Here is a 71,367-nt window from a genome sequence, read left to right as displayed (position 1 = left end):
TCTAAACAGAGCTGTAGGGGCGCCTGAGTGGCTCAATTGGTTCGGCCTCTGCCTTCAGCTTAGGTCATGATCCTGGAGTCCTGGGATCAAGCCCCGCATCAGGCTCCCTGATCCTCAGGAAGCCTGCTTCTCCCTCTCCCTCTGCTGCTCCCTCACTGCTTGAGCTCTCTCTCTATCTCTCCAAATAAATAAATAAAATCTTTTAAAAATAAATAAATAAAAAAATAAACAGAGCTGTATGTAACAATGTAAGCACCACAAAACAATGTAATTTCTTAATTCCTGATGGGCAGATTTTCCTATTTAAGGCTCTTCTAGGTATGTAACTGTTTTAACTTTAGCTTTCTCCCAAAGACAATGAACCAAAAAGCCCTTCCGAGTTATATGATGAAATGCTCTGGGTTTTCCTGTAGAAGTGGAAAAAAACACTAAACTAGTATTCAGATGACCTGGAATCTGCCACTATGTGACTACAAATAAATTTAATCTCTTCAATCCTGTTTATCTTCCAATTAAAAGGTCTAGATTTAATGAACTCCAGAAATAAAACAATTCTATAATTTCAAGATTACATACAGAGCAGGTAAGAATTTTCCAAAGTTTTCTGCAGCTCGTTTTTAACCTAGTTTAACAACTAAACTGAAGGTTAAGAACAAATACCTAAATTGCGGATAAAAGCACTTAACAAAAAAATCATTCCCAAAGCAACAATCCTAAAGAGATGGTCCTGAATATTTTAAGTTTCTCAACAGCAAGATGAAATGACAAGCTGAAGGCTTTGAGTACCTCCTGATTTTGGAATAGTAGTTCTTAGTTTCTAGTTCTATAATCCATATTGGCCTAACAAGCTCCTCAGTATTTGGCATATACAGTGTCTTTAATTACCCTATGATGCATACTGTCTTAATTTGGTATTTCCCTCCAAAACAGTCTGGATCTCAAATATACAGTAGTTATTAAGGATACAATAAATTGAGACTTAATCAAATATTAAAAATGAAGTTTAAAAAATTACACTGGGGTGCCTGGGTGGCTCAGTGGGTTAAGCCTCTGCCTTCGGCTTGGGTCATGATCCCAGGGTCCTGGGATCGAGCCCTGCATTGGGCTCTCTGCTCGGCAGGGAGCCCGCCTCCCCCCCACCCCGCCTGCCTCTCTGCCTACTTGTGATTTGTCTGTCAAATAAATAAATAAAATCTTAAAAAAAAAAAAAAAAGATTTATGTATTTAGAGAGAGAGAGCAGGAGAGGAGAGGAAGAAGCAGGTTCCCCACTGAGCAGGGAGCCGGATGTGGCGCTCAATCCCAGGACCTCAGGATCATGACCTGAGCCTACGGCAGATGCTAAACCAACAAAGCCACCTAGGTGCCCCAAAGGCTTATAGATGTCTAACCACAAAGTAAAACTCTCTATAACTTTCTAACCAAAAAGCCAAAGTCCTAATCAACCATGAACAACAATCCACATTCCTGGATGGTTAAATCAACTGTTTGACCAATTGCTAAATGCATTAAATACAGCAAATATATATATTCAGGACTATAGGTTAGACAAAGCCTTCTTTAAATATGACACCAAAGGGTGCCTGGCTGGCTCAGTAGGCAGAGCATGCAACTCCTGATCTCCAGGTTGTGAGTTTGAGCCCCATGATGGGTGTAGATTACTTAAAAATAAAATCTTGAAAGAAAAAAAAAAGTTAGGACACCAAAAGCACAACCAACAAAAGAAAAAATAGACAAACTGGACATCACCAAAATTACTCTTGTGCTTCAATAACACCATCAAGAAAGTGAAAAGACAATCCACAGAATGAGAGAAAATTTCTTCAAATCATAGATCTGGTAAGGGACCTGTAGCATTTAGAATATACAGATAACTCTTACAACCCAGTAATAAAAAGACAACCCAATTTTTTAAACAGGCAAAGTATCTGAAAAGATATCTATCTCCTAGAGAGAGAGTGCATGCACAATACATATATACATTTCTTATTATAAATCACATTATCATTGCAGAAGGGGAAGCTCTGGATATGGAATGATTTCTCAGATGTATCGTTAGGTGGAAAAAGAACGGGGTCACACATACAAAAGGTAAACACCAAACTTTCAAACGTTTGGTTAGCAAAGGATACAATCAACAGAGTGAAAAGGCAACCTACAGAATGGGGAAAAGTATTTGAAAATCACATATCCAATAAAGGGTTAATTATCCAGAATGGATAAAAAAATCCTACAACTCAACAAAAAAAATCAAATAATCCAATTAAAATTGGGGCAAAGGACTCGAATAGACTTTTGTCTAAAGATGATATAAATGGCCAACGAACAAATGAAAAGATGCTCGATATCACTAATCATGAGATGAATGCAAATTAAAACCAAAATGAGGGAGGCACCTGGGTGGCTCAGGTTGCTTCCTTTTTTAAATATTTTATTTATTTATTCGAGAAGGAGGCGGGGAGAAAGAGAGAACGATCGCGCGCCAGTACAAGCAGACGGGAAGAGCAGAGGAAAAGGGAGAAGTGGACAACCCAGTGAGCAAGGAGCCCAACACAGAGCTCAATCCCAGGACCCCAGGATCATGACCTGAGCTAAAGGCTGACACTTAACCGAATGAACCACCCACGTGCCCCTCGCTCAGATTATTATCTCAGGGTCCTAGGACTGATCCCTATGTTGGGCTCCCTGCTCAGGGAGTCTGCTTCTTCTCCCTCTGCCCCTCCCTGCTGCTCATGCACTAAGCTCTCACTCTCAAATAAGATCTTTAAAAAAAAAAAAAACAACACAGAATGAGGTATCACCTCACACCTATTAGAATGACTACTATCAAAAAAAAAAAAAAATAGAATGACTACTATCAAAAAAACAGGAAGTAAGGGGTGCCTGGGTGGCTCAGGTGGTTGAGCATTTGCCTTCAGCTCAGGTCATGATCTCAGGGTCCTGGGATCAAGTCCCACATAGCACTCTCTGGCCAGCAGGGACCCTGCATTCCCCCCACCCCCTTCCTGCCTCTCTACCTACTTATGATCTCTTACTCTCTGTCAAATAAATAAATAAAATCTCTAAGAAAAGAAAAAAGAAATAAGTGTTAATGAGAATGTGAAGAAATTGAACCCATTTACACTGTTAGTAGGACTGTAAAATGGTATTATCACCATGGAAAATGGGATGGAGGCTCCTCAAAAAATTAAAAAGAGACTACCGGGGCACCTGGGTGGCTCAGTGGGTTAAGCTGCTGCCTTCAGCTCAGGTCATGATCTCAGGGTCCTGGAATCGAGCTCCGCATCAGGCTCTTTGCTCAGCGGGGAGCCTGCTTCTCTCTCTCTCTCTCTCTCTTCCTGCCTCTCTGCCTACTTGTGATCTTTCTCTGTCAAATAAATAAATAAAATCTTTAAAAAAATAAAAATAAAAAATAAAAATAGACTACCATGTGATCCAGAAATCCCACTTCTGAGTATATATCCAAAAGAACTGAACGCGGGATCTTGAACAGATTGGACACCCATTCTCATAGCAGCACTATTCACAACAGCCAAAAGGTAGATAAGCAATGGATGAATGGATAAACATAATGTGGAATATACATACACGGGAATATTCTGCAGCTGTCAAAGGAAGGAAATCCTGTCACATGCTACAACATGGATGAACTTTGCAGACTTTATGGTAAGTGTAATATGCCAGCCACAAAAAGAAATAATGCATGATTTCAATCATTATGAGGTATCTAAACTAATCAAACTCACAGAAACATAAGTAGAACAGTGACTGCCAGGAGAAGGAGGAGGGAGAAATGGAAAGTTGTTCCACAAGTAGAGTTTCAATTTTGCAAGATGAAAAATTTCTCAAATCTGTGGCACAAATGAATGTACTTAATACTATTGAACTATACACTTAAAAAATGGTTAAGATGATAAATTCTTTTACAATTTAAAAAAAGGTCACAAGTTTTTACAAAAGGAAAATAATACATACATACATACATACATATATACATTGGGTGAGTGAGAATGGGAGTGGAAGGCCTAGAGACTTAAGTATTCTTTCAATGTGGTTTTATCTTTTAAACCATATAAATATTTGATATATAAAAAATTAAATCAGGGCGCTTGGGTGGCTCAGTTGTTGAGCATCTGCCTTCAGCTCAGGCCATGATCCCACGGTCCTGGGATCAAGTCCCACATCAGGCTCCCTGCTCGGCAGGAAGCCTGCTTCTCCCTCTCTCACTAGCCCTGCTTGTGTTTCCTCTCTCACTGGGTCTCTCTCTGTCAAATAAATAAATAAAATCTTCAAAAAATAAAAAAAATTAAATCAAGTCTGGGTGGTTCAGTCAGTTAAGAGTCTGCCTTCGGCTCAGGTCATGATCCCGTAGTCCTGGGATTGAACCCCACATCCCCAGGACCCCAAGTCCCGTTCCCAGTCCCCACAGCCCCACCTCAGGCTTCATGCTCAGCAGGGAGTCTGCTTCTCCCTCTTCCCCTCCTCCTGCTCTTTCTGTCACTTACACCCTCAAATAAATAAAAACTTTAAAAATATATATACAAAAAAAATTAAAAATTAAATCAAGAAGAATAAAGGACGGGGCGCCTGGGTGGCTCAGTCATTAAGTGTCTGCCTTCGGCTCAAGTCATGATCCCAGGGTCCTGGGATAGAGCCCGCATTGGGCTCCCTGCTTGGTGGGAAGCCTGCTTCTCCCTCTCTCACTCCCTCACTCCCCATGCTTGTGTTCCTTCTCTCGCTGTCAAGTAAATAGACAAAATCTTTAGAAAAATAAAAAATAAAAAATTCCATACCCCAATAATGAATGCAAACAAAGTCAAACTAATCAAAACTAATAAAACCAGGGGAGCCTGGGTAGCATAATGAGTTAAGTATCTGTCTTCAGCTTAGGTCACGATCTCAAGATCCTGGGACTGAGCCCTGCAGGGGGCTCTTAGCAGAGAGACTACTTGTCCCTCTCCCCCTGCCCCTACCCTCCTTTCCCCCGCTTATGTGCACGCTCTCTCTCAGATAAATAAAATCTTCATTAAAAAAAAAAAAAATCAGGGGCGCCTGGGTGGCTCAGTGGGTTAAAGCCTCTGCCTTCTGCTCGGGTCATGATGCCAGGGTCCTGGGATCGAGCCCCACATCGGGCTCTGCTCAGTGGGAAGCCTGTTTCCTCCTCTCTCTCTGCCTGCCTCTCTGCCTACTTGTGATCTCTGTCAAATAAATAAATAAATAAAATCTTAAAAAAAAAAAAAATCAAACTGACCAAGTAGAAAAGAAGTGTTATGGGGCACCTGGGTGGCTCAGTCAGTTAAGCATCTGCCTTCTGCTCAGGTCATAAGCCCTGCATCGGGGTCCCTGCTCAGAAGAGAGTCTGCTTCTCTCTCTCCCTCTACCCCTCCCCCTGCTCACTCTCTCAGATAAATAAATAAATAATCTTTTTTTCCTAAGTGTTACTTTAAGTAACTCTGAACACAGTTCTCTACCTGTTCCTCTTTAGTAGGATACATTCTAAGGAAAATGAGGACTGAAATCACCTATACTCAGTAGGGCTGCTAGTAATAATACTGGCACTGTAAATTTGACTCTACTTTCCCAATAATAACGTTAACTGTGATTTGAATTTCAAAGAATATGAAAAAAAAGAAGCCAATATGAGGTGGATGGGAGAGGGCACCTGGGTGGCTCAGTCAGTTAAGCCTCCAGCTCTTGATTTCAGCTCAGCTCATGATCTGAGGGTAAGGAGACCGAGGCCCATACTGCACTCCACACCCAGCTTAAGATTCTTTCAGGGTGCCTGGGTGGCTCAGTCACTTAAGAGTCTGCCTTCGGGGAATGCCTGGGTAGCTCAGTCAGTTAAGTGTCTGCCTTTGGCCCAGGTCATGATCCCAGGGTTGTGGGATCAAGTCCCGCCTCAGGCTCCCCGCTTGGTGGGAAGCCTACTTCTCCCTCTGCCTGCTTGTGCGCTCTCTCTCTCTGACAAAGGAATAAATTTAAAAAAAAGAGTCTGCCTCCAGCTCAAGTTGTGATCTCAGGGTCCTGGGATCAAGCCTGGCTTCAGGCTCTCTGCTCAGCAGAGAGCCTGCTTCTCCCTTTTCCTCTACCCATGCATGGCTCTCTCTCTCTCTCTAATAAAAAAATCTTTAAAAAAAAAAAAAAAAAGATTCCCTCTCTCTCCCTCTGCCCCTTGCCCATGTTCATACACACAGCTCACTCTCTCTCCCCATCTCTTACCTCTCTTAAAAATAAATAAATAAAAATACAATACCAATGTAGGGGAGGGGCACTTGACTAGCTCAGTCAGTGGCGCATGCAATTCTTGATCTCTGGGTTGTAAGCTTGAGCCCCATGTTAGATGTACAAATTACTTAAAACTAAAATCTTAAAAAATAATTAAATAAAAAAAGAGGGGCACCTGTGTGGTACAGCTGCTTAAGCATCCAACTCCTGGTTTTGGCTCACTGTGATCTCAAAGTCATGGGTGCAAAGCACAGAGTCTGCTGAAGTTTCTCTCCCTCTGCTCCTCCCCACCTGGCACACGCTCTTTCTCTCTCATTAAATAAATAAATAAATAAATCTCTAAAAAATAAGTTAAATTAAAATAAAACACCAATAGGGGCACGTGGGTGGCTCAGTGGGTTAAGTCTCTGCCTTCGGCTCAGGTCATGATCTCAGGGTCCTGGGATCCAGCCCCCCACATCAGCTCTCGCTCAGAGGGGAGCCTGCTTCCTCCTCTCTCTCCGCCTGCCTCTCTGCCTACTTGTGATCTCTGTCTGTCAAATAAATAAATAAATAAAATCTTTGAAAAAAAATAAAATAAAACACCAATATAAACTGATGATTTTTGAAAACACATTTCCTAGCTTTGTCCACTGAAAATTCTAATTGCGTAACATACTAAAAAAAGTAAAATCTGTTGAGTATGTAATAATATCCTCCAAAATAAGAGAAAACAAAACTAGTGGCCTTTACACTTAAAAATGTCAGTTATCGGGCTGCCTGGGTGGCTCAGTTGGTTAAGCCTCGCCTTTGGCTCAGGTCATGATCCCAAGATCCTGGGATCAAGTCCTGCATCCTTACTCAGCAGGGAGCCTGCTGCTCCCTCTGCCTGCTCCTCATGCTTGTGCTCTCTCCTGCTCTCTCTCTTTGACAAATAAATAACATCTTTAAAAAAAAAAAAAAGTCATTCATGAAAAGAAAAAACGCCAAATAACTGGTCCTGATTAAAGACTAAAGAGATTTGAGGGATCCCTTGGTAGCTTGTAAGTTAACCCTCTGGTTTTGGCTCAGGTCATGATTCCAGTATCCTGAGATCAAGCCCTGTATTGGGCTCTCTGCTCAGTGAAGAGCCTGCTTCCTCCTCTCCCTCGGCCAGCCGCTACCCCTGCATGTGCTCTCTTCTCAAATAAATTAATAAAATATATATTTCTTTTAAATCTAGAGGGGCACCTGGGTGGCTCGGTCACTTAAACATCAGCCTTCGGCTCAGGTCATGATCCCATGGTCCTGGGATAGAGCCCTGCTTGGTGGGAAGCCTGCTTCTCCCTCTCCAACTCCTCCCACTTGTGTTTCCTCTCTCGCTGTCTCTCTCTGTCAAATAAATAAAAATCTTTTTTTAAAAATCTAGATTAAATCCTGAATTTTTTTAAAAAGGCACAAAATCTCTGAAGGACATTGCTCAGACAACTGGAGAAATCTGAAGCCTAATATAAGATAATGCATCAATGTTAAGCATGTAGAATTTGTTAACACTGTGGGTATTTAAGAGAATGGTATTCTGGGGCGCCTGGATGGCTCAGTCGGTTAAGCATCTGACTCAGGAGGGGCTTGATTAAATTTGGGCCAAGTATGTTTGACACAGACACTTCACAGGTGATGATAGGGAGTTCTTAACTCTGGTCTTGACCTCAAGGTCATGAGTTCAAGCCCCACATTGGGCTTTAAAAAAAAAAAAAGAGAGAAAATGATGTTTTTAGGTGAAAAGGTGCATAACATCTGTGAACAGCATGGGAGAAAATAGGAATAAAGGGAAGGAGAGAAAAACAAATGTGACAAAATGTTAATAAGTGAATAGTGATGAAAGCTATATTGGAGTTTTTTGTACTTTAATTGAATACTCTGTAAATCTGTATTTATTTCAAAATTTAAGGGGTTTTTTTGTTTGTTTTTTACAATTTTATTTACTTATTTGACAGAGAGAGAGAGAGAGCACAAGCAGTGGAAGCAGCAGGCAGAAGGGGAGAAGCAGGCTCCCTGCTGACGGGAAGCCAGACAAGGGGTTCAATCCCAGGACACGGGGATCATGACCTGAGCTGAAGGCAGAAGCTTAACGACTGAACCACCCCGGCGCCCCTCAAAATTTAAAAGTTTTGGGCACCTGGGTGGCTCAATCAGTTAAGGGTCTGCCTTCAGCTCAAGTCATAATCCCAGGGTTTTGGGATGGAGTCCCGCATTGGGCTCCCTGCTCATTGGGGAGTCTGCTACTCCCTCTCCCCCTCTGCCACACTTGTGTTCTCTCTCTCCCAAAAACAAATAAATAAAATCTTTAAATTATTAAAAAGAAAAAAACCTAAAAAGCTTAAAACAGGGACGCCTGGGTGGCTCAGTTGGTTAAGCGGCTGCCTTCGGCTCAGGTCATGATCCCAGCGTCCTGGGATCGAGTCCCACATCGGGCTCCTTGCTCAGCAGGGAGCCTGCTTCTCCCTCTGCCTCTGCCTGCCACTCTGCCTGTGCTCGCTCGCTCTCCCTCTCTCTCTCTCTGACAAATAAATAAAATATTAAAAAAAAAACTTATTAAAAAAAAAAAGCTTAAAACATGAAAAGGGGGAAGCTCTTTTTTTTTTTAAGATTTTATTTATTTGTCAGAGAGATAGAGAGAATATAGGCAGGCAGAGTGGCAGGCAGAGGGAGAAGCAGGCTCCCCGAGGAGCAAGGAGCCCGATGTGGGACCCGATCCCAGGACACTGGGACCACGACCTGAGCCGAAGGCAGCCGCTTAACCGACTGAGCCACCCAGGCATCCCGGGGAAGCTCTTTTTTACAGAAAACAGCTATTAAGTGTAAACAACAGAGTTAGAAAACCCCAATAAAATAAATGACTAGGCCAACAATAATCAACCATTAGGTAAAAGGGGAAAGTGTACTTTTCCAATGAAGAAATCTGGTGGACACCACACTAAACAAGGAAACTTAATATGGTAAACAATGGGGCAAACTAATAGCTTACTTATGGATCCTCAATAGAAGAACCAGACATTCTGTTGTTCCTGATGTAAGGCAACATAAATCCATCACCTATGAAGTATCTGTGCCAAACATATCTGACCCAAATTTAATAAAGCCTCTCTAGACTTAACTTCCACCTTACAGGAATTAAAGAAACAAATTAAATGACATTTTAAGCATTCAATCAGAAAATTCTAAATGTGGAACATTCTTTAAAAAGTCAGTACCGGGGTGCCTGGTTGGCTCAGTGGGTTGAGCCTCTGCCTTTGGCTCAGGTCGTAATCTCAGGGTCCTGGGGTCGAGCCCCACATCGGACTCTCTGCTCAGCCGGGAGCCTGTGTCCCCCTCTCTCTGCCTGCCTCTCTGCCTACTTGTGACCTCTCTCTGTGTCAAATAAATAGATAAAATCTTAAAAAATAATAAAATAAAATAAAAAGTCAATGCGAGGGGCACCTGGGTGGCTCAGTCAGTTAAGCGGCTGCCTTCAGCTCAGCTCATGATCCCATGGTCCTGGGACTGAGCTCCACATAGGCTTCCCGCTCATAGAGGAGCCTCCTTCTCCCTCTCCCTCCCCTCTCCCCTCAGCTCATGCTTGCTCACTCTCTCTCAAACAATTAAATGAAATCTCTTAAAAAAAAAAAAAAAGACAGAAAGAAAAGAAATAAATAATAAAAATTTAAAAATAAGAAGTCAGGGGTGCCTGGGTGGCTCAGTGGGTTAAGCCTCTGCCTTCAGCTCAGGTCATGATCTCAGGGTCCTGGGATCGAGCCCCGTATAGGGCTCTCTGCTCAGCAGGGAGTCTGCTTCTCCCTCTCTGTCTGCCTGCCTCTCTGCCTACTTGTGATCTTTCTCTCTCTGTCAAATAAATAAATAAAATCTTTAAAAATAATAATAATAAAAAATTAAAAAATAAAATAAAAATAAGAAGTCAGTGCCAGATACTTAATGCTAATTACTTTAGTCATAATAATGGTACTGTGTTTTTAATATTGCCTTAGGTAGAGTCTGGTTTGAAATAAAAATGTATCAAGTGTAGAAGAATGGCATTATTTTAAAGAGATGCATCCTGAGGTATTTAGGGGACAAACAGCATGATACATGCATTTTTTTTTTAAAGATTTTTTTTTTTACTTATTTATTTGACAGACAGAGATCACAAGTAGGCAGAGAAGCAGGTTCCCTGCTGAGCAGAGAGCCCGATGCAGGGCTCGATCCCAGAACCCTGGGATCATGACCTGAGCTGAAGGCAGAGGCTTTAACCCACTGAGCCACACAGGTGCCCCTGCAATTTTTTTTTTAAGATTTTATTTAATTTACTTGACAGAGAGAGAGAGAAAGATCACAAGTAGGCAGAGAGGCAGGCAGAGAGAGAGGGGGAAGCAGACTCTCTGTGAGCAGAGAGCCCGATGCAGGGCTCGATCCCAGGATGCTAAGATCATAACCTAAGCCGAAGGCAGAGCCTTAATCCACTGAGCCACTCAGGCACCCCTGATATATGCAATTTAATTTCAATTGACTGTTGAGAGGGGAGTGAAAAAGGGCTAAAGCAGAACAGTTAAATGTTAATAATAGGTAAATCGAAATGGAAGGTAATAGGTGTTCATTCTCTCAACTTTTCTGGATGTTTACAATTTCCCATAATATACAAAGATGGGGGAAAATTTATTAGAATATTCCACATACAAAAAAGGGGAAACTGCTCCTTAAAAGTATCTTACTAAATGGGACAGTGAATAGAGCAGGTGCCCATAACAAACTCAGCCAGCACTTACCATCCAAGGACCTACTCAAAATGGGTAAGACATAGTGCCAAGTACTACAGGACACAAAGTAACAGAAGGCAGTCACACAGACCCTAGGTTAACTGGAGAGAGGAGTTACAAAGTCACTGAAGACCTCATTAATATGATAAGATTTACCTGGATTTTGAGGAACAGATAGGATACGAACGGTCTGAGAGTGGGGAGGCAAGCAAAAAGGTCTTAAGTAAAGGCCAAGGAGCAGAAATAAACCAGATCTGTGGGAAAACGAATCCCAGTAGTCATGAGGAAAATTTTCATAGAAAACTCACTCTATCTATGCCTAGACTTTATAAATACAAAAATATAAGGCAATAAAGCAGCTGCCTTCAAAGAGTTCACAAAGGAGTGGAGAAGATACACAATCAAAATACATCAAACAGATATCACAAAATGCTTTAATAACAGAGAAAGGAAACAGTTCAGCAGAGGAATGAGACTGTAAGTCTTTAACAAAGATATCTGAGTTAAACTTTAAAAACTGAAAAGGAGGAGGGGAGGCAAAATAGGTAAAGGGGATCAAAGGTAGGAACTTCCAGTTCTAGGGCACCTGGTTGGCTCAGCTGGTTGCACCACTGCCTTCAGCTCAGGTTGTGATCCTGGAATCCCAGGATCAAGTCCCACATCAGGCTCCCAGCTCTGCGGGGAGTCTGCTTCTCCCTCTGACCTTTCCTCTCTCACTCTCTCAAATAAATAAATGAAATCTTTAAAAAAAAAAAAAAAAGGAAACTTCCAGTTATAAAAAAATAAGTCAGTCATGGGGATATAAGGTACAACATCGTGACTATAGTTAATAATACTATATTGCATATATGAAAGATGCTGAGAGTAGATCTTAAGTTATCACAAGAAAAAAAATTGGTGGGGTGCCTGGGTAGCTCAGCGGGTTAAAGCCTCTGCCTTCAGCTCAGGTCATGATCCCAGGGTGCTGGGATCGAGCCCCGCATCGGGCTCTCTGCTCAACAAGGAGCCTGCTTCCTGCCCGCCGCCCCCTCCCCATGCCTCTCTGCCTACTTGTGATCTCTGTCAAATAAATAAATAAAATCTTTAAGATATAAACTACACTAATTGATCATTTTACAATATATACAAATTGTATATATTTTACAATATATACAAATATATAAACAATATGCAATATATACAAATATTACAATATATACAAATACCTCGAACTAATATGTTACATTTCAATTATACCTCAAAAAAAAAACACCTGAAAAATGAATTAGCCAATTAAAGTCACAGAAAGAAAAAATGCCAAAATTTAATAAATGCTTACTACGTTATCACTTTCTTTCACCTATGAAATAACTATTAAAATAATTACCATTTTTACATACAAGGAAACTGAAGTTCGGAGTTTAATTAACTGATATAAATAAAATATAAAAAATATAAAAAAGCTGGCTAGGGGAGCCTGGGTGGCTCAGGTCATAATCCCCGGGTTCTGGCATCAAGCCCCTTGCAGGGCTCCCTGCTCAGTGGGGAGCCTGCTTCTCCCTCTCCCTCTGCTGCTCTCCCTGCTTGTGCTCACACGAGCTCTCTCCCTCTGTCGAATAAATAAATTCAATTTTAAAAAAATAAAATAAAATAAAGGCTGGCTAGTGGTGAACCCGGCCCTCAAACCTAAGCCTGTCTGCTGCTGAAAGCCATGCCCTTTCCAATACTAACCAGGCTCTGAGAATTTATAAGCACTCAAATTATGAATATAAGGTACAACACAAACATTATGAAGTCAGTCCCCCAACAGAAAATACTACATAAAATGTTCAAGGACCAGAAAGGAAGAGAGTAATGCAGGTAAGACTTTTCCAACATACTTAAGAGCTTCTGTGTCTAAGACCAATGTTAATGTAAGTCTTTTGCAATGGGGACAGAAATGTTATTAACCAGAGTGTGTTCAAGGAGAAAAGGTTTTAACTTATGTCACTGTCAAAGACAAAGATCAAATATCTTTCAGCATTAAAACTATGGTCTGGCAACTTACTTGTCACACAACACATTACAGCAACAGAGAAACTTTCACCATTCCACACACAAACACACACAGACACACACAAATCCAGATATAACACCTCTCACAAGCAAAAGTTTCAACAAACAGGGGCGCCTGGGTGGCTCAGTGGGTTAAGCCTCTGCCTTCAGTTCAGGTCGTGATCTCAGGGTTTGGGGATGGAGCCCTGCATCAGGCTCTCTGCTCAGCAGAGAGTCTGCTTCACCCACTCTCTCTTTGCCTGCCTCTCTGCCTACTTGTGGTGTCTCTCTCTCTCTGTCAAATAAATAAAATCTTTAAAAAAAGAAATGTTTCAACAAATAAAATCTTGGAATGTTTGACAGAAAACTAAGGAAAATCCAGAATTTTACAACAAATCTGAAATGCCTAAACAAGTGTTAAGTTTATGAATTTAAGTAAATTTACTTTGATAATGAAGATTTCTAATCTGCAGACTACAAATACTACTTTATCTAAAAACAGTCACAAAGGTCCTAATTTTTTGCTAAGCAATCTCAAAAGGACTCCGTATGCATATTTGTAAGTGAAAGACTTTCACTAGTATTTCTGTCAATATATATGTTGTAGTTTTAAAACTTTACTATGGGGGTACCTGGATGGCTCAGCAAGTTAAGCTTCTGCCTTCTACTCCCTGCTCAGTGGGGAGTGAGCTTCTCCCTCTACCCCCAACCCCCACTTCATGCGCGCTCTCTCGCTCTCTCTCTCAAATAAATAAAATCTTTAGAAAGAAAGCAAGCATGCTTTATTATGATTTTACTTCCTTATTCAGAAATATGAACAGTCTGAATGTGGGCAATAAATAACATGTTTTTCCCAAAGTAATGTGAAAAATGTGGACATTACTTAGCAAAGAGAACTATGAATAAGCACCTTAAGTGGTTAGTAAAAGTGTAATTAAAGCCGTAGGTCAAGATACAACTGTGATGGCAAAATCTGACCTTTTAATATTTTTCACCAACCAAAGAATGCAAGTTAAGTCATCAACATCATAGATAGGAATTTATTTGTAACTAACTCATTGTGATGTAAGGCCAACTTCCTACCAATACTCTTACCACTAGTACAGAAAGATAAAATTTTTCTGTAAATTTCAATAAAATATGCTAAATATGTAACTTCAAACTTCTGCACAAACTCAAATCGATACAGTATTTCATCTTTTAGGCAAAGAGACCATTAAAAAGGGCAAAAAGTATCTTATGGTGATTAAAAAATGGTGTCAAATGCAATTAAGATTAGGAAAAGAAAAATGCCACCATGGGAACCATTAACATGCTTCCTTTTAACTAACAGTCTCTAAAAGTTTTGTTTGAATTAACTAGACCTGCCACCGCATCACGCTCAAAGGCAAAAAATACTGCGTGCACCAGATTTCCAAGCGCTCTCAAGAGATATTCGCCGGGCTTTTTTGTTCATACTCGAACGTCTTCCTAAATTCCTGAACAGTTAACGTAATGTCATATGTGCATAAATTACTTGAAAACATTGACAGGCTTTCTACAAGTAACTTTTATGATCTGATTTAAACTGATCCAATTACGGAATTCCCTATCGACCCACCTTCCTCTTTCCACGGAAGGGCCACTAACCACAAGGGTTACAACAACCTAGTATCAATATTTATTTTCTTTTCTAAAAAAAATAATAATAAAGTTTTCTAAGATCCTAAAACATCTGGTTATCAGAAAGCAATTTAAAACCGGAGGTGTGGAGGGAGTTGTTGAAGGGACACTGACAGATAGCATGATCTAAAGCAACCAAAACAGGAATGTAACTTTTCCAAAGGAGGAGGGTTTTTGCTTGTCAAACTGTGGACTCATCCCTGTTACAAACACCAATTTCAAGCCACGATAATATCAAGGCTAAACCTGCCGCTGTTTCACAGGTTTCGCATTCACTTCCCGAGACCCCTTGAACCAACCAAAGCCACGTACCATTCAACTCTCGGCTCAACCCCTTCCACTCCCGCCCCAAATCTGTTTAACGCGTTTCCCTTCTCCAAACTTTACGTCTTATCCGTGGCCTACACTACCTACGTCTTCTTGTCGCCACCGGTTCCTAGTCAGGAGCCTTAGTCCTACCCTGCCCTCCTTCCCCGCTCTGCCTCAAGCCTCCAGCTCCCTCCCCTAAAGCTCGAACTAGCCTCAAAGGGCCCTCCCGACGACGATCCTCCCTGTTCTCTCAACCTGTCCCCAGGCGCCCCTCCAGGCCCCCAAAGCACGCAACGGCCGAGCTTGAAAATGGCGGAAAGTGCCGCCGCCTGCTGCAGGCGAAGGGTCCCCTGCCGCCGCTGCACTCACCCTCCGGCGCTGAGCAGAGCTCCTAATGAATAGTGAGCGAAGAGTTTGTCTTCACTGTTGAGAACGTCTCTCCCGCCTGGCCTTTTCCCTCCACCCGTCTCAATCCCTCTCTTCCAAAGGAGCAGCCGCCATCTTCCCCTACGAGCCACCGAGCGCACGCCCTGGCGTCATCACGCACCGTCCATCGTTACACGTCATGCGCGCCTGGCGTTTAGCTCCGTCGGCCTCAATCTGCGCAGGAGCTTAGGTGAGGGGCGGGACTCGGCCAGATACCCCGAACCGCCTGACTGCGAGCTTTCTTTGTTCCCGCTGAGAGGAAATCGGCGCAGCAGGTTGGAGGCCAGGGCGGTTTGCCGCGCTTTCTTCACACTGTGAGCTAAATTTAATGCTCTCAGAAACACCCCATTTTAAAGTTTGAGTAAGAAATTTGCTCAGGTGGGGCGCGTGGGTGGCTCAGTGGGTTAAGCCTCTGCCTTCAGCTCAGGTCATGATCCCAGGCTCCTGGGATCGAGCCCCGCATCGGGCTCTCTGCTCAGCGGGGAGCCTGTTTCCCCTGCTCTCTCTGCCTGTCTCTCTGCCTACCTGTGATCTCTCTCTCTGTCAAATAAATAAAAATAAGATCTTAAAAAAAAAATTGCTCAGGGGGTGCCTGGGTGGCTCGGCCGGTTGAGCGGCTGCCTTCAGCTCGGACCATGACCGGATCCGGGTTGTCCTGGGATGGACCCCGCCTGGGGCTCCCCGCTCAGCGGGAGCCGACTTTTCCTTTTCTCTCTGCCTGCCGCTCTGTCCGCTTGTGCTGTCACTCTGTCAAATAAATAAGTAGATTATCTCTAAAAGAAAGAAATTTTTTTCCGGGGTCGATGTGGCACTTACGGTATGTGGCCAAGACACCCCCCCGCCCCCAAGCAATGAAATTGTGGGCAAGGCACTTGGCTTTGCCGAGTCTATGAAATTGAGGCTTCTGCCTGACCGTATTTTGAGCTTTTATTTTGGGGGGTTTTTGTTTTGTTTTGTTTTCGTATTTTGAGCTTTTATTTTTTTTTAAGGTTTTATTTATTTATTTATTTGACAGAGAGAGAGATCACAGTAGACAGGCAGGCAGAGAGAGAGAGGGAAGCAGGCTCCCTGCTGAGCGGAGAGCCTGATGCGGGGGCTTGATCCCAGGACTCTGGGATCATGACCTGAAACGAAGGCAGCGGCTTAACCCACTGAGGCACCCAGACGCCCCTCCTATTTTGAGCTTTTAAATGAAAGCACCCAGCTTAGTCAAGCACGAAGTTGCTTACATTACTTTTTTTTTTTAAGATTTTATTTATTTATTTGATAGAGATCACAAGTAGGCGGAGAGGGGCGGGGGGGGCCGGAGGGGAGAAACAGGCTCCCTGCTAAGCAGAGAGCCCGGTGAGGGGCCCGATCCCAGGACCCTGGATCATGACCTGAGCCGGAGCCGAAGGCAGAGGCTTTAACCCACTGAGCCACCCAGGAGCCAGTTGCTTACATTACTTGATGCAAATCACCCCGGTGGGTTATCTCCTTTCCTCTCAGACCAAGTTGTAAAAACTGTACCCAGTAGTACAGCCACTTTGGAAAACTGTTTAACAGTGTCTGTTAGAGCTAAGTCTTACTCACCCTGCGACCCAGCAATTCCCTCCAAATGGAATGAGTGCATACATCTACCCGCGGCTTGTACAAGAGTGTTCATGGGTGCCTGGTTGGCTCGATGGGTTAAAGCCTCTGCCTTCAGCTCAGGTCCTGATCTCAGGGCCCTGGAATCAAGCCCCGCATCCGGCTCTCTACTCCGCGGGGAGCCTACTTCCCTTCCTCTCTCTCCGCCTGCCTCTCTGCCTACTTGTGATCTCTGTCAAATAAATAAATAGGGTCTTTTAAAATAAAATAAAATAATCAGCATACAGGACACCTGGCTGGCTCAGTCAGTTAAGCATCAACTTTTGATTTTGGTTCAAGTCATGATCTCAGGGTCATGAGATGGAGCCCCACATGGGGCTCCACGCTCAGGGGGATGTCTGCTTGTCCCTCTCCCTCTGCTCCTCCCCACTCTAACGTATAGATAAAATCTAAAAATAAATAAATAAATAAATAAATAAATAGGGGCGCCTGTGTGGCTTGATGGGTTAAGTGTCCCAAGTCTTCATTTGGGCTCAGGTCATGATCTCAGGGTTGTGAGATTGAGCCCTGGGCTCTGAGCTCAACATAGAGTCTACTTGGGATTCTCCCTCTCCTTCTCCCTCTGCCCCTTTCCCCTGCTCACTAGCTATAATTAATTGAAATAAATAAAAAATACAATCAGTATGCCAAAGTAGCACATTTTGGCTGGCCCCTGCTGGGTCCTCCCATGCTATGATGGCCCACCTGGAGCCTCCCAGGCAGTGTCCTAGAATCTCCGGAGGAGTAGTGGTGACTAGCAGCCAGCATCCTCTTTGTCTCATCCTGGCAAAGGAAAGGGTCAGTTGGAGACGAAGTTTTCAACTCCCTGGGGCCATTTGGAGTTTGGTGAAACGTGGGAAGAATGTGCTCAAAGGGAAACCTGGTAAGAAGCAGCTCTTCACCTGAAAAATATTCTCTTTGCCTTAGTTGTGAATTTCTTTGTTGAGAAAGAAAATTACCATTATGTGACCGTACTAAGGAAAGGAGAGGTAGATATGACTCATGACCTGGAACCAAAGATTACAGAGCCTAAAAAAAATGAAAGGTGGGAGTGCGTTCCCTGGGAAGAATTTTCTCCTCTGGACCAGCTTTTCTGGGCACTGCGTTGTTTAAAGGAACAAGGCTACAACCCATTTAAAGAAGACTTGGATCACCTGGTAGGACACAAAGGACATCATCTCTGGGGAACAAGAAGAGAACCTGATTTATTTTAAAAAGACAAAGTCTTGTTAGAGAATGAAAAATATCTACATTTATGAACAACTTTTTTTTTTAAAAGATTTTATTTATTTATCTGACAGAGAGAGATCCCTGCAGGGAGGCAGGCAGAGAGGAAGAGGGAAGCAGGCTCCCCGCTGAGCAGAGAGCCTGATGTGGGGCTGGATCCCAGGACCCTGAGGTCATGACCCAAGCCGAAGGCAGAGGCTTAACTCACTGAGCCATGCAGGTGCCCTAAACAACTCCCTTTTGTCTAAAAAGTTCCATATGAGTGTCGATTTATTTGATCTCTCTTAATATAGCCACTACCTTTTCAGGCAGTACTTGTGAAAAAATTTTTGGCATTATGTTATGAATTGCATTTCAGACTCAATGTGATAAATTGTGATGTCGCAAAAACAAACAAAAACACACATTTTGGGTTGGCTTAACCTTGACCCCTACAACAGATTATGTCACTGGTACTGACCAGAGAATCCCTAACTGACCAATTAAGACTACATTGCTGAAGGAAGTTGAACCTGCAATTAGGTTAGGGATTAAACCCCACGCTGGTGACATGGCCTAACATAAGTGACTCCATTTTGGACCTGTGATTTTCTTTTTAATGAGACATACCACCCAAATGCAAAATGTGCTCTTGTTTCGAACCTGAATTTAACAAACTGACTTTAAAAAAAAAAAAAGAAAAAAATTTTTGGCAAAATGAGGACATGTGAACATGGAATGGGTGGATATTACATGGCACTAAAAAAAATTGTTCAGTTTTTTGGGGTGCCTGGGTGGCTTAGATGGTTAAGTGTCTGCCTTCAGGTCATGATCTCCACATTCTAGGACTGAGCCCAACATCGGGCTCCCAGCTCAGCAGAGAGTCTGCTTCTCCCTCTCCTTCTTCCTCTCTACCTCTTTGTCTGTCTCTCTCTCAAATGAATAAATTTAAAAAAAAAATTTTTTTTAAACAAAATTATTCAATTTTTTACATGTAACTGATATTTGGTTAAAATTTTTAATTAATTTTTTTTTTGAGACAGCATGTGTGAGCTGGGCAGAAGGGGCAGAGGGAGAGAGAGAATCTTAAGCAGGTTCAACTTGGGGCTCGATCTCATGACCCTGACATCATGACCCAAACTAAAATCAAGAGTCAGACACTTAAACAACTGAGCCACCCGGGTACCCCTGATTAAATTTTTAAAATAGTTTCCCATTAGTTACATTCTGAATTATTTGTGGGTTAAATGTATATTAAATGATAGGATGGTATTTGCTTTAAAACATTCCAGTCAAGAACATCAGCAGAAATGGTTAATAAGGACATCCAAAAAAAAAAAACCCTCTCCTTTGTAAAACAACACATTGGCAAAAATTTCTCAAAATCAACCTTTTCAGTTTTTTAGAACTTGAGAAATTAGCTAAGAGTTTGCAACAATCTGAGGAATGTTTATTTTTTGTTTGTTTGTTTTACATGACTGAATATCCTTAAGGGGGAAAGGGAGAAAAGAGGGAGACAGATGACACAAGTTGGCTAAGTGATAGATAATTAGAGTTCATTATGCTATTCTGCTTTTGTGTGTATTTGAAATTTTCTTTATTCCTTTTTTTAGAAAGATTTTATTTATTTAGAGAGAACACATGAGCTAGGGTGGGGGGAGAAGGGCAAAGGGAGAGGGAGAGAAAGAATCCCAAGCAGGCTCCACACTGAGCTCAAAGCCTTACAGGGGGCTCAACCTCACAACCCTGAGATCATGACCTGAGCCAAAATCAAGAGTCGGACACCTTTATGGGTTTTTGTTTTTAAGATTTTATTTATTTATTTGACAGGGAAAGAGTGAGAGAGGGAACACAGGCAGAGGGAGTGGGAAGGGAGAAGCAGGCTCCCCACTGAGCAGGGAGCTTGATGCAGGGCTGGATCCCAGGACCCTGGGATCATGACCTGAGCCGAAGGCAGATGTTTAACAACTGAGCCACCCAGACACCCTGAAATTCTCTTTAAATAAAGGTTTAGGGGTGCCTAGGTGGCCCAGTTGGTTAAGCGTCTGCCTTTAGCTCAGGTCATGATCCCAGGGTCCTGTGATGGAGTCCTGCATCAGGAGGGGAGCCTGCTTCTCCATCTGCCTGCCACTCCCTCTCCTTCAGACTCTCCCCCTTGCTCATGCTCCCGTACTCTTGTGTGCTCTCTCTCTTTCTCAAATAAATAAAAAAACAATCTTTAGGGGCGCCTGGGTGGTTCAGTGGGTTAAACCTCTGCCTTCCGCTCAGGTCATGATCTCAGGGTCCTGGGATCAAGCCCCACATCGGACTCCCTGCAGGGAGCCTGCTTCCCGTCCCCCGCCTGCCTGCCTCTTTACCTACTTGTGATCTCTCTCTCTCTGTCAAATAAATAAATAAAATCTTTTTTAAAAAATCTTTAAGGGGCACCTGGGTGGCTCAGTTGGTTAAGCGACTGCCTTCGGCTCAGGTCATGATCCTGGAGTCCCGGGATCGAGTCCCACATCAGGCTCCCAGCTCCGTGGGGAGTCAGCTTCTCCCTCTGACCTTCTCCCCTCTCGTGCTCTCTCTCTCTCTCTCTCAAATGAATAAATAAATAATCTTTAAAAAAAAAAAAAAAAGGTTGAGGAGCGCCTGGGTGTCTCAGTGGGTTAAAGCCTCTGCCTTCGGCTCAGGTCATGATCCCGGGGATCTGGGATCAAGCCCCACGTGCAGCTCTCTGCTCAGCGGGGAGCCTGCTTCCTCCTCTCTCTCTGCCTGCCTCTCTCCCTGCTTGTGATCTCTGTCTGTCAAATAAATAAATAAAATCTTTAAAAAAATAAAAAATAAAAGGTTGAGTAATTGCCTCATTATTTGGGGGGGGATTAATACATGCAAATGGCACCAAATTAAAGATACAAGGAGGTAAACAGTGAAAAGATGGTCATGCTCACACCATGACACCTTTCTAGACGCAGCCACTCACCAAAGACTGTGCCTTTGCGAAGACACATATATGAAAACATTGTACACAAAATTTCTTTTCCTACAGAAATAGGATACTATACAAACTTATCTTGCTTCTCCTGTGGCAATATATCTTGACTCTTTTCTTAGTTCACATACGGATATAGCCTTCATCCTTTTAATAGCCTCTTGGTTTTCTGTTGCATGGCTGAACAGTTTAATTAATTTACTTAATTAGTGCTCTACTAATAGCATTTAGGTTACTTTTTTAATTTATCTTTTTAAGTTTATTTATTAAGTAATCTCTAGCCCCAACATGGGGCTCAAACTCATGACCCCGAGATCAGGAGTTGCATGCTCTTCTAACTACGCCAGTCAGGCACTTCTGCTAATACAAATAATACTGCAATCACCATCACCATATGTTCTTTCTTTTTTTAAGTTTATTTATTAATTTAAGTACTCTCTCTACCCAGCTAAAGTATCTGAATTAAAATACTGAAAAAAAGTAATGCATACAATTTCTTTAAATATACAGTTCTAATGCTTTCAGAAAAATTCATGTTAGAATACCGCATACACAACTACAGATTTGGCCTACATAACATGCCAGGGGTTAAGAACACTGGCCCTCATGTCAATAGGCCTGAATCAGAGTGTTGATTCTACCACCCAGTGAACTGACACTGGCTTCTATTGCCTCCACTGCTGAAAAGAAAAAAAGAAAGAAAAAGAGAGAGATAACAGGCCAAAAATGGAGTTGCTTATGCTAAGCCCCACATCAGCAAACCGAGACTTAACTATCTAAAGTAACTGCTATTTCAGCCTTTCCCAGGAATGTGACCTTTAACCAGTCCATCAAAATTACCTAATCAGCACTGGTGAGGTCATCTACATAACAGACTAAATTCAGGGACCTCAGTCCTCATTCCAGGGTTTGTCCTTCACTTTGAACATACTCAAGTGCCTCTATTAAAACTTCATCCCATTTTGTGTCCTCAATACTTTTCTATCACTAGGAATCCCATTAACCACAGAAATCTGTGTTCACATTTTTTCTGGAGTTTACATTTTATCTCTTATTTACTGACTGCATAATACTGACTTCTAAGTTTCACGTTCTTCCTTGGTAAATGGAATAACATGGCTTAGTCTTCAAAATAAATTACAAATCTGACCACATATCTCCAGTGCTCTGAAAAGGTTCAGAATAAGCTTCTCCCAAAAGTGCCACTTAAGCATGTTGATTACTTTGAGCTGAAGTCAATCAAGGCCCAAAAGACTCAAGAAGAGCTTTTTACCTCCCCCATAACTGTCTGAAATAATGAGATAGAGGGCATGGTTCAGGAAGAGGACTATCACCAGGAATAACTGCAAACAATATGGGGTAGGCATGGTAAACTGTAGGGGAAGCTGGCAGGGCCTGGAGATTGAATTCCTCTGCATCCCACTGTCTCTGCAAAGACATCTTCCCATAATTTGTCTTCCTCCTCTTAGAAGTCCCAGACCCCTACGCTCTTCTTACTTCAGCACAGCATATAAGCCTCAATTGCCTGACAGTGGGCTTAATTTTTTTTAATTGGCTCTATGCCTGTTAGGTCCGTTATTAAACGAAACAAGACTGAGACAAAGTGGAAGTTATTTAAAGCTTTATTTTATGATAAGTATTAAAAGTTAGACTGATTGGTCAAGGGAACGAGACTGAGATAAGGTGAAAGTTATGCAAAGCTCTATTCTATGTTAAGCATTAGAAGTCAGACTGATGGCCAGGGCCGTCTCTGAAGAGAGCGACCATCCCCAGCTTACAGGCTCAATAATTGACTGACTGACCCGTCAGGGCCGCCTCCGAAGAGGGCGACCCCTCCCCATCTTACCTTTTATAGAGCAAAAGCCTGGCCACACATAGGTGGCCAATGAGATTGTAACACACAGAGAAAGTTGCATAGTCATGTTAGGTCACACGCAGGTGGCCAATTGAATTACAATTTACCCCTATAGTAGTTGTTTGAACTAACCTATTACTCTGGTCAGAATTGGTGCTCAAGTTTGGCGCCCAAAAGGCGGAGTTTACATTCTTTGGTGGTTAGGGAGACAATATGTGTACTTTTACTGATTGGATGTCTCCACCTGGCCTGACTTGTCCTAGTATTCTGGGCTCTGTTATTAGGAACTAGCTGACCATATTTTACTGGTTTCCCAGACTTGCTTCTAAGTAAGTTTCTCGGTGTGTGTGTTGGGGGGGAAACGGCAGGGTCAGTTTAAGTTTTACTGCACAAACAACAAAATGGCTTTTAACCAAGATGGAGTTGCTCTGGCTAAATAGGTCCTCACAATGCCCAGTGTGGGGGTTTGAGCTCATGACCCTGAGATCAAGAGTGCATGCTCTACTGACTGAGCCAGTCAGCACCCTGCCCCATGTGGATCTCATATTCTTATGGAGCTTCTGTACATGTGTAATTATATTTATTTTTCTCATTAATCTGTTTTATGTTAATTTAATTAATAGGCCAGCCAAAGGAATCTGGAAGTGTAAAGGAAAAATTTTTCTTCCCCTACAGTTATCATTCTAGCCCAGATATAGGCAGACTGTGCCTGCAGTCTAGTTAAAAATAGTTTTACTTTTTTTTAAAAGATTTTATTTATTTATTTGACAGATCACAAGTAGGCAGAGAGGGAGGTGGGGGGGGAGCAGGCTCCCCGCCAAGCAGAGAGCCAGATGCGGGGCTCGATCCCAGGCCCCTGAGACCATGACCTGAGCTAGAGGCAAAGGCTTTAACCCACTGAGCCACCCAGGTGCCCCTAGTTTTACCTTTTTAAAGGGTTAAAAAAAAAGACTAAAAATATGACAGAAGACATACGTAACCCACAAAGCCTGAAATATTCTCTCTCTACGGGAAGTTTGTTGGCCCTCGCTCTAGTCCAAGCCATGTTTGTGTGAACTTTTGCAATCACCTAGCTGTTCTCCCCACTTCCCTTTTTCATCTCAGTTTCCCCTCCCACCTAGCTCCAGTTTTCTACACTGCAGCTAGAATGACCTATTTAAAACAAAAATCAGGGGCACCTGAGTGTCTCAGTGGGTTAAAGCCTCTGCCTTTGGCTCAAGTCATGATCTCAGGGTCCTGGGATCCAGCCCCACATTGGGCTCTCTGCTCAGCAGGGAGCCTGCTTCCTCCCCTCTTTCTCTAGGCCTGCCTCTGTGCCTACTTGTGATCTGTCAAATAAATAAATAAAATCTTAAAAAAAAATCAGATCTTATTTCTTTCTTACCTAAAATCTCCAACATGCAGAGTATAAAATCCAAAACCCTGTTTCCATAGTCCAGGTCGGCTTACATCTGCAATCTCAGCTCCTAATAGTTTTTCCCTGATTTACAAAGCTCCAGCCATTTTGGCTTGTTATCTCTGCACCCATTCCCCTACCCCATTCATGCTTTTGTGTTTAGCATTCTCTCCTGATCTGGAACTCTCATCCCTACCCTCCCATATTTTCCTATTCTTGACAGTTCAAATAGCATCTTCTCAAAAACGCCATCCCCGAGCACTGTATCTAATATTGTACTTGTTCCCAGGCTAATCTACTTAGTTTTTTTTTTTTTTCCTTGTCTGTCTCCCCCCCCCCCCCCCAGAATGTAGGCACCAGGAGACCTGGAACCTTCTTATCTTGCTCTCCTTTAACCCCAACCTAATATGGTGGGCACTCAGTAAAACGTGTTGAATAAATGACCTGATGTTGAGAAGGTTGTAAGAGTATTGGAGTGAATAAGGGCCTTAGAATGTTTTAAAAATTCTCTTAAGCATGTGAAGTTTCAATAAGATATATAAAACACTTAACAGGGACGCCTGGGTGGCTCAGTTGGTTAATCCGCTGCCTTCGGCTCAGGTCATGATCCTGGGGTCCTGGGATCGAGTCCCACATTGGGCTCCTTGCTCAGCAGGGAGCCTGCTTCTCTCGCTGCCTCTGCCTGCCTCTCTGCCTGCTTGTGTGTACTCTCTCTCTGACAAATAAATAAATAAAATCTTTAAAATAAATAAATAAATAAAACACTTAACAGTGCCTAGCCACAAACAACTGGGCTCAAAGGCAGCTTGTCAGGGCTCCTTCTCTATTTTGAATGCAAATAAACCTGGAGTTACAAGACCTTTGTGTGTACACGTGTGAGAAAGATTCAAAGAAAAGGAGATTCAGGGGTGCCTGGGTGGCTCAGTGGGTTAAAGCCTCTGCCTTCAGCTCAGGTCATGATCCCAGAGTCCTGGGATCAAGCCCCATCGGGCTCTCTGCTCAGCAGGGAGCCTGCTTCCTCCTCTCTCTGCCTGCTTCTCTGCCTACTTGTGATCTCTGTCTGTCAAATAAATAAATAAAATCTTTAAAAAAAAAAAAAAAAGAAAAGGAGATTCAGCTGGTTAGTACCCCAGGGTCATCCCAGTTACAAAAATATTGAAATACTTTCCTAAATAAGCTCTAACCACTCCCACCTCCCCAGGACCTTACCCCGATCTGGCAATTAAAGACTTACTGTCTAACTGCACATAAGTCAATGGCCCCCAAGTTGTTAAATATTTTGAAAACCACCCCTGCTCATGGAGGAGTGCCTGAGTGGCTCAGTCAGTTAAACATCAGACCCTTGATTTCAGCTCAGGTCATGATCTCAGGGTGGTGAGATCGAGCCCCACATCCTGCTCAGGGTGGAGTCGCTTGGGATTCTCTGTGCTCCCTCTCTCTGACCTTCCTCCCTCAAATAAATAAATAAAATCTTAAAACAAAACACCCCTGCTCATTGAAAATTAGAAACTGGCAGAAGCAAGTTTCTGAGGAGGTCTGATTAGAGCCTAGTGAGAATTCCAGTTTTGCTAAGGACTACCTCTGTGCAATCTTTTTAAAACAAAAAAAAATTTATTTATTTATTTTTGAGAGAGAGAGAGAGAGAGAATGAGTGCGCACAAGTTAGAGGGAGGGTTGGGACAAGGGAGAAGCAGGCTCTGAGCCTGATGCAGGACTAGATGCTACAATCATGACCTGAGCTGAAAATCATGACCAGGATCATGACCTGAGCTGAAAGCAGACAATTTACCCACTGAGCCACCCAGGAGCCCAGCCTCTGTGCAATCTTACATAAGGAAACAAGGTATGATTATGATTATTTTTTTATTTTTATTTTTTAAAACGATTTATTTATTTGAAAGAGAGAGGAAACACAAGCAGGAGTGGGAGAGGGAGAAGCAGGCTTCCCATTGAGCAGGGAAGTGAGGCTGGATCCCTGGACCCTGGGATCGTGACCTGAGACCAAGGCAGACGCTTATCACCTGAGCCACCCAGGCACCCCTGATTATGATTATTTAAACCAGCCCATTTTATCCACCAAGAACAGGACATAGGGCTAACGGTTTTGTTTCTCCACTTTACAGAGGCATATAGAACTGCCAGCATCTTCATCAGATCCTGAAATACAAATAAAATTCATGATACCAGATGCAGAACAGAGGTTCCCCCAGCTGTGAGTTCGGGGTACAGGGGATGTGGGGGACTAAGAGGGATAACAGCACGTTGGCACCAAAAGAGGAGGCCCGGAAACTGCTGACGCCTTCTCAGGGGCCCTGTGAGACAGGGCAGGGACTGGACTCATTTCCCCTCACCCCTAACCACAAAATCCAGCCTTCTTCAGCTGGGTCTGTAGAAGAAGCTGAGCTGCCCCGAGTAAAAGAGCTCACAGGTGAGCAAAAGTAGGCTATTGCCCTAAAAGAGGAAAGCACGCTCGGAGGGCTGGACCAAACCGATCAGCGCTAAAATGGATGCCAATCCCCACCTTTCACAGACTTTCTCTCTCTCTCATTGTAATACTAAAAATCGCGCCCAGGGGCGGAGACGTAATATGCTAATTAGATGCGGGCAGCACGTATAGCATGACCTTTATTTAAATGTCCAAGTGGGGCGGGGGAACAATTCCTGCTCCTACTGCCATTCTTTTGCTGCCTGGAGTCTCTCTAAAGCTCTCTGGGTAACCTCTTCTCCGGGAGAGCCTAAGGACTCATTCCTTGTGTGGTCTCCTTTGTGCAGGAGCATAAGCCCCAATAAAGCCTTGCCTGGAAGGCTTTATTGGGGCTTATTCTCTCTCCTTTGGCCTTTGGTCAATTTGTACTGTTCAGAGAGCCCAAAGGCGGACTGGGTATGAGTGGAGGTAGCTGAGGTCCTTTGCCCCTATCCAGGTGAGTGCAGGCCCAGCAAGAGGCCAGCAGGCCTGAGAACCCACAGCTCCCAAGTCCCTAAGGGGAAGTGGGGGCTGAGCCCTTAGCACTCTCACATCTAAGCTGAGGAAAACTGACCTGGATGAGAAGGCAAGTTCAGTTCTCGTAGGTCCCTTTTAGAAGCACAAATGTTGGGGCACGTGGGTGGTCCAGTGGGTTAAAGCCTCTGCCTGTGGCTTGGGTCCTGATCCCAGGACCCTGGGATCAAGCCCCAAATTGGGCTCTCTGCTCAACAGGGAGCCTGCTTCCTCCTCTCTCTGCCTGCCTCTCTGCCTACTTGTTATCTCCGTCAGTCAAATAAAATAAATAAATCCAAAAACAAAAAACAAAGCACAAATGTTTACCTCTTCTGTATGTTTACTCAAGTGTTTCATTTTTACTTTAAGTCAAATTAAAAAAAAAAATTGTTTTAAGTAGTCTCCCCACCCAACATGGAGGGAGCTCCAGCTCACAACCCTAGATCAGGAGTCACATGGTCTTCTGCCTGAAACAACTAGGTGCCCCCAAATCAAAAATTTTTTTAAAGTTTTATATATTTTTCCAGCCTTACTGAAGTAATTGACATAGAACATTGTATTGATTATATATTACAGTGAAAAGATTATATATATGTATATGTACATATATATACACATATATAGTGAAATGATCAAAGTTTAGTTAACCACTCTGACCTCACATAGTTAGAATTTTTTCCAGTGGTGACAACTTTTAAGATCTACTCTTAGCAACTTTCATATATATAATACAGTACTTTTTTAATGATTTATTTATTTTAGAGAAAAGAGAGAGGGCACGTGAAGGTGAGGTGTGGAGGCAGAGAATCTTCAAGCAGACGCCCTGCTGACTGCAGAGCCCAACAAGGGCTTGGTCCCATGACCCAGGAGATGACCTGAGCTGAAACCAAGAACCAGATACTTAATTAACTGAGTCAACAGGCATCCCTACAATATAGTATTATCAACTATGGTCACCATGCTGTGTATTATGTCCCCATGCCTTATTTATCTTATAACTAGGAGTTTGTAACTTTTTTTTTTTTTAAAGATTTTATTTATTTATTTGACAGACAGAGATCACAAGTAGGCAGAGAAGCAGGCAGAGAGAGAGGAGGAAGCAGGCTCCCTGCCGAGCAGAGAGCCCTATGCGGGGCTCGATCCCAGGACCCTGGGATCATGACCCGAGCCGAAGGCAGAGGTTTTAACCACTGAGCCACCCAGGCGCCCCAGGAGTTTGTAACTTTTGACCACCTTTACCCATTTCACACCCCTCCCTTCATCCTTTGACAACCATCAATCTGTTCTGTTTCTTTTGAGTTTGGGTTTTTTAGATTCCACATATAAGTGAGATTATATGGCATTTGTCTCACATTTCATGTAGCAGAATGTCCTCAATGTCCAACTGAATCCAAGTATTTTGGCTGTAAGCCATTTAGCTTCTAAAAAGGTCACTTGTTAAATAGGCGAGAAATAGTCCATGGACAAGTAACCATAACATACCATACTATTTCTCTATTGGAAAAAGAATCAGCTCTTGACATACAAAGCTTTTTCTGTGTTCTGATATTTGGTATACAGTTTCCAGAAATAGAATCACTAGGTCAGAGTATGGACATTTTAATGGTACCTGATCCATTTGGTGGGGTGTTTTTGTTTCTACTACCTGCCATGACCCTCTTCCTTCATCTGGGAACATCACCCCCACCTCCCTCCCTGCTCCAACCATATGGTTCCTGGGGAGTATCTGTAGTTTAGTGAACTTAGTGACACTTATCTTCACATGACCAAATAAATCTACTAGCTTACGTGCATGCTTTCTTTGTGCACACTCTCCGCTTTCCTTCCTATGAAAATAGACAATCACCCCCATCAGAGATCACCTGCCACTAAATAGCAAGAAAAAGGTTTGGACTGGATGCCCCATCCAAGGAGTCTTCAAAGTGTTCAGACCTTCAAGTCTGGCCACTGAAGGAAAAAAAAAATCTTAATTTAGGAGTGAGAAATAGTGCTTTAGGACCACTGCCTCCGAATCTACATTCTTCAACAGTCTAAGAAAAATGGTGAAGTACTGATCTACCTCAAGGCTATGTTAGGGCCCTCCATGCTTGGCAGTTATCCTGGGTGTAACTGCTTCCCATGGTGAGCTTCTTCCTTGACTTCTGGGTTAAGCACTATGATGCCAATGCTGTCTCAGTCATTAGCATATCATCTTTTCTGTAAGGATTTCAGATGATGGTACACGGCTGGTTTAATTCTTCCTTTTGCATTTGTATTTGGGTTTTTTTTTGCTTGTAGGCTTCATGCCCAATGTGGGGCTTGAATTCTCACCCTGAGATTAAGAGTTATGTGCTCTACCAATTGAGTCAGCCAATGCCCCTTAATTCTTCCTTTTGCATTTAGATAAGACTGTCGTTTCCTGTAGTTTCAAAAACTACAAACAAACTGAAATTAAAACATGAAATCTTAGGAATCAAAAATAACATGCGGGCTAAAAAAATAAAATCTTAAAAAAGGGGTACTTGGCTGGCTCAATCAGTGGAGCATGCCACTCTTGATCTTGGGGTAGTTTAAGTTCAAGCCCCACACTGGGGGTAGAGATTACTTAAAAAAATAAAATCTTAAAACAAATTTTAAAACACAGGGGCCAAAACCATGGCATGAGGTAGTCAATAGTGTAGCTTATATGCGCATCACCCCACCTCACCCTTCCCAGAGGCAAGGTCAGGTTACCATGGTTCAATAGTCAAGTCTGAAATAGCAACCTAAACCAAGACTAAGCCGGGTTGTTCTATCCAAAGGCAGGCCAAGTGTCTTCCGCAATGGAATTTCTGTGTAAGTTGGCTCCAGACACCAGGACAGTGGTGCTGGGCTTGAGATGCAGTTCCTTCAGCAGCAGAGTGGTATTTGGAGATTAATATTGAAAGCTGCGCTTGGTCTGGATATCATCAAGAATCTGCTGTAACTCTTCATCTTCAAACCGACCCTCCAGGCTACAAGAAGAAAACCAAAACAAATGAGTCTCAGCAAGGGACAACATATTCTTTTTTAGCACACTAATCTTTGAGCACCACTTTTCCACTTCTCCTCTAAACATACACCTTTACCCTTCAGCTGTATTTTTGCCCTTCCTTTTAAAAACATATGAAGTGTTTCAGAGATTTAAGAAAGTGTAGACAATAAGTTAACATTACCTCTACCTGATTTAAATTTCTTTAACAAACACAACAGGAACAAGTTAATGGCTCTGTGTATGCTTCCCTATCACAATACCTTCCCCAGAATTAACCATTATCCTAAATTTGTATTTATCATTCCTATACATATTTTTGTACTTACTATATACATACGTAAATGTATCTATAAGCCATACATACACAGCACTGTTTTTAAACTTTATAGGAAATGGCATCATACTACATATATCCTTCTGGAAATTTTTTTCACTTCAAATTGATTTTGGCATTTGTTTTTGTTTTTAAGATTTTATTTATTTGTCAGAGAGAGAGCATAAGCAGGGGAGCAGCAGGCAGAGGGAGAAGCAGGCTCCCCACTGAGCAAGGAGCCCAATGTGGGACTTGATCCCAGGACTCTAGGATCACGACCTGAGCTGAAGGCAGATGCTTATTAACGGACAGAGCCACCCGTGTCCCTTGGTATCTTATTATTCCATGTTGCTCCCATTCATTAATTTCTTCACTGCTACATAAATGATTTATTTATCCATCCTCTTGTTTACTGACACTGTCAAGTTTCTGTTATCACTAGCACTGCAGTAATGAACATTAGGATACATGTCTTCTTATGGAACTGCATGAGTTGCTTTTAGGCATGTACCCAAGAATGGATTTTCGGGTTACAGGGTATAATCATCTTTAACTCTAGTAGATGTAGCTAAATTGCTCTCCAAAGTGACTATACTCCTACCACCAGTGTGAGAAATTCAGCTGTTCCACATTTTTGCTAACAGTTGGTGTGCTATAAAACCATCATGTTCATACCCTGTTAAAGAAGGCACTCCATTCAATGTTGGTGCTATATGCCCCAATTTTAAATGCACACACCTTTTAGAAACAGTAATTCTACTTGTAGGAAATTAATATAAAGAACTTAGCACAGTGATAGTACTAACCTTGGGATCAGTGCCTTTGACTCCTCAGCAGTCTCTGGGCAAAGGTTGGCCAAACAGGCCAACTCAAACTTATGAAGCTTCTTCTGGAGCAACAAGCTGACCATGCGGAAGAAAATCAAAACAAAAAAAAAAATCAAAGATTGGTGAGTAGGAAAAAGAGAATCAAAGGTACTTAGCAAGTAAGAAAAAAGTAAAGCACCTGCAATCTTTCTATATGGTTAGCTTGGCTGCAAAATCCCACTTTCAAATCTCTTCCTGTTCCTATGCCTGGAGAACAGGAAGTTAAAATAAAATCAGGCAGACAACAAAAGTGAGCAGAGCACATCAGGCCTGAGAACCCTTTGCTAGTACAACTTTGAAAAGCCATTATATACCTTAAAGACTATACAACCTTTTCCCCCAAGAATTTATTTTGCTATTCTCTGCTCTTATCACTCTGCCTTGCTTCTTTCATCATTAATTTTATGTCAAACACATAATGTTTGTGTATTTCTGACTTGGAGGAAATTCTTCTTTAAACTTACCTACAACAGAACAAAAACAAAACAAATCTAAAAAATAAATATAGGCATACCTTATTTTGTACAAATGTCTATAAACTGTGTCTTATTTTAAACGCAATTCTAGTTCAAATTGTATAAAACACTGTCAAATCCTATCTTGGCTTCTTACACATTTAGCTCTTAAAACAGAGCTCATCCCGGGCACCTGGGTGGCTGTCAGTTAAGCATTTGCCTCTGGCTCAGGTCATAATTTCTGAGTCCTTGGGATCAAGTCCCACATCAGGCTCTCTGTCAGTGGGGAGTCTGCTTCTCTCTCTCTCAAATAAATAAAATCTTTAAAAAAAAAGTAGAGTTCATCCATGATAAATTTGGTTTCAGAGAAGACCTTAATTATCTGTTCAGAAACAAAACATTTACTGTGTTTATTATTCTATTACAAGCATATCAGGTATACAAAATTTCAAAAATAAAGAACAGAAAAATAAGCTACCCATATCACTACCTACATAAAATCAAGTAATTATCTTAGTGTACTGTTCCAAACACTTACCCGTTTTAGAATAAAAATTCACACATTCAGTTTCCTAACTTTCTGCCACTTAGTAAAGCTGTATTTATTTACTAAGGAAAATACTATAAACTTAGTTACATGGGAAAAGGTTTACAAAGTACTGTATGTATCTATGTGGAGGGTTTTGTTGTAAAATGAATATATTCTCATTTATAAACAATACAAAGAAATCCCCCAAAGGTGAAAATAACCTGAAACCCTACCCAGAAATAACTAGCGTTAACACTTTCATGGAGATCCTCTACCATTCCTCTTTATATTATAAAATAAAGAAAAAAAAATTTTTTTTGATAGAGTATAATTAAAAAAACAAAAACAAAAGGAATTGTAACAAATGTTATTCTGTGATTGGCCTTTTTTTTCACTCAATAACACTAGCTGTTTTCCACATTAGTACTACACATAACTCCACCTTGAACACAGCATTCTGCCGAATGACTGTGCTATAATTTATATGTCAAATTTCCCGCTGTTGAACATTTCAATTGTTTCCAATTATTCACCCTTTTATTTTTTATTTATCTTTTTTTTTTTTTAAATCAAGTCTTTTCCCTCTTTTAAAAATTTATTTCAGAGACAATGAGCAAGTGGGGAGAGGCAGAGGGAGAGGAAGAGAATTTCAAGCCAACTCCCTGCTGAGCAGAGGCCAACGTGGGGCGCATTCTCATGACTTTGAGAACATGACCTGAATCTAAAGCAAGAGTCCGATGCTCAACTGACAGAGACACCCAGGTGCCCCTTCAATTCACCATTTTAAATAACGCTTTTCAAACACCATGTATACTTCTTTATGTACTAGACTGGTCACTATGTGTTTTAAAGATAAATTCCTGGAAGTTAATTATCCAGCCAAAGCACAGGAGTCCCAAGAGACAGTGCCCTAAAAGTGCTTCATCAGTACACACTTACATCAGCAATAAGTCCTGTTTCCCCATTTCCCCTACTTATTACATGTAGGTGTCCATTCTGTTTAATCTTTTCAAATCTACTTAGCTCTTTTACCATTTCAATTTCCTTCAAGATGAGCATTATTTTTTTTAAGATGAGCATTATTTCAAGAGAATTTGCTAGCCATTTGAAGTTCTTATTCAAATTGAGCCTCTAACTGCAGACTGTGTCCATTTTTTTTTTCTGTGTCCATTTTTAAAAACCAGTGTTATCTCTTTTATTAATTCTTTGTTGGAGCTTTTAATATTAAGGATATAAAAAACTTAAGGATATCAGTCCTTTCCCCATTTATTTATACTTGCATTTTGTAGATGGCATTTAATTTATGTAACAAAGTTTAAAGATATTTATGCAAATTCATTTATTCACTATTTAGTGCCTACAATGAGATTAACACAGTGATGAATACAACCAAGTTCCTGCCCTCACAAAGCTTACATTTAACTAGTGAACCAAGTTTCCCCACATTTAAAGTCTTACTAACCATAGCCAAAATAATACATTCATTAACTCATACTATCACACAGCACTTTTATTCACCATGGCTTATATACAAATCCTTAGGAATCAAGTTTGGTACAAGGTATAGTGCTTAAACTTTTTTTTAAATTATTAACATAAAGTATTATTTGCCCCAGGGGTAAAGGTCTGTGAATCATCAGGCTTACACATTTCACAGCACTCACCATAGCACATACCCTCCCCAATGTCCATAGCCCAGCCACTCTATTCCTACCCCCTGAACTTTGTTTTTTTGTTTTAATTTTTTTGACAGAGAGAGAGAAATCACAAGTAGGCAGAGAAGCAGACAGAAAGAGGGGGAAGCAGGCTCCCTGCTGAACAGAGAGCCCGATGCAGGGCTTGATCCCAGGCCCCTGAGACCATGACCTGAGCCAAAAGCAGAGGCTTAACCCACTAAGCCACCCAGGCACCCTTGAACTTTGTTTTAAAATATTTCTCCTTCAGGGCGCCTGGGTGGTTCAGTGGGTTAAACCTCTGCCTTCGGGACGGGTCATGATTTCAGGGTCCTGGGATCGAGCCCCACATCAGGCTCTCTGCTCAGCGGGGAGCCTGCCTCCCCTCTCTCTCTCTGCCTGCCTCTCTGCCTACTTGTGATCTCTGTCTGTCAAATAAATAAATAGATCAATCTTTAAAAAAAATAAAATAAAATATTTCTCCTTCAACTGGTTAAGCGTCCAACTCTTGATTTTGGCTCAGGTCATGATCTCAGGGTTGTGAGATAAGCCCACACTGGGCTCTGTGCTAGGTGGGGAGCCTGCTTAAGATTCTCTCTCTCCCTCACCACCCCCACCCCCAACACTGCACATGCTCTCACCCTCTAAAAAAATTAAATACATAAAATCTGTTAAAGGTATTTCCTCTTTAAATTATAGTGCCATCTCTACCACATATACTGGACTCACATAAAATAGATTTGTATTCAAATCTATTCCTGAATTTTCTTTTTTAAGATTTATTTATTGAGACAGAGAGAGAGAGCATGCACGTACAGGGGGCAGGGAAAGAAGAGAAAGACAATCTTAAGCAGACTCCATGCTAAGCATGGAACATCACATAGGGCTTGATCTCACAACCCCAGGATCATGACCTGAGTTGAAGGTAGACTCTTAAATCAACCAAGCCACCCAGGCACTCCCTCCCCTCTTCATTTTTCTTAAAACATTTTTTTCTGACAATTCTTACAAGTTTAAGATTGGGGCACCTGGGTGGCTCAGTGGGTTAAAGCCTCTACCTTCAGCTCAGGTCATGATCTCAGGGTCCTGGGATCGAGCCCCGCATCGGGCTCTCTGCTCAGTGGGAAGTCTGCTTCCTCCTCTGTCTCTCTGCCTACTTGTGATCTCTGTCAAATAAATAAATAAAATCTTGAAAAAAATTTTTAAAAAAAATTTAAGATCATAATATTAGCCACCTTTTCCATTCCTGAGGCTGCAGGATGGCACTAAATGTACACATTAATTTGGGGAGAACCAACATGTTTACAATACTGCAACCTTTTATTCATGAATGTGTCCAGGTCATCTCCTAGGCCCAACAGCTTGTAGTTTTGCTTGGAAACTCTGCACATTTCCCTCTAATCTTTTCTCCATGTGTACACCCACACTTTTTAGTACACACACTTGCTTTTTAGAAAGATTATATACATACTTCATATTCAATTCACACCTTCATTTTCTGCACACTTAACATGTGAACACTTCCATTTTCTACCACAATTTGAATGACAATAGATTAGCCCAACAAAGTAGTTCCCCCGATTTATTTACTTACTATTGAATGTTTTGGGTTCCCCCCCAACTTGGCTATGATAAACAGCTCTCTAAAAAGTATCTGTGTATATACATTTTTTCTTGTATACCTGCTATTCCTAAGGACAGTACTTCTTAAGCATTTTCACTGGAGCAGAGCAAACAAGTATCCCTAGGCGACCTGCAGTCACAGGCTCAAGTGACTTTCTGCATCTGCAAGGTTTTAAGTCTTATAATTTAATTCAAGAATTCACATATATGTTTTTGTTTTATTCCACAATATACTGGTATCTATTTTAATGTAGAAATGTTTTAAATCACCTACCATCAAATAAAACTGTTATCTGAAGAAGATATGTTTCTCCCATGGTCTCCTATATGCCTTAGCACATCAGTTTTCCAAGTTACATCTGACCCAATCTGAGAAGCAATGCCTTAGGAAAAAATGCTAAAAGCCGCTGTCTGGGAGGCAGAGCAAAGATTCAGAAAGAATGCTCCTGATTTATATTTACTAACATATAGAGGTCTTGAAGATATTCCAGGTGAATAATAAATTACCCCACTTTATTAAAAACAACAAAACAACCCACAAACACTGCTGTTTTTTATAGGTTTAATGTATGTATGTGAATGCATGGAAAAGATCTGGAAGACTAAGAATAAACTAACAGTGGTTACTGTGCAGAACGATCACTGGGATTTCAGGTATAGGGAAAAGTGGCCAAAGAGAATTTTGGTCTTACAAGCAATTTTTAAATTTCTGACAAAGACATTATTTTTCTTAAATTAATGGAACAGATGATGTCCATTGGATGACAGTGGTGGAGGCAAAAGCATTTTACATGTAGATGTCCAACAGTTTGGATTAACAAAAACTTTCTTTTAGCACTCACCTACGGACACTGGCAATGGTCTCTCTGTTTTTGAAACGACTGAAACGGGCTGTGTAATTTAAAGTTTTCATGAAGACCTCAGAAAGCTCCTGTTCATCCTCTGCACTCTCATTCTGTTGCTTTCGATGCTCCAGAAGCATATGAACCTCTGAATTTAGTAGTGTCTCAGCTGTTTCAAACTCTATTTGTGAGAAGCACAAATGTCAGCTGAAAATATCCCTTCAAAAGACAGCGTCTAAATGTTCATTTTATCTTGAGACTAACAGCAAGTTTTTGTCCTTGCATGAATCCAGAGGCCTCATATCCCACAGCTTTATTTCTGTCTAGACTGATCTATCAAGGCACAGTAGAGTTCATAAAATACTAAGAGTTAGTTCAGTGTGGCAAGACAGTTTCTAACATCAAAGAACCTGATCCGGATGTGCTATTAAATAATTACACATCATCATCCTAATGAGGCCAGTTACTGATTTCAATACAGAGCACAGCCAACAATTACTCCTCTTTAGCTTCCTTGAGGTGATAATCTAGTTCCATAATACTAGTATTACATTCTCAATTTTAAGAATTTTAAGAATTTAAGAACATGTTAGGAAGGGCACTTTAGGGTAACCGGAAACACATTAACAATGCGTCCCAAGTTCTATTTTTGTACCTGTACAAATCCGCTATTTACTCATTCACCCAGATCGCTGCCTATTACATACTAGGCATTAGACCTGTGGCCAGAACTCCCTCCCCTCTAGATTTCATAACCTTCTGTAGTTTCCCAACTAAACCTACTTCAAATATTTACCATCACACAAATCTTCATACTCATTTTTTCCTAGCTTCAAGTTTTTATTTAAATTCCAGTGAGTTAACATACAGTATTATTATTTTCAGGTATATAGTTTAGTGATTCATCACTTACACATGACACCCAACAAGTATCCTCTACCCATCGCCCATTTAATCCACCCCCCCACCCCACCTCCCCTCCAGCAACCCTGTTTTTTCTCTATAGCTGAAGAGTGTTTTCTGGTTTGCTCCCTTTTCCCTTTGTTCATCTGTTTTGTTTCTTAAATTCCACGTATGAGTAAGATCATACGATTGTCTTTCTCTGACTTATTATGCTTAGCACAATAGTCTCTAGCTCCATCCACGTTATTGCAAATGGCAACATTTCATTCTTTTTTATGGCTGAACAATATTCCATTCCACATCTTCTTTATCCGCTCATCAGTCGATGGACATTTGGGCTCACCCTTGATACTCATTTAAAATAATTCTCTTTTTTAAAAGATTTTATTTATTTATTTGACAGAGAGAGAGATCACAAGCAGGCAGAGAGGCAGGCAGAAACACAAAGGGAAGCAGGCTCCCTGCTGAGCAGAGAGCCTGATTTGGGGCCCGATCCAAGGACCCTGAGACCATGACCAGCCATAAGCAGAGGCTTAACCCACTGAGCCACCCAGGCACCCCTAAAATAATTCCCTTGACCAGTAAGAATACCAATGAGCAAACTTAGGTTTAAAGAGGAAAACCCTCAGTTGGTTAAGCATCTGCCTTCAGCTCAGGTCATGATCCCAGGGGCCTGGGATGGAGCCCCACATCTGGCTCCTTGCTCAGCGGGGAGACTGATTCTCCCATCACCTGCTCTGCCTCCTCTGCCTGCCGGTCCCCCTGCTTGTGTGTGCATGCTCTGACAAATAAATAAGATCTCAAAAAATAAAAAATAAATAAAATAAATAAAAGAATAGGACGAGGTGCCTGGCTGGCTTAGTCAGTAGAACATGTGACACTTGATCTCAGGTCATGAGGCAAGCCCCACATTGGGCCTAGAGTTTTAAAAAAGAAAGAAAAAGGACTACACAACAGATCATCAAATTTTTGAAAGGCTATAGCATTCATTTGCATAATCTCATTTTACAAATAAAAGGCCGTGTATATATTTACTTATTTATAAATAAACAAAACTAGTTTGGAAGAATAAACACTAAATTGTTTACAGTGTTGCATCTGGATAAAGGGTGTGGAGTTTCACTTTTTTTACTATGTATATAATAATTTAAAAACAGGTGGGTATTGGGGCGTCTGCCTGCCTTCAGCTCAGGTCATGCCTTCAGGTTCCTGGGATCCAGCCCTGCATCCTGCTCCCTGGTTGGTGGGAAGCCTGCTTCTCCCTTTCCCACTCCCTGCTTGTGTTCCCCTCTCTCGCTGTGTCTCTTTCTGTCAAATAAATAAAATCTTTAGAAAAAAACTCTCCATAAGCGCCAGTTAAAAAACCCAAATGAGTTCAAACAAACCGATCACTTCCCCTTCACAATTTTAGTAATTTTTCACGTCCTTGATCCTAGAGACCCGGCTAGCCTCTCCACTCCCCCTTTAAAACGCCCAGTCACCTCTCTACAAATAGAAATTGAGTTCAGGAGCGCCCGGGTGGCTGGGTTGGTTAAGTGACTGCTTTCCGCTTAGGTCAAGATCCCAGGGTCCTGGGATAGAGCCCCCATCGGGCTCCCTGCTCAGCGGGAAGCCTGTTTCTCCCTCTCCCACTGCCCTGTGTTCCCTTGCTCGTGATGTCTCTCTCTGTCAAATAAATACCTAAAATTTAATTTAATAAAAAAAAAAATTTTAGTTCAGTACACGCTGGCCTCTTTCCCTACTGGTATCATGTAGTATCTTTTTTTTTTTTTTTAAAGCAGGCTCGGTGCCCAGGCTCATGATCCTGAGATCAAGACCAGCAGGCTAGGGTTGCCTCGGTGGCTCAGGCGTTAAGCGCCGGTCTACGGCCAAGTCACATCAGCGTCCTGCGTCCCTGGGTCCTCTCACTCTGCCTCACGCCTCTCCGCGCCGCCCCCAACCCCCCCTCCCCAGCTCCCATGCTCGCTCGCTCTCAAAATAAATAAGTAAAATGTTAAAAAAAAAAAAAAGAATTAAAAGAAGAATAAAGAAAAAGACGAGCATGCTCTACGGATTGAGCCAGCGACCCCTACAATCGTGTATTACTTATTAAAATCTGTCCTTACCACTGTAACTACTGTCGGCTTTGTTCCTCCTTTCCACATCCCTGCAGCACTTCGCGGTTTATGAGATAAAATAAATTACTTAAACAAGTAGAAGAGGCTGCTCAAGGGCAGTGTGGAGCTGGGCGCCGAAGTTTCCAGGGTAGCAGGCGTGGAATCCAACAGGCCCCTCTCGAGGCATCCCGGCGGTGCCCGCCCGCGGCCCCACCCGGGGCCCCTCTCACCGCCGCACCCCCCATCCTCCCAGTCCCTCTCCGCGCCGGCGACGCGCCCGGCTGCCCGCCTAGGACGACACATGGGCAACGCCAGGCTTGCGGCGATCACCCAGGACAGTGGGGGCAGTCCTGCAGTCCCAGCCCCACCTTTGGGGAAGATAAGCTGTGAGGCATCCTCCTCTACGTCGCCGGCCCGCGGGTCGCTGCCACCGGCCGCCATCGCCACACCACGCCAAACCTCACCGCGCCCGGAACCACCCGCACAAGCCGGAAGTACCCACGCGCCGGAAGCGCAGAAGCGCGGGTCTCGGAAGGGGCGTAGCCGAAGACGGCTCGGTGGGCGGGCCCGGAAAGGAGGCTGGTGGGAGTGGCGTGGCCCTCTGGGAAGCCCAAGACAAGTGGGGCGATGGAGTTGTGGAGCTTTCGGCGGGCAACGAGGATCTCTTTGTCGCGCGTGGTGGGTCTGGTCATTTGGCCTTTCTGAGCCTCGGCTTCCTCACCTGTGAAGTGTCGTGAGGCCGGGGAAGGTTTAGATGAAATGCAGAAACGCGCGGAGTGACTGATCCTAGGAACTCCCGTGGTTGGAAAGCTGGGTTAGTGACTCCAAAATCACATGGTGGAATTTCTTTCAACGCTTAAGTATTTAAAAAATTTGATTGGGGTGGCTGTCTAGTTTAGTCGGTTGAGTCCCACTTTGAGTGTAGAGGTTAAAAATAAAATCTTTTAAAAAATTGATTGGTGGTGGATTATTCTGATACTTCTGAACGCGTGGAAAATGATGCTGAGAGGCCTTTAATACATTTGTTGGAACATTTGGATGATACATAGAAAGTAGGCAGATGAAAAACGATGCTGTTTTCAACTTTAGAGAATATAGAAGATTGCAACAAAGAAGTAATCAGTGCGTTGTCTCTGTGGTGAACGATATTTAGGTATCATTTTTTAAAAACATTTTATTTATTTATTTGACACACAGAGAGAGATCACAAGTAGGCAGGGAGACAGGCAGAGAGAGAGAGGTGGAAGCAGGCTCCCTGCTGAGCAGAGAGCCTGATGTGGGGCTCAATTGGAGGACCCTGGGATCATGACCTGAGCCGAAGGCAGAGGCTTTAACCCACTGAGCCACCCAGGCGCCCCTACCCCCCCAGGTATGATTTAAACTATGCTTACCAAAAAAAAAAAAAAGATATTACCAGACAAGAATATGTATGTACCTATACTCTTTTGATTTATAAATATAATAATTTTTTTTAAGATTTTATTTATTTATTTGACAGACAGAGATCACAAGTAGGCAGAGAGGCAGGCAGAGAGAGGGAGGAAGCAGGCTCCCTGCTGAGCAGAGAGCCCAATGCGGGGCTCGATCCCAGGACCCTGAGATTATGACCTGAGCTGGAGGCAGAGGCTTAACCCACTGAGCCACCCAGGCGCCCCTACATATAATAATTCTTAACAAAATTAATTTGCTGTTTCTGTATTACCAGAAGAAAGGTATTGGGTAAAATAATAGGTTATATAGCATAGGCAGAACTTAATAACTGTTTCAAAACGGTTTCCTACATAGTTCATTAGAGGCATAGGATGGAAGTCCTAATGAAGAATCTGGGGACATGCAGCAGCTGGGTGTGAGAAATAGGCCTGGGATGCAGTGTAGACTTCCTTCTCCCATCTATCCATCCAACAGGCCCTTACAGAGCACCTGATACCTACTGGAACTTACCATATGCTGCCTCAAGGACTAGCTGGATACCCAACACTTGGTATCTTCTACACACACGCAGTAGGGAAGAAATCAAAAGATGAAGAAGAAAGAAAAATAATTCACAGAGTGATGTTTCACAAGGTGGTTTGTCCATAACATTTTCATTCAGGAAACCATTATACACACTTAGGTGGAAAGCCCTGGGGTTAAAAAGATGACTCAGACTAAATCTGTCCCTACAAAGAGATCACCAAAAGTAGCGGATGCAAGATCTGGACTTATTTTCCAAAATAAAAGAAAGAGGCAAGTAGTTAGAGAAAATAGAAAGTCAAAGAAAATACTACGGAAAGATCCATAGAGAAAAAGTCACTTCTGGTTGGGTGTAGGTGTCATAAGAGATCTGAGGAGCAGGGGATGGCTTGGAACTGCTCTTTCATTTAGTCAAACAGACATGGGAGAGGCATAACATGAATAAAATTAACAGGTACATACGAGGAATATTTACTCTTTAAGGTAACTTCATATTTCAGTTTCCTTAAATGTCATTTTCATTATATCATCCTCGGGAAATGAAGAGAACCAGTAATTATACAGAACTTACACAAACAAATGTTTGCTGTAATAAATATTTTATTGTTACTACATCGTTTTTTCTTTAAAAATTTTTTTAAAGATTTTACTTATTTATTAGAGAGAGAGAGACAGAGTGAGAGAGCATGAGAGGGGAGGTCAGAGGGAGAAGCAGACTCCCCATGGAGCTGGGAGCTTGACGTGGGACTCGATCCGAGGACTCCAGGATCATGACCTGAGCCACCCAGGTGCCCCTAAAAATATTTTTTTTAAAGATTTTATTTATTTATTTGTCGGAGAGAGTGAGCACAGGCAGACAGAGTGGCAGGCAGAGGCAGAGGGAGAAGCAGGCTTCCCGCTGAGCAGGGAGCCCGATGCGGGACTCGATCCCAGGACACTGGGATCATGACCTGAGCCGAAGGCAGCCGCTTAACCAACTGAGCCACCCAGGCGTCCCTAAAAATATTTTTTTTACAAGATTTTATTTATTTGTCAGAGAGAGAGAGAGAGAGAGAGAGAGTACAAGCATGGGGCGAGTCTGATGCAGAATTCGCTCCCAGGACTCAGGGATAATGACCTGAGCCGAAGGCAGAGGCTTTAACCCACTGAACCACCCAGGCGCCCCTTAAAAATTTTTTTTAAAGATTTTTATATAGGGGCGCTGGGTGGCCCAGTCCATTAAGCGTTTGCCTTCAGCTCAGGTCATGATCCTGGGCTTCTGGGATAGAGTTTGCATCGACTTCCCTGTTCGGCAGAGTCCGCTTCTCCCTCTCCCTCTGCTCCTCCCCTCCATCGTGCTCTCGCTCATTCGCTCTCAGATAAATAAATAAAATCTAAAAAAAAAAAAGAAGAAGAAGAAGAAGATTTGTATTTCTTTGAGACAGAAAGAGCAGAGCTAGAGACAGAGCATGAGGGGGGAGGAGCAGGAGAGGAAGAAAGAGACCCTCCCCCTCCCCGCCACTGAGCAGGGAGCCTAATGTGGGGCTTGATCTCAGGACCCCAGGATCATGATCCGAGCTGAAGGCAGACACTTAACCGACTGAGACATCCAGGTGCCCCTTTATCATTTTTTCAACCCAAGTAATAATTTACACCTTTTGTTACCTTTTGGTGTACTTCTCGAAGAATCCCTTATGGACTGAATCACTAATGTCTTTCCTGGACCCATGTTTCTGCCTCTAATATAGTATGATGTTTCCCAGTTCTACGTACACTGAAAGTTAATGTACAGGGGTGCCTGGGTGGCTCAGGCATTGGGCATCTGCCTTTGGCTCAGGTCTTGATCCCAGAGTCCTGGGATGGAGGCCCGCATGGGGCTCCCTGCTCAGTGGGAAGCCTGCTTCTCCCTCTCCCACTCCCTCTGCTTATGTTCCCTCTCTCACTGACTCTCTCTGTTAAATAAATAAATAAAAATCTTTAAAAAAAGTTAATCTACAGAATCTCCCAATTTAAGCCATTCTCTCATAAATTTAAAAAAAAAAATTCTTGGCACCTGCTGCTGGAAGGAAGTCTGCTGGTAAGAGCTACCGAGGAAGTCAAAGGAATAAACATGTAACCCTCTCCCTTTTACTATTAATACAATCTCTAGAGATACAAAGGAAGGGGATGTATGGGAACGGTAGGAGGTTGTGTGATTCTGCCAACAGCCCTTGACTTCCAGGTATGAAAACTTGAGGGGGCTGCCCTGAAGTCCCGCTCTTGGATTCTAAAGCTTGTCTGGCCTGTGGCAATGTGACAGGGCAGTGAGCCCTGTGCTGGCACTGTTAGATTCTACCTGAAAAGCCCCCTCTTCTTGAGGTCAAGCTGGGCTTACTTCAGCAACCACCTCTTTCAGAAAGCCTGTCCTAACTTAAAGAGCTGAGGATAGTTAAACTTCCTCCTTTCACATGTCCAGAGTAGCTTAGGGTTCTGAGAGGGTTTGATACTTGCCCAATTATCCCCACCTACATCTGTCACTGGATAACAGTCCAGAGAGTCAGTCATCCAGCCATTGCAACAGTGTGCTGGAGCCTGGAGGCAAAGCCTTTCCAGCAGGCTACCTTGGAGTTTCAGTCCTGTCATAAAGCAGAACATTTGGCTCAGAGTATTAACTAGTTGTCTGGCTCATAAACAGCAGAACCGAGATTGGAGGTCAGGCCTATCAGACGGCCAGCCTAAAGATTCCAGGATCAGCACCCTGAGTTTCTTTCATCGGGAACCAAGAATGAATGGCCATACTGGGGTAGTAGGTGGGAGGTCAGTTTGGCAGAAAGAACTTGAATGGCTCATGGTAAATTTGGGACCTCTTTCCTGTTTAGTTCCCCCAGCAATAGGTATAGTCTTGAAGCTGGAAGAGTCACTTGTTTTCCCATTTGCTCTAGCATACAGAACCTCAAGGAGTCAGAGAGCAAGGAGCAGGAAGAGATCCCAGAATCCTGGTTAGAGCTTCATTTTAGAATAAGGAAAACAGACTCAGAAGGGACAGCACTTGCAGTGCATTCCTCAGGACACTACTAATGTTCTTTGTACAGTATTAGTTCAGAGTCAAGTCCTTCAAGGAGCTCACTGAATAGTATCTCAAAGCCAGGTATTCAACCAAGGTCAGCCCCTAGATTGATCTGGAAGCAGCTTTAGAGCATCTCCCTTACCCCCAGAATTAACTCCACTGATCTCTGACCAGCTGGCTTAGTTCACATGGTTAAAATGGCACATTTTAGGGGCACGTTGGTGGCTTAGTCAGTTAAGTGTCTGCCTTCTGCTCAGGTCATGATCCTGGGGTCCTGGGATGTGAACTGGGCTTCCTGATCAGTGGGGAGTCTGCTTCTCCCTCTCTCTCTGTATGTGCTCTCTCTCAAATAAATACAATCTTAAAAAAAATTTTAAAATGGCAAATTTTTGGTTATACACCTTACCACCACCAGTGTGTGTGTGCGCGCACACACACACACAAAATCAACAAAAAAACCCCACAAAAAAACCAGTGATATGAAATTCCATGCTATGTACTGCAAGCAATACAATAATATGGAACAGTAATTTCTAGAACCAAAATTTCTCTTCTCTTTAAGAAACAGAGAATCTGGGGTGCCTGGGTGGTGCAGTCAGTTAAGCGTCCCACTCTTGGTTTCAGCTCAGGTGGTGGTCCCAGGCTTGTCATGAGCCCCACGTCAGGCTCCACACTTAGCAGTCTGACTCTCTCTCTTCCTCTGCCCCTTCCCCCTGCTCTCTCTCAATAAATCTTTTTTTTTTTTTTTTTTAAGATTTTATTTGGCAGAGAGACACACAGAGAGAGGGAACACAAGCAGGGGGAGTGGGAGAGGGAGAAGCAGGCTTCCCAGCCCCTGGGATCATGCCCTGAGCCAAAGGCAGACACTTAATGACTACGCCACCCAGGCGTCCCTTTCAATAAATCTTTTTTTTTTTTTTTAAGATTTTATTTATTTGTCAGAGAGAGAGAGAGAGAGCGAGCACAGGCAGACAGAGTGGCAGAGGGAGAAGCAGGCTCCCTGCGGAGCAAGGAGCCCGATGTGGGACTCGATCCCAGGACGCTGGGATCATGACCTGAGCCGAAGGCAGCCGCTTAACCAATTGAGCCACCCAGGCGTCCCCCTCTCAATAAATCTTAAAAAAACCCCAAACACACAGAAAATCCTTCTCAGACACCCCAGTGTTACCACCAATTTCTGCGTTTAAACAGTTGCTTGTAGTCTGTTTCCAAATTATCTAACCCCAACAGCATGGATGTCTATAGCCATAGGCTTAGGAGTTCTGCCGAGTGTAAGCGCCTCAGAACTGGGTATCTTTAAATAAATAAATAACATCCTTGCAAATAAAGATTTAAACTTGACTGACAATCACAGCATGTGTGCATTTGTTTGAAAAATTATTCTGGGCCATTTTCTTCAAATCCATCTCATCCTTTCTGGGCCCTCCAAAATAAACATTTCCCTTTAAGGTTAGACCACACCAGTATGCCTCAGAGTCTTTGGTTGGATTAATTCATTACCAAACGAGATCTTCAGTTTGAGCAACCTCCCCAACCCCCAGCCCCCCTTGTTTTTTAGCTTTTTGGACAAAGTCAGTTTCAAAGGGAACTCTAAAGAGAACGATGAACCTTCTTTCTAGAAAGACCCAAATTTTAAAGGGTACATGAACCTCAGTTTAGGAAATTTGGTTGTAAAAGGCCAGTGGCTTGCTACCAACCACACAAAAAAATACAAGGGCAAAAAAACCCAAACAAACCGCTGAGGATCATGGACACCATGCAAAACACACTGGCTGACTAAAAACATCATCTGGGTGGCTGTCTTCAAAAATAAGATGATGGGGGTGCCTGGGTGGCTCAGTGGGTTAAAGCCTCTGCCTTCGGCTCAGGTCATGATCCTAGGGTCCTGGGATAGAGCCCTGCATCGGGCTCTCTGCTCAGCAGGGAGCCTGCTTCCTCCTCTCTCTGCCTGCCTCTCTGCCTACTTGTGATCTCTGTCTGTCAAATAAATAAAATCTTAAAAAAAAAAAAAGATGATGGGGGGTCTGGGTGGCTCAGTCAGTTAAGTGTCTGTCTACGGTTTAGGTCATGATTCTGGAGTCCTGGGATCAAGCCTGTTATCCCCCACTCCCCCACCGCTCCCTTTGCTTGTGTGCACTCTAATAAACAAAATCTTAAAAAAAAAAAAAAAAAGATGATTGTGAGGGGTGCCTGGCTGACTCAGCTGGAGACTCCTCTACACACTGGTGTGACTCTTGGGTCTTGCGGTTTTGAGTACAAGACCCTCGTTGGGTGGAGATTACTGAAATAAACTTAAAAATATTGTTGCCACTATTAAAAAAAAAAAAGGACAAAGACAATTTTTACCCATTATGATTTATTCTCTACAATACTTCGTTAAAGAGTTCAATGATTTGCACTCAGAAGTTATATAGCCAAGAGGCAACCAAATGTAATACAAAGAATTGGTCTGAAGTCTTTGCACTGAAGGCCATACAAAGTCTCTTGCTTCAGGGAAGTAAGAATGAAAATAAACAAAACAAACACATAGCTCCCTAGGCTCCAGAATCTCAATAGAAAATAGCATCAACAGTTAGTGAAAGTGTAGGTGTTAACATATCATGGAAAACAGGTCTTGTGCAAATATTAAAATTAACACCCAGGACTTCTGTATAGATGATTTTTATTATAAACAATAAAATATATGTAATGTCTCAACTACAAACCTTTCATGTTGAAAGGTTCTCTAACATGAGTTGCTTTAATATTATGAAGCGAAAAAGTTTAAGAACCTCACAGTGGAAACAATCCAACACCGACAAATCCTAGTGATCAAAGACATTCTCTTTTAGTTAACATAAAACAAGGACAATTCATAATTACAGAGAGAATGTCCTAGCTGTGGGTATTATGAGACAAGCCAACTTTCCAGACCAAAAGGCACTCACAGCTAGGGATGAAACAAACTCCGAACTGAACCAGCCAACATGGGCTGGTTCCTTTACAGCAGTTACCTACTGTTCAGCTTGAGCAGCCCAAGGACAAAGTAAACACCAAGCAGAAAACATTCCCTTCTTTTTACACCTGCCACTCACACCACATGTACTGGCCACCCTCATCACTGCTTTGGTCAAGCGCGTGGAAGGCAGTTCAGTTCCAGTTCGGAGCCGTCATCTCCCTATGCAAAGCTGCCACATGGATGATCCAGACTTAGTATTTTTCCTGAGAGCCACCTGCCACACATCTTCATGAGGTGACCATGACCGTACACTTCCAGACCGCTTCCTGACTAGGCCCCATTCAGGACAGACACTGACAGTGGCATTTCTTATGGGGCCAAATAGTTTTACTTGGTCGACTCCTGGGTCCCCCCGACCAGACCAGAGGGACTTGAGCAACTCCACTGCTGGACTTGTATGGGAGCATGAGAGAATGTGCAGGGAGTAAGGCTTCTTCACTCCAAAACCACTGAGCCCACTTCAGTGTGGTGCTGGGCTTAATCAGCCCAATTCTTGTGCACTGATTTTCTTCCCTATTTTGTGGGTTTTAAAATTTTCTGTTCATTTCTTAAATGGCAGGTATCCTACCCCACCCTCAATAAAATAAAATTAAAAACATACTATACATTGGGGAAGACAAATAGAGCAACAATTCTACAAGAAAAAAATAGGCTTGAAGAGCATGGCACTGTAGTAAATGCTTGCATGACCAGTCTCACTGAGCGTGCTCAGGGGTGAAAGTTTAGCACCAATTTTTTTGCTTTTTTTAATCTTTAGAAATTAAACACAACTTTTAACACAGAACACTTGAACAGTAATGAGTGTAGCCCTATGTATCAATACTGTTGTACAAATTGGAGGTGGGTGGTTTAGTCCAGAGCTGACCACCCTGACATCAATCCATGGCACCTAAGAGTAACTATCGTCACATTTGTTTGTTAAACAAGACATTTATTATTCTCAGCAGCAGGAAATCACGAAACAATCCCTTCATCTTCAAAAGCTTTTTTTCATTAACCTTGCAAGAGAAAAGTGGCAGGATGCAAGAACGCAGCACAACAGTTAAGATAGGGTGTTGCAGCTTGACCTGGGCATCCTGAAGTCAGCCCACTTCCCTTGCACATTCCATATCCTCATGAACAGCAGAGGATGGTACCAAGCAAATCTGCTCACCCTCATCCATTTCTTCCAAGAAATGAGACAGCAATACCTAGAATGGCAAGTGTGTCGTTTCTTGGATTATGTCCCTGCTTCTCCTCCCCCATTTCTGGCAGAAGAAAACTCAAAATTTCTTTTGATTTGGATATTTGCCCATTTTGGAAAGCCACACCATCACCACATAAACTTTAAAAAATAAATTAAATCAAAACAATGGTGTTCACCGGATTGACACCCAATCCACTTCAAGAGTTCTCTCAGCATGTTGTTGAAAACCAGTGTATCACCCTCCAGTTCCTTTCTTCCAATTGGCCACCTCTTCCTGTGAATCTTTTCAGCAGTGCCTCTGTGACATTTCCAAAGCATTTTCCAAGTCCCCAGCTTCTATGAACTCTGCCACCAAATGAGGGAGGAATAGACAAGAGGGAGGAGAAACTTGCTGACAGCTATTTGGAATCAGCAACAATGGGGAGGGGAAATATGCCACATGAAAGTCTGAATGACCTAGAATAAAATGAGCTATTTGGAACTTTGCCACGGTGGGGTGAAGATTCCCAGCATGTTAGGCAAGATAAAGATTCATCTTGTTTAATTACACTGCTTTGTTCTAAAGTCCTGGAAAGGACTGAAACAGCAACAGTCTTCCCACTTCTCCAGGCAAACTAGACAAAGGAACTCCTCTGCTTAAAGGTCCCTCAGGATGTTTGCCTGAAAAGAAAAACAGCTTGGAGACCCTGGATTCTCTCCTATGACAATGTGTCCTTCTAAAGCCCAACCCAGGTGCTTGTTGGAAAACCTATGCCTTCTGAGAACCTAGATCCAGCTATAGGCACTGCTACCAGTAGAGGAGTGAGGTAGCCGGGTGGTAAGGAAGAGGTCTCTCCTTTCTCACTGCATGCAGCGATGATTTCAGGACCTCCCAAGGGCATCCCAGTCCAGTCCTCAGCAGGCTACACCACAGAGCTCTGTTCAATACCAGGAGACTCAATGCAGGAAGAGTGCCAGAAAATCCAACTGAGAGTGGGATGAGAATTAAAACCTTCGAGGCTAATTGAGCAATGAGATCTGCAACGCCATCCAAAGGGCTTCCGATCTTGATGTGGGTCTCTGTCCAGGAGCCTCAGAGGACTCATGGTGCCCACGTTCAACCCTAACATGGCGTCCACTTATGAAGCATGGAGGTTGTGATCAACTCTTGGTACGCAATAAACTGGAAGTTTAAAAAAGGAATTTAAAACAACCTAAAAATGTTTCTTGTTGGTCTCCGTTGCCCAGACTGCCAGGGGAATACACCTACTTGATCTGGGGAGGCTGTAGGGGTGTGTGTGGGGTAAGCCTTCGTGAACCACCAATTCCGGCTTCCACTGTGTGGCCAACACAGAGGCAGCAAATCAGCAGTGGCACCTGCATGCCAAGGGTCTTCTGAACCCACACAGTAATTCTCACTAGTCATGGAGGAGCCCCAATCCAACGGAACCCCATATTGAGGAAAGGCTGAGATAAGGCTTGGGCCCCTCAAGTTCTGTTTCATTCAGTATAACCCCACCCCGCCTCAGTCAGCTGGAGGCAGACTTGGCAACGGAAGCTAGCATCATAAAATGGTGCAGTAATAGAAGTAACTGGACCAGGAAGAGGAGGCATCTGCTCCAATGATGTCATAGCCATTGGTGGCCACAGGGGGATGGGACTGGTCATGCAGCCGTGTGTCAGGAGTAATGATTGTAGAGGGGCGGGGCATGAAGAGTGCCATTCTGGAAACAGTGCTGTCGAGAAGCAATATACTCTGCATAACTGATTGTCACCTTCTCACTTCGGTACCTGTATAAGGAAACAGGAAAGGGTATTAGGAACCTCAAACTCTTCGTTCTGTAAAGTCACTCAGCAGAGAAAACCAAAAGCTTATTCCACATTTTGAAAGAATAAAAATGGAAGACCAAGAGCAATCTTACTTACAGAAAATGAAAGACAGCACAAGAAAACAATGTTGTTATTACAAATGAACAAGATGAAAAAGCACAATCACAATTCACCCCTGAGAATGTATTTTCTACACATCCCACCTTTAAACACTACTTATCAGGCTGCTCTTAAGCAATCTGCTACTGGGGTCTGGATGAAGAATGTCAAGGTCAAATTACACGGGTGGCAGACTGGAAGATGGCTATACCAATGCCCAGTGCAAACTGTGTATCTACTGCATAAAATGTGATAAATTTGACAGAAATGCAACCTCAATTTGCAGAAAAGCAACAAACAAGTTATTTATAACTAAAAGGGGCACAGATACCTAATTCTGGGTCAAATTCTGATGAAGCAGGTTAAAGGATCCTGGGGCTATATAGGACGGGTCTCAATTCCCAGATGAATATGCCATATCATATCACAGGGTCATCAGAACAGAATTCATAGCACTTTGGCTTTGCTCTGGAAAGAGCCATGAGTCAGGATGCGAAGCATGGGGTGTTACAAACCTATGGAGCCTACTACAGACCACAGGAGCTGGGTGTGACAATCCTTACCCAGAGCCATCTCTTTCCCACTGTAATCACTCCTCCACTGCAAGGTGATTATTCCTGAATTTTGACAGGGAAATGGCTGTTCAAATAAATTATAATAATAATAATAATAATAATGCTTTGTATTTGAAGTTTTTTCTTTTTTTTTTGGAATCCAAAGCATTTCAAAAACACTGGGTTATCTTCCAAATAGACCTGTGAGGTTAGTATATGATTATTCAGTATTTTACAGATGAGGGGGCCAGCAGAGGCCCACAGAAGCCCATAGAAGCTAAACCTCTCAGTGTTTCCGATTTCAGTAGGGATGGCAAAAGAACTGACATCTACTGACCACCTATAATTATTGCCTGGCCCTGGGCTAGAAATTCTTCATACATTACCTTACCACACTCTAAAACAACCCCCAGGCATTATCATTCACCTCTTACATACAGGAAAGTCCCCCTCCCCCCTCAGAGAGGCAGAGTAAGTAACTGGCCCAGGTGTCACACAGTTAAGCAGCGGTGGAGCTGGGATTCAGACTCCAAGTCCGTGTGCATTCTACTACATTGAGGCACCCTCCCCCAATGAGAGGAGTGTTTCCTTGTAACTCTCTGTGAAAACTCTCACTATTAACATGCCACCTGTATCCCCTGCCACCTGACTGCATGTGACTTCAACTGACCCTGGACCTCTGCGCTGACAGCCTTCATTCCTGACCTCAGTCTGCCCCCTTACGTCTCCCAAGCAGTGGGTCTGGCGAAGACATCCACCACCTGCTCGTGGCCTGAACTCTGCTCCAGCTCTGCCATCAACTCAGCTTCAGGGATGCCCAGGACGCTGGGAAGTCTTTGCCTTTGCTGCCACTGCTTCCTCCCAGCTTAAACCTGACCCAGATCTCTTTAGCTTAGGGACATTAGCGGAGAAAATTTTTTCTAGTCCTTTCCATCAAAAGTATCCTCCATCCAACCCGAGCTAAATTAAAATGACAAGGAAAATGAGACAGTGGGTTACCTGGTAAGTTTGATCGTTTTTCTGAATTCACTGGTAATTGGAGCCTTAAAGCCACCTTTCCTGAGCAAGGAGTCTATTGTCTGGATCTGATCCCAGTCTGAGGAGAAGAGAGGCACACTGAGGTCAGTGCACGATGACACAAGAGTAGGGTATGTTCTCAAATGGCAAGAAAAGAGAAGCAGCCAGGTCTGCTAGGGTCAAGGGGAACTCTGGACAATGGCCCCACATCCCTAGAGCGCCGTCTGCCTCAATGACATCCAAGTAGAATCGGAGACATGAGATGATAACTGGACAAACACCATAATGGCTGTCCCCAGGCCCCCTGCTCTTGTGTCTTTCTTGTCAGATGTGACCCCACTATAATTATCTGGGAGTAAACATGGTCTCAACTTAAGACTGGCCCGCTGGTCTAGTGCTGGTAACCAAGGCTGTCCTGTGAGAGGAGAGAATTCAAATTCTGCAGCCTGTATGTCTTTGTGTGGCCTTCCTTTACTTTGATGATTTCTAGGAGTCCTGTTATCTATTACAGAGAACTGACAGCAGGAAGGATGCCAATCCTTCATGAAGGACAGGAAAGTTGTTCACACATACATCATGGTGTTGTTCCTGGACGTTTTTAATAGATAAAACCAAACACATCAAAACTGAAAACCAAAGAGAAACCCCTAAATTACACCCAATTTTTAAATTTTGCCAATCAATTTTCAAAAGGCACAAGTAATCTGATTGTTACCGCCACATCTCACTGTTAGGAAATATTTATGGTATCCCTTCTTGTACAAAAATGTTAGACTTACGGCCTCAAAGTGGCTAAAAGGCTTCCTTTTTATGCCACATCCACACTGCTTTTGATGTTTAAACACAATCATGATGGAAACCAATAAGGCAATCACTCTCCAAATAATTAGTTCACTGATACACTGAACTGGGTATTTCCCTTTATTCCCGGTTTACACCCAATAAATACTGTGTGTTTTACATGTTATTTTCAAAAACAGACAGGAAAGGAGGAAGGGAGGGTGAGAGGGATGAAGAGAAGAGAGAAAAGAAACTGGGTTACATATCACAGAGCACACAAGCAACACTGAAAGGTATTCTTCCAAATATAGAGAAGATTATGTTTTGCCTTTTAACGCTGTCTAATAATTAATGATCAAAAATTCCAAACCCACTGATATGGACAACTTCCCTTTACAAAGGACTCTATAATATGGTCCAATTGATTGCTGGAATTTTGCTACAATTACCTCTAGTTTTGGGGGCCAAGGAATAAAACTTTTCACTGAGAGGAAGTGAAACAAGAGGGTAAGGGAAGTCTTTATCCCTTTTCTTCCCCAGCTCCTGCATATTTTGGGAGTTTATTTCTCATTTTATAAAACTTTGATAGACACTAAGAGGAAGAAAGACACCCATTCTTTGTTGCAGTTGGGCTGAAAGACAATAAATGCCACCTTCCTGCCTTTAACTGGTGACACTGAATAGTATCCTTCATTGAAATTCCATTTGTAAAACTCACCTTGTTCCTTAGCAACCTCAGGTAAGTATGTGGCTGTACGTTTGACGCCTTTTTCATTGATGAATTCAATTCGAATCCCATGGACCCCTACCTACAGGAGAAATAACCAAATAAAGAGCATTTACTTACTCTAATGGAACTTTAGGCAACCACATTTAATTGACACTGTCCCCTGACCAGCTCTATCCAAGTCTGAAAAAAGGAGAACCTTCTCCTTTTTCATGCCTAACTCTGCCTCACGTATAGAAGCCAAAGTAATTTCAGCTCTCCAAGTATGAGGGTTGTAGAAATAAATTCTCTCAACCACTTATCCAATAATCTGAACTATTCCATCTTTAATCTATTCCATTAAACATACCACAGGGTTTTGGGGTGCCTGGGTGGCTCAGTGGGTTAAAGCCTCTGCCTTCAGCTCAGGTCATGATCTCAGGGACCTGGGATCAAGCCTCGCTTCGGGCTCTCTGCTCAGCGGAGAGCCTGCTTCTCCCTCTCCCTCTGCCTGCCTCTCTGCCTACTTGTGATCTCTCCATCAAATAATAAAATCTTAAAAACAAAACAAAACAAAAAACATACCACAGGGTTTTGATCTAGGCTCATGACTCTGCACAACTCTTACTCAAGGGCTTACAAGAGGGATCTGGAATGCTCTCTTTATCCCCAGTATCATATCCTATTAGATGGGGGAGAAGGCTATGGAACAGGAGTGGACTGGGAAGACACAGGAAAAGAAAGACTTCACATTTCTTCCCACTTCTAAGATCACAGCAGCTTTCCTATCACCTATATGGCCCCCAGTTGCTTCCAAACTGAGCTTTAACATTCTTGTACCCTCTTCTCAATAAAGGAGATACATTACCATGTACTAACCCGAACCCAAATGCAACGAGAGATGCAGAGTTCCAAATGCGGCTGTTCTCACCTCCCAGTCCAGGTAATCACTGGCATCCTCAAAGTTAGTAAGGAGGGAGACAGAGCAGAAAAGTTTAGGCAGCTCCTCTCGGGTCAGGGGGGGAAATCGGCTGTCCTTAAGTGCACTGGAGGGGGACAGAAAACATAAGTGAGGCTGCTCTGGAGCCGAGAGCCAACATTATGTGCCCGAAAATTTATGAATCCTGAGCTAAGCAGAGAATATTGATTATCTATCCACACTAATATGCTAAAAATAACTTGATGCTATTAACTGTCTACACTTGAACAGCTAAGTGACTCACCAGATTAAAGCCCCCATACACCCTGATTACCAAAAAGAGAACACTGAAACTTTACCATTTAGAAGAAATAAAGTCAGGCAGTTGTTTCAATTCTAGCCAATTTATCTATAGAGCTTATGTCTGGTGTCATTACCTGGTTAACGTGTATTCCCTGAGTCCTGAATGAAGATTCATGGCTGAGAAGGTCCCAATGCAGCCACGAAGCCGCTTGTCCCGCCCTGTCTTCCATGTCACAAAGAGCGGACTACAAAAGCAAAACAAAAAACATTCTCCAGCCCCAAATCAATCATGGGTAGGAACAAAACCTTTGCTTTTTGCCCCATTCATTTCTGTTATTCCCCAAAAGGACTGTTTTGTGAGTTGTGGCTATCTGAAGGACTCTGCCTTTCTGGGACTGTGTAGTCTCTGGATGGAGAGACAGGGGAGACCACAGTAAGACAGTGTGAAGAAAGGAGCTCTGTGCAGCCCTTCCTATGATCCTTGCTGATACTTTTAATTCACTTTGACTTGTCTGTGCTACTTTCCTTTCCCTCTGGCCAGCACTCAACTTCTAATTTTCCAAGTCTTTCTCCTTTTCTTTACTCTATTTTTAGGAGTGTCCATCTTCCCCAGTTACTTGACACTGGGCCTGCATACCTTCCTCCCATTCCTGCAACCCCCCATTACTCCCCTAATTATCTCTGCCCCTTGTCCTGCTCTTAAATGTTTGGGGGAAAAAAACAATGTCTCTGCAAGAAAGCCTGTTATTAGAAGCTATCACTTTCTTTTTCTTTTTTTTTTTTTTAAAGATTTTATTTATTTATTTGACAGAGAGAGATCACAAGTAGTCAGAGAGGCAGGCAGAGAGAGGAGGAAGCAGGCTCCCCGCTGAGCAGAGAGCCCGATGCGGGGCTCGATCCCAGGACCCTGAGACCATGACCTGAGCCGAAGGCAGAGGCTTTAACCCACTGAGCCACCCAGGCGCCCCTAGAAGCTATGACCTTCTACTTCTTGGCCAAAGTCATGCGTCGTCACTGTCAAGCTACATCAGACTAGAAGTAACAGAATTTTTTATAAACAGGTTACAAAGCTGTCTCTTCATCCTGGTATTTCCTCTGTACTCCTATGCCTTTACTTCTCAGACTGAGCAAAATACTTTAAAAAATCAACTTAAAATTTTAAAGCTATCTACTTTGGTCACTGTTACTAAGCAGATCTGCTGCCTATCTTTTCCTTCCAGTACACACCTAAACAGCATGAAAGTTTTTGTCCCCAAACCTACTCAAAACCCCTCAAGAAGGGGCGCCTGAGTGGCTCAGTGGGTTAAAGCCTCTGCCTTCGGCTTGGGTCATGATCTCAGGGTCTTGGAATCGAGCTCCGCATCGGGCTCCCTGCTCGGCGAGGAGCCTGCTTCCCCTCCTCTCTTTGCCTGACTCTCTGCCTACTTGTGAATAAATGAATAAAATCTTAAAAAAAAAAACAAACCCAAAAACCCTCAAGAATTTCACTGTCTGCACGATGGAAATATAAATCCCTGAATACAACAGCCCATTCCCTACAACACTGCAGCCACACCTACTCTTCCAAGTCCACATCCCTCTCTTGCATGGGACACACCTGATCCCATAAGGATCAAGGCTTAGAATCTCTACCTGTTCAGTCAAGAATTTTCTGACCATGGTATCCCATGGCAGTATGTCCCTAAAAAGTTACCACATTTCTCTACATATTCTTTCCTCTGACACAATTGCACAGGAGTAACTTTCCCTCTACTTCTGTCTAGTGTGCCATAACACATTATTTAGCTTTGTGTGTGTGATTTGCCAACTTGGTAAGTCTCCCAAAAGTGAGGACTTTTTCTTCATATCTTCTCCACTCCCTGACCAGTGGGGCTATGCATTGCTCCAATATGGCATTAACAGCTGAATGAATGAGTGATCTTAGGTCAATGAATGCTCCAAAAGCATCTCTTCAGTGTTCTTTTAAAGCCAGTTCAGGGGCACCTGGCTGGATGGGTCAGAGGAACAGATTCTTGATCTCAGGGTTGTGAGCTCCAGCCCCAAGTTACATATGGAGATTAGTTAAAAATAAAATCTTGGGGCGCCTGGGTGGCTCAGTGGGTTAAAGCCTCTGCCTTCGGCTCAGGTCATGATCCCAGCGTCGTCCTGGGATCGAGCCCCGCATCAAGCTCTCTGCTCAGCAGGGAGCCTGCTTCCTCCTCTCTCTCTGCCTGCCTCTCTGCCTACTTGTGATCTCTCTCTGTGTCAAATAAATAAATTTAAAAAAAATATATTTAAAAAAAAAATAAAATTTTAAGGGGCGCCTGGGTGGCTCAGTGGGTTAAAGCCTCTGCCTTCAGCTCGGGTCATGATCCCGGGGTCCTGGGATCGAGCCCCGCGTTGGGCTCTCTGCTCAGCAGGGAGCCTGCTTCCCTCCTCTCTCTCTGCCTGCTTGTGCTCTCTGTCAAATAAATGAATAAATAATCTTATTAAAAAAAAAAAACCTTAAAAAATTTATATCACACACACACATCTATCTATCTCAACAGCCAAAGTATGGAGAGAACCCAAATGTTCACTGACTAACAAACGGATAAAGATGTGATATATATTATATGCAATGGAATATTACTCAGCCATCAAAAAGAACGAAATCTTGCCATTTGTAATGACGTGGCTGAAGCTAGAGTGTATTATGCTAAGTGAAATAAGTCAGTCAGAGAAAGACAAATACTGTTATGATTTCACTCATATGTGGAATTTAAGAAAGAAAACAGATGAACATATGGGGAAGGGACAAAAAAAAGGAGAGAAACAAGCTTTAAGAGACTCTTAATGGTACAGAACAAACTAAAGGTTGATGGATGGAGGTGGATGGGAGAATGGGTCTTATAAGTTAAAAAAAATTTTTTTAAAATGGTATTTAAATTTTTTTTTAACTTATTAAAGAGAGAGAGAGAGAGTGCGTGCACAAGCAGGGGGGAGCAGCAGAGGGATAGGGAGAAGCAGGCTCCCCAATGAGCAGGAAGCCTGACATGGGGCTTGATCCCAGGACCATGGATCATGACCTGAGCAGAAGGTAGAAACTTAACCAACTGCGCCATCCAAGGTGTCCCTATGGGTGATGGGTATTAAGGAGGGCAATTGTGGGGTACCTGGGTGGCTCAGGTGGCTAAGTATCGGACTGTTGGTTTTGGCTCAGGTCATGATCTCAGGGTTGTGAGACTGAGCCCTTTGTCAGACTCTGCTTGGGTCTGCTTGAGATTCTCTCTCCTTCTCCGTGTGCACCTCCCCCTGCTCATATGCTCTCTCTCTCTCTACAAAAAATAAATAAATCTTTAAAAATAAAAAAAAGGGCACTTGTTATGATGAGCACTGGGGTTGTATGTAAATGATGAATCATTGAATTCTACTCCAGAAACCAATATTGCACTGTATGTTAGCTCTCTAAAATTTAAATTAAAAAAAAGAAAAGGAAGGAAAGAAGGCCAGGTAGCTCAGAGTTACTTCCAATTCTGTGGAAGGAGAAAACACAGGCATGGATTACTTCACTTTATACACACTCCGTTTAAATCACTGATACCAGTTCGGGACAAAAATGATGGAGTCTTGAGGTAAAAACAGTAAAGCAGATTCTGACATTCTTGGTGGGGTGTGAGTAGCCATGTGGGATCACCATGGGATTACTGATGAACAAAGTGAGGGACTCTTATTAAGAGCATCACAGCTCCCACTAAATGAGCTCCTATTCTCTAGCCTGGCCCTCAGACACTTCCAATTCACTTGGACTTCCAACACCTGGGTCCACAATGATGTTATGTGTGGTATCTCCACTCAAGAGGTTGAATCACCTACCCACTGCAATATAAACCAACAAACCAAAAGAAGAACCAAGAAGAAAATCCTAATTTCTACAATATTAGCTTAAAAACAAACCTAGACCTCTGCCAAGTGTAACCTAGACCTCTTCTGTTACTGAATCCAGGTATTGTTCTAGATATTGTCTAGACATTTCTCATTATCCTCTGCCTGAATGATACTAAAGCTTTTTATAAGTGCCAGACTCTCTCAAGAGAACAATTCAAAAAAGACAGCATCATGGCTTTCTTAATGTCCCCTGCACCTGACTGATTTACTCACTAGGGGTCATTGGTGAATCTAGGAAGTCGTGGCTGTGGGAAGCCATAGAGGTGACAGTAGAGGACGTCAAAGCAGTAGCAGCACATCTCTGCAGTCACCACCAGATTCTTGGTGGTGTTGGCAGTTCCATTGGGCCGGGGAAGAGGGCTCAGCGCTCCCGATGCGGGATTCATTCGTGTAATGGGAGAATTTCCAGGTCCCAGAGTTAAGTCCGACACATTCTCCCGACCACTGCTGCTATCCACATGCTGGTGGTTTTGAAGAGGTCCTGAACTAGAGCCGGGGACAGTTGTGGACTGGTTCCCGTGACTATGCGTTCCACTTCCAGATAACTTGGGCTTCTTGACCCCACAACAGCCTGCTGCCAACTTGGGCTCAAGTGGAGGAACACAACGTCTTTTTCCCATCCTGATTCAGTGCTTGAGGTCTGGAATGCTGCAGAACCCTGACCAAAAAGAGAACAGTTACGTATTAATTCAAAAGGTTAGTTAAAAGGAGAAAACAAAAATAAAAAAGAAAAGCGTCTATGTAGAAAGTCACCAAATTCTTTTTCTCATCCAGGTCACCAGATCACAAAAGGCTGTGGACCAGCATGACTGGAAGAAACCCTGAGTTGCAGACTAGGGACATCTAACCTTTTCCTAAAGAAGGACTATTTTTCCTTTTCTATAAAGCCTTATGATCATCACAGATGGAGGCAGGCAACTAGCAGCCCCTCTTGCCCAGGACTCCCTAGGGCAGAAGGGCAGGCAGGTGGCAGCCATTGTGGAGCTGCACGAGGACATTTCAAGATTGCAAGATAGCACTGGACCTGTCAGACTTGTCATCACTGCAGTTCTCTACCTTTTAGGGCCTCCAAATTAGACCACCCTATTTTTAAAGAGCCCCAGAGGAATCTTCATGCTTCTCCTCGTTAACCACATCTTTTCAGCATTTTACTCATTACTAACCTAAATCTGTGATTTCAGCCCTAGACCCGAGTGAATACGAAAAGCAGTTAGCTGCCATTCTGAAAAGAGCACACCTTCCAACACAAGGCTCCCACCTTTCCATCCTCACAGCTCTCATTCTCCAATGCCTTGCTCATTTTCTTTGGTTCTCTGAACTCACTCCAATGTCTACACATCTCTCTATACTTTCAAAACCCCAATTCAAAAAAAGCTACAACCTAGTAGGAACCTTTATTCACACAAATGACCCAAGCTTCACAGGCCTTTTGTGAGGTAGCCATTTCCTCCCTGTCACAGCAAGGCAGATGCATGCAAAGCCACTCAGCTTAACAATGTGTGGCAGCGGATGGGCCAGGAAACCAGAACACCCCATCTGATGATGTAAATGGAAGGAAGGAATTTTTTTTTACTGTTTTTTCTTAAACAGCCTAAGGTAAAAATGGACAGTTATAACACAACCAAGATTCTTTCTCTGATTCAACAGAATCAGGAAAATAGATCCTAATTATTTCAATGTCAATAATACCAAAGTTTGTAAAATTCTGCTGACTTGAGAGAAAAGCACACTTAAATCTCTCTGTGATTTGGACATATAACACATAATTGCCTTTAAAAAAAACAACACATAATTTGCCTTTTTACGCACTGCTCTATAATATAGTATTTTGGTTGTAAATTCTACAACCTTTTAAATCAAATTAGATATTTACATGCCCATCTGCAAAGCCATTATTTCTACACAAATAAGCTGTCACTTTAGGCTGAATGAAATACAAAAAATTCACAAGGTTTTTTTTTTTTTTAAAGATTTCATTTATTTATTTGACAGAGAGAGAAGAAAGAGAGAGGGAGAGAACACACAAGCATGGGGAGAGGGAGAAGCAGTCTGTCCAATGAGCAGGGAGAACTATGTGGGACTTGATCCCAGGACCCTGGGATCATGACCTGAGCTGAAGGCAGACACTTAAGTGACTTAGTCACCCGGGTGCCCCTATTTTTGTTCTTGATATATGCTGATCCATAACAAAATACTACTATTGTACTTAGGGCAATTCTTAGTGAGATGAAAATTGCTTGTAGCTGAGCGATAATAGTTTGTATACTTCAATGTCTGGCTTGACACAGGTTTCTTTTTGAGAAAGCCTTAGGTACTTAATAACCACCCCCCACCACCACCAATGACATGTTTGTTTCTGAGTGTGGATGTTGCTGTCTTTCTTGTTTAGACTGTTAAAAGAGGGAGAACTCTCTTGGGTTAAAAATGCTGCCTCCAGAGCCAAATGGTCTGTTCAAATTCTGATTCCTCCGGGATCAAGCTCTCTATGACTCAGTTTCCTCAGTATGGGAATAACAATAGTACTTCCTACTTGCCTCTTGGGGTTTTAGGAGAATTAAATTAGTTTAATATGCATAAAGTGTTTGAAACAGTGCCTGATACCTAGTAGGTGGCAATATATCTAGCTGCTCTTATCACTTGGGCTCATGTTTCATTGCCCCATTAGGATGGAAATCCTAGAGGGCCAGGACTCCCGCTACGTACTTAGCACTTAGATCAGTGCTTGCTCTCAACAGGTACGCTTTAAATATTACACTGAATCCTCGAAACCATTCAGCAAGGCAGACGATGTTACTATTACTTTACAGAGGAACCTTGCACTTAAGAAGCAAGATAACTTGCCCCAAATCGAACTGCCACTAAGTGGCAGAGTTAGGATTTGGACCACAGTCTGTCAGCCTCCAAGGCCTGGGTCCTTCCACCAAGTCCCAGAGAAGATGAGGCCTGCCAGTAATACCCACTGGATTCAGTCATTTCCCAAGGGCTTGAATTACACTGAATTATATTCAAGGGTATACTAAAACTAACTTAATAGTTCACAGAATCTTGTCAATAAAAACGGAGCAGGAGGGGCGCTGGCTGCCTCAATTGGAACAGCATGCAACTCTTGATCTCAGGATTCTGAGTTCAAGCCCCACGTTGGGTACAGAGATTACTAAACAAATTAAAAATAAATAATAAAACAAAATGGCCTAAAAAATGACCTATGCCCAAAGCCAACATCTTAAGCCACAACCCTGAAAATGATCAGTGCCCCTGCCACTGCCATTAGTCTGAAGTGGATGTCACTGGCCTCTTGACTTTCTACCTTGCAGGGGGCTAAATTAATTAATTTTGAAGATTTTATTTATTTGATAGAGAGCGAGCGAGCACAAGAAGTAGGCAGAGCGGCAGGTAGAGGGAGAGGGAGAAGCAGGCTCTCCGCTGAGCAGGGAGCCCGATGTGGGGCTCGATCCCAGGACCCTGGGATTATGACCTGAGCTAAAAGTGGCTGTTTAACCAACTGAGCCACCCAGGCGCCCTAAAGATTTTATTTATTTGACAGAGCGAGATTAGGAACATAGCAGGATTCCCGATAAGCAGGGAGCCCAATGGGGTGCTCAATCCCAGGATACCTGAGTTGAAGGCAGACGCTTAATAACTGATCCACCCAGGTACCCCAAGACACATGTCGCTGAATGAAGCAGCAGGACTCTCTCTATAGAGAGCTGGAGTTTTCACAGGCTCTCCAGAAAGCCCCAAAGTTCAAAGCAGCAAAGAGAAGGGATGAAACACCACAGTTAAAAAAAGAAATGTCTCCTCACTCTCATTACCCCAAAGCACACCTGAAGGAAGAACTTAGTGTCATGAGATGGCAACTCAGGTGCTCCTCAGCAGGTGTCATCAGCCGCCCGACTGGAGAAACATCCCACAATGGAGCAACAGCAAGGACTGTCAAACCATGCCAAGGCAGGCGAAGATTCTGCCTGTGCACCACATACTAGCACCGATCTGCAGCTGAGCATGATCGCCAACAGATACCAAGTGACTACATTTAACAATTCCCCACACCCTCCTAAACTATGATTTGAACTGAATAGAACCAACCCAAATCTTGTGGCTCCTTAGGCCCAAGCATTTCTCTGGAGGCCACTAAGCAAATAATTCAACCGATATTCTCAATTAATGACCAAAGGTGGTGTTAAAGACTCTTTGCATCAAAATTATAACGTATTTCTTCAAAAACTTGCTCCCTAAATTTAAATCTACAAAAATTTCAAACACAAAGTCAACAGTATGATGGACCAAGAGCCAGTTTTATAATTTTTAACATATGGCCAACCTTATTTCAACTATAGCCTACATACTCACTCTGTCTCTCCGCTTACTGAATTATTATGAAGACTTTTTTTTAAAAGAAGACTTTATTTGAGAGAGAGACAATGAGAGAGGGAGAGAGCATGAGAAGGGGGAGGGTCAGAGGGAGAAGCAGACTCCCTGCTCTGCAGGGAACCTGATGCGGGACTTGATCCTGGGACTCCAGGATTATGACCTGAGCCGTAGACTGTCGTTTAACTGACTGAGCCATCCAAGCGCCCTGAAGACGTTTTTTTGTTTTTTTTAAAGATTTTATTTATTTGACAGAGATCACAAGAAGGCAGAGAGGCAGACAGAGAGAGAAAGAGGAGGAAGCAGGCTCCCTGCTGAGCAGAGAGCCCGATGTGGGGCTCAATCCCAGAACCCTGAGACCATGACCTGAGCCGAAGGCAGAGGCTTTAACCCACTGAGCCACCCAGGCGCCCCTGAAGACATGTTTTTAAGGAGGCCAATATTTTACTTATCTGTTGGCCTAAGGCAAATAATGAGTGACTTACAGGTGAAGAATGTGAAGGAAATGAGAGTGCAGTTAGTAAATACTTATTTAGATTATAAACCCTGTCTACCAATTTGATCAAAACTTTCTCTTTGAGGGATCCCCTGGATGGCTCAATTGGTTAAGTGTCTGCCTTTGGCTCAGGTCATGATAGCAGGGTCCTGGGATGGAGTCCTGTATGGGGCTCCTTGCTCAGCAGGGAGCCTGCTTCTCACTCTGCCTGCTGCTCCCTCTGCTTGTGCACTCTTTCTCTCTGACAAATGAAATCTTAAAACAACAACAACAAAAATGTAACTTTCCCTTTAAGGTTCTTTTAATCCTACTCCAACAAAGTGAGCCATCTCACCACAACTAAGCAGTCCCCAACTCAGCTCCCAGGACTGCCCTCCAATGACCTAAGACATATTGGTTTCTCCAAAAGCTGAGCTTCTGAGAGTACAGCCTAAGAGAACTCAGAACAGCATTTCAATACAACAGACTAACCAGTTAAAAACAAATTACTCCTAATGACACACTCTACCTTTTCTAAAGCTGCATGTGCATTTGTTCTCACCCTTCCCCCAAACTTCATGTAAACTACCAACAATGGTACTTTGATATAGGAGTTCCTGAGTGGATACTATGAAGTCGGTTCGCCTGAAATAATTGGAATCGGGTATAAAAACTTTTCTTTCCTCTGTTGCTCTGGGCTGGGTGGCTTACCCTGCCACCTCAATCCCAGACAGCACTGAACACATCAACCACCTTTATAAACACATATATCACTGAGACCCTTCTAAGCCTTTAGCTGGTTTACTCTTTCAAAGCTAAACTCAAGGGCCATTTCTTTTTTTTAAAGATATTTTTTATTTGACACAGAGAGTGCACACAAGAAGGGGGAACGGCAGAAGTGGGAGAGGGCAAAGTGGGCTCCCTGCTCAGAAAGGAGCACAACGCAGGGTTCAATCCCAGGACCTGCAATCATGACCTGAGCCCAAAGCAGGCAGGTACTTAACCAACTGAGCCACCCAGGTGCCTCAAGGGCCATTGTTTTAAAAAAATATTTTATTTATTTGAGAGTGTGTGCACACACATACAGGGGGAGGTTTGGAGGGAGAGGGACAAACAGACACCATGCAAAGCATGGAGCCTGATGTGGGGCTCCATCCCAGGACCCTGAGATCATGACCTGAGCCAAAATCAAGAGTCAGACACTTAACCCACTGAGCCACCCAGGCGCTTCTTGAGGGCCACTTTATTTAGTTATTTATTTTTAAAGATTTTTATTTATTTATCTGACAGAGATCACAAGTAGGCAGAGAGGCAGGCAGAGAGAGAGAGGAGGAAGCAGGCTCCCTGCTGAGCACAGAGCCCGATTCGGGGCTCGATCCTAGGACCCTGCGATCATGACCTGAGCCGAAGGCAGAGGCTTAACCCACTGAGCCACCCAGGTGCCTCTTGAGGGCCACTTTAAAAAAGCCAGCAATGGGATGCCTGGGTGGCTCAGTGGGTTAAGCCTCTGCCTTCGGCTCGGGTCATGATCTCAGGGTCCTGGGATCGAGCCCCACATCAGGCTCTCTGCTCAGCGGCGAGCCTGCTTTCCCCTCTCCCTCTGCCTGCCTCTCTGCCTACTTGCGATCTCTCTCTGTCAAATAAATAAATTAAAAAAAAAACAAAAAAATCTTTAAAAAAATAATAAAAAATAAAAAAGCCAGCAGCATTGATTTCATTTTCCTACTGCCTATCTACTTTAGACCAATCAATGAGAATGAACAAGTTAAAACTAGATTTCCACCAGATGGAGACAACACCCATACTTCCACAAAAGCTGGAGAAGTAACAGGAATCACAGTTTTACCTCTTCCTTCAGGACCTCCTAACCTGTGTCAAGTATAGGGAAGCATGTTTACTGTTGAAAAAGGAACCACGCCCTTTATCTGATACGCAACAGTCAAGGGGTCTTGACCTTCATTAGGGTCCATAACAGAAGATGGTAACTCTTCTTTCCTCTGTGGGGGAACCTGAGCAGTGCTCTGTTGCTCCACACTGGGTGGCTTACCATGCCACCTCAATTCCAGACAGCGCTGAACTCATTACCTTTAGTCTCAGAGGCTGGGTGGTCTTTTTGTGTTTTCTTTTACAACACCTAATACAGTGCCCTGCATATAGTATACATGCCAACAATCTTTTTAATTTTTTTTTAAGATTTTATTGATTTATTTGGCAGAGAGAGATCACAAGTAGGCATAGAGGCAGGCAGAGAGAGACGGGGAAGCAGGTTCCCTGCTGAGCAGAGAGCCCAATGCGGCTGGTTCCCAGGACCTGGAATCATGACCTGAGCTGAAGACAGAGGCTTTAACCCACTGAGCCACCCAGGCGCCCCACATGCCAACAATCTTATCTACAGATCTCCGAGTTATTTCATTGGTTTGTCTTTTTTATAAAAAGAATGCTTACAGCACAAGCTAATCTTTAGACCTTTGGTTCTACTGTGAGGTGCCGACTGTGAGGTGTCTTAGAAGCTGAAGGAAACTGAATTACTAGTATGTATTCTTACTGATGTCAACTCTATTCAGCCCAAACCAAGGAATGGTTTAATTCATAGATAAATGGATACCCAATGTGGCCAATTCATTCTAAAAATTAGATCAGATATCCCTTAAATTAATGTCTTGGCTTGATTTATGCTTATAGCTGCTTTCTTTGCTAAAACACACTAGTCACTGGTCAGTCCTGGACTTAGCCCTGGGTGGTATTTAACTTTAGATTTGCTCAAGGCCTTCCTTTGACAGGCCATACCCAGCTTCTAAAACTGTATTTGAGAAGGTTTTTTTTTGAATGATGGGATGCTTTAAGAGCTACGCACTGGAATATTATTTGCCTGGGAAATAATTTATTATTTCAGGAGTTAGGACAAATGTTATCTCATAAACTGCTAATGTTTATAAAGAAGGTATAGAGACCAGTATTGAGGGGAAGATGTGAAGATACCCCGATGGATCTGGCTGGCTGAGCAGGATGGCCTTCCTCCCTTGCTTTGGGTCTCCCTCATGCTTCTCGAGTTCACTGACATCTTCACAGAGCAGCTCCCATCATCAGAGGACAGAGCATAGGCTCTGGGATTATAGTCTAGGCCCAAATTCTAACTCTTGACTTGTCACGTACTGGCTACACAAACTCAGGTGGGTTGTCACATCTCTGTGGACTTAGGCTCCTGATACCACAGAGGATGATCTGTGACCATTCAATGAATAAGCCATGAAAAGCATCTAGCATTCCTTGACACATAACTATTATTTATTAGAGTGTCTAGTATTATTAACACTACCACTATGGTAGGGTATGTTACAAAGAACAATAGCTTAAAATTCTTAAAATTTCTAGAGAAATAGATGCCCTCATAACAAAATTCTATTAACTACCTTGTAGTCAAATAAATAAAATCTTTAAGAACTACATTGTAGTCTAAAAGATCATATCACTAACATGATATTATTACTCTAATGACCTTGATGCTTTTCCTTTTTGCAGAGCAATGGCTTCTAATAAATCACCCACTGATCTGTCCACTGTGAGATGCCAGAAAATACAGAGAATGAATACTGGGCTGTCTGAGGTGCCCACACTTCTAATCTACCAGAGTCCTCTCTTAAGCTTACATACACACACAAAAAAAGATGAAACTTCCTAAATATTCTATTTATTGTAGAAGTCTTGACATATGAGTACTAATGGAACCTCTGTGTGTCAAAGTAGTTAGAGCTCAAACAATAACCAGATTAAAATGTCTAGAAAAGCCTGGAGATGAAAAAACAAAATCTAGATTCACCTTTTGAAGATAAGCTTAAAACAACTTACTGGGGAGCATAACCTTCTAACAAATAGATCTGGAGGTAGGAAAGAGGCAAAAAAAAAAAGGAGTCTCTGGTTTTTCTTGTTATTACCTAGTGTCCAGATGTCTGTTCAAATCAAGCTTTATACAGAAGGGAATGGGTTGTCGTTTCCTTCGTGATGAAGAGTTGAACCGAAATTCAATTTAATAATTATATTGTATGAGTAGGAAAATGGCACCTGAACTGTAATTCTGGCCTACTTATGTAACTATTTCAAGAAATAGTCAGATGAAAAACCCACAAACATTCTGGTAATCATTCCAAACTATCACTTTTATATTTTTGAAGCCTCAAGATACACACATACACATATCCAAATACTTGCTGTTTGAAAAATTTCCCTGCAAAATACACTTGATCTTAGGATGAGAGTGATCCCACAAAATACAGATCTACCTATATAACTGCTTTTAAAACTTACAGATTTACAAAAATGCACAGAACTATATATTCTCATTTCAACTTAGCTTAAAGAAAAACACAGGAGTCAGAAGTTTTGTTTTTAGATTCCTTTCCCTTTACAGTGTGATCTATGGCAAAGTGCCAGGTATTTTTGGGCCTTGGTTCTTTCATTTGTAAAATGAAAATATTTGTCCCGTCTCCCTCACGGAGGGATTGTAAGGCTCCAATAAGATGTGAAGCAGTGTGAAAAACTATCTTACAAGTGTTTGCATAACCACATTTAATAAACTCAAGGGGATGCAGCTGTAATAAAAAAATTTCCGGAAAATAGTATCACCATAGCAGATTTAGGGCAAAATGTTCCAAAAATCTCTGAAGATTATAACCATATGGAAGAGACCCAATAACTGACCTTGATTAGGAGCTGCATTAACCTCAGAGTTTTGATCTTTGATTGTCTTAAAAATTAGTAACTTGGGAAGGGAGGGAGCCAGACCTTATGGACTTTTAACAACGTAAAGGATAAGTGTAATACTACATCACTATCTAGGTCACTCTACTGGGATTATGGAAAATAAACTTGTCTTTACAAATTTACTTTAAAAGAGCAAGCAGAAGGAAATTCATTAGTATTAGAACCTTCTCAAGGAAACAGAAAAATACAAGTGAGAAAGTAAACCTACATCCTAATGTCCTAGCACAGGACTAAAACCAACAACAGCAACAAGTTCTAAACATTCTAAATATGTCAAGGTAATACTCACTGAAAGCAGATAGTTTGTATTGCCAGGGAACAGCTATAACAGAGGAGAGGAGTTATTTTGTCTCTGAAATGAACTTTCTTCCTTCCGATTCCATTCCTTCTTCCTGTACCTAAGACAGAAATGCAGGTGCAGCGAATGAACAAAATCAAGGCAGTCCAGAGGTAAGATACGGTTTTTGAAAAATTACAACTCCATTGAGCAATTTCTAGGAAAAAAAAAAAAAAAGAAAAAGAAAACAACAGCTAGGAACAAGCTCTCCCTACTTCAAAACATTTCCAAATCTAAATATAAGGTAGCAATGGCAGTCCCATGCACTGAATCACCTCATCCTTGGCGTCATCACCAAGGGAGGACACTGAGGATCAAAGGTTTTATTGAACCTGAACACGAGACACACATTAAAACTTCTCCACCACTAATTTAGATCAAAACTTGCTCTCAGGCCAAGATATACCATTTCAAGGCCCTCCACTGGTTTCAGAATACAAGCACATTCCCAAATCCTCTGCAAAGATGGTGTTGAAGAATTACTGGACAGCATGCTAGGGTCCTGAGGACAGGCCATCTTGTCACCCCAGGTGGACATGATAATTGTTGGTAAGAGTCATCCATCCTTCCTACTAGTTTTGCACGAATCTCCTCATGATCTCTTCAACAACTCTCCCCACCTCGCAGTAGTAGAGAATTAAGCTATTCCCAAAGATGTAAACAGGAGACTCCAAGCCCCACCCACACTATCCAAGGAGAGGGCAGTGAAAGAGGATAGGCCCAGAGGGATGAGGGTAAGGGAGTGTGGCAAAGTGAGGAGTTCAGATCAGGACAGGGAAGGGAGGAGGGCAAGGAATGAAGGGCAAAACCCACAGCCCGGAAAGGAGAGAGAGGCATAAAACCCAAAGAGTTTAAGGTGAAGAGGTAATGGAAATGGGGCTATGGGTGGATAAGGAAGCAGAGAGTGAGGGTGGGGCTTGGAAAAAAGAGAAGAGGAAGAGGAGAAAAAGCGTGCGCGTGAAAAGAGAGTTAGGCAAGAAAAGGACGAGACAGAGTGGGCAAGGAGGCCGGAGCAGGGAGGGGCAAAGCAGGCAGAGAGAAAGGTGAAAGGTAAGAAAAAAAGGGGTGGGGAAAGAGAGTACGAGGCGCTGGGGGGAGTTGGGGAGACGCCAGAGCGACGGGTAGGGCACCGAGGGCCGAGCCGCGGGGGTGGAATCCAGACGCCGGGCGGGGGAGGGGGCGGCGGGACAGTGGGTGGGGGCCGCCAGGCGGCGCCGGAGACCACCAAACTTTACATAGACCCGAGACTGTTTCCTGGAGGGAGTGCAGAAAGGAGCTGGAGCCTCGCCTGGCCTCGCCTCACCTCACCTCGCGGCCCAGGGCAGGAGCGTCCGCCTACCCCTCCCCAGCAATGCCTCCCGACCCCCCTGCCCTCGGCGGGGACACGCGGCCCGCAGGCCCCGCTCGCCTTCTTCCCCCGCCACCCGACAGCCCCTCCCCCACGCTGCCCCGGGACCCCCGCCGCTGACCCCAGAGACCCCGTTCCGGGCCCCTCCGCTCGCTCTGGGGTGAGAAGGCCCGGCGGGCACGGCGGCAGCAGCCCGAGGGAGGCCCGGCCCGGCGGGGAAGGAGGAGGAAGAGGGCGCGGCGCAGCCCGAGTTTCCCACCTTTTCTCCTGGCCCAGACGCAGCTGGGGTGGACGGGACCTCTCGCGCTCTGCCTTCTTCTCCTGCTTCATGGAGCCATGCGCCTGGGTGGGGGCTCCCGAGAGAAGCGGGCCCGCGGGCGGGCCGGACGCGCGGCGCGGACGGGGCGGGGCGAAGAAGGCCGGCGGGCGGGCGGAGGAGGAAGCGGCGGGGCGGCGGTGGCGGCAGGGAAGAACTGCTAGAGGAATTCCCCGGGCTGCTGGAGGACTGAGTCTAGCCGGGACCCGAGTCCTCCAGTATCCCAGCAGCCACCGGAGGCAGTGAGGTAATGGAGGAAGAATGTAGGGAGTCCTCCAGTGGACCACACGCCCTCTAGCGAGCCGCGAAAACCATAGAGATCCCGGAGCCGCCAGAGCACCGCCCCGCTACTGTCACGTGGCCTGAGTCCGCGCACTTTATTGGCTGGCGCCGACTCTACGGGGTTGAATTTAGAGGGCTGCTTTCCATTCGTGGGGCCGCGTCCCAGGCAGTTGGAATAAAAGGGTAGTCGCGGAGCCGATGCGGAGGCGCCCGGTGGCCCGCCTCATATCCGAGTGCCACGTTCCGCCCGCTAAGCCACCCGCACGGCCGGCCGGCGCAGTGCACGCCGGGCCGCCCGGCCTCTGCGAACGGACGTGCAACGCTCCGGGAGATTTCGTGCGGGCCCGGGAGGGCAGCGTTGTAGGCGCCGGGGCCCTGCTGGGGTTTCCGGCCCTGCCGCCTGGCCCTCGCCCGCCTTAGCACCCGTCACCCAGCTGCCCACGGCCCTAACCCCCCGCAAGCGCCCACGCCTCATGTTGCCTCACGCGACCCGGCCGCCGCCTTCAAAAGCAGCCAGGAACGGGGCAGCTCAGAGCCGCGTA

At 43.3% G+C, this 71,367-nt stretch overlaps 3 protein-coding genes across 7 annotated transcripts in view; all 3 read right to left on the bottom strand.

Annotated features, from left to right (window-relative positions):
- Nucleotides 1-15,493, bottom strand: part of WDR33 (WD repeat domain 33) — a 122,109-nt gene extending 106,616 nt beyond the window's left edge. For 3 of the 4 annotated variants that reach the window (XR_013966538.1, XM_080798362.1, XM_080798363.1), the window contains exon 1: nt 15,325-15,480. The gene's annotated coding sequence lies outside the window, so the exon portion shown is untranslated. Of the gene's footprint in view, nt 1-15,324 lie in introns of all 4 variants that reach the window. The other variant, XM_080798364.1, reaches the window with a different exon arrangement.
- A 12,232-nt stretch (nt 15,494-27,725) lies between these two features.
- POLR2D (RNA polymerase II subunit D) lies at nt 27,726-40,182 on the bottom strand. Of its 2 annotated transcripts, XM_080798912.1 has the most exons (5): nt 40,055-40,182; nt 39,696-39,744; nt 36,688-36,868; nt 31,506-31,601; nt 27,726-30,366 (listed from the first exon to the last, which is right to left on the bottom strand). In XM_080798912.1, the coding sequence occupies exons 1-5, from the start codon at nt 40,079-40,081 to the stop codon at nt 30,288-30,290; spliced, it is 432 nt and encodes a 143-aa protein (XP_080655038.1). In that variant the 5' UTR covers nt 40,082-40,182; the 3' UTR covers nt 27,726-30,287. The 2 variants fall into 2 exon arrangements, with proteins under 2 accessions (XP_080655038.1, XP_080655039.1); XM_080798913.1 differs by lacking the exon at nt 39,696-39,744 and having other exon boundaries at nt 40,055-40,174.
- An 8,195-nt stretch (nt 40,183-48,377) lies between these two features.
- On the bottom strand, nt 48,378-70,623 carry AMMECR1L (AMMECR1 like). The gene is made up of 8 exons (XM_080798911.1): nt 70,487-70,623; nt 68,832-68,940; nt 59,155-59,599; nt 55,170-55,280; nt 54,745-54,859; nt 53,826-53,916; nt 52,310-52,406; nt 48,378-50,618 (listed from the first exon to the last, which is right to left on the bottom strand). The coding sequence occupies exons 3-8, from the start codon at nt 59,559-59,561 to the stop codon at nt 50,507-50,509; spliced, it is 933 nt and encodes a 310-aa protein (XP_080655037.1). The 5' UTR covers nt 59,562-59,599; nt 68,832-68,940; nt 70,487-70,623; the 3' UTR covers nt 48,378-50,506.
- Between the last annotated feature and the right edge of the window lie 744 nt (nt 70,624-71,367).

Source organism: Martes martes, assembly GCF_963455335.1.
Source record: "Martes martes genome assembly, chromosome: 3".
NCBI classification, from domain to species: domain Eukaryota; kingdom Metazoa; phylum Chordata; class Mammalia; order Carnivora; family Mustelidae; genus Martes; species Martes martes.
The sequence above is the reverse complement of the archived record's forward strand: the minus strand, read 5'-3'. Positions and strand labels throughout refer to the sequence as shown.

Bases quoted from the DNA above. Each gene is read 5' to 3' on its own strand.
- POLR2D (XM_080798912.1), bottom strand. From the start codon at position 40,081: ATGCCTCACAGCTTATCTTCCCCAAAG. The intron at 36,869-39,695 runs GTAAGGACAGAT...TCTCACAAATAG, and splicing joins AGCCGACAGTAGTTACAGTG to AGTTTGAAACAGCTGAGACA. The intron at 31,602-36,687 runs GTGAGTGCTAAA...CCGCATGGTCAG, and splicing joins ACCATTGCCAGTGTCCGTAG to CTTGTTGCTCCAGAAGAAGC.
- AMMECR1L (XM_080798911.1), bottom strand. From the start codon at position 59,561: ATGGGAAAAAGACGTTGTGTTCCTCCACTTGAGCCCAAGTTGGCAGCA. The intron at 54,860-55,169 runs GTAATGACACCA...GTCCCCCTCCAG, and splicing joins AGGGAATACACGTTAACCAG to TGCACTTAAGGACAGCCGAT. The intron at 50,619-52,309 runs GTAACCCACTGT...TTCCTTATACAG, and splicing joins AAAACGATCAAACTTACCAG to GTACCGAAGTGAGAAGGTGA.